The sequence below is a fragment of the Megascapheus bottae genome, chromosome 18 (genome assembly GCF_031878675.1).
Source record: "Megascapheus bottae isolate mThoBot1 chromosome 18, mThoBot2.hap1, whole genome shotgun sequence".
Taxonomy (NCBI): Eukaryota; Metazoa; Chordata; class Mammalia; order Rodentia; family Geomyidae; genus Megascapheus; species Megascapheus bottae.
In genome coordinates this window covers 28,158,922-28,227,928 of record NC_143526.1, presented here as the reverse complement: position 1 = coordinate 28,227,928, position 69,007 = coordinate 28,158,922, and the positions used below count along the sequence as shown (strand labels likewise).

Sequence of the window (69,007 nt, the reverse complement as noted above, 5' to 3'; positions counted from 1 at the left end):
CACACCGGGCCTGCCCTGCAGCTCTGCCCTCTCAGGGGGCCTCTGGGGGGGATCGGACGGGACTGACAGCGCGGATGCTTAGATCCTAAGCGCTTCTGCTGGCCTCTTGGGAATCTGCTCCAGGTTGGGGGAGAGGGGAGAGGGGCCAAGGTCACTTGGAGACCCTCCCAGGGGGAAGAGCTAAAGTTTGGACTGGGCGCCCTGCCCCCTGGGATGCCCCTCCTGCCTCAGGGTACCCTAGTTGGTGGCATTAGGTAGGTGTGGGGGGGGGCAGGGCCCGAGGTCTGAGAAGTTAACTCCCCCACCATGGCCATAGTCATAGACCTGTCCGTGTAGGGGTTTTGCTTCAGTCTTGACATCTAGAATCCCATCAGCAAGCTCTTCAGAAGGGAATTTCTGACCTCCCCTGGGGATTCCCTGCCTCCAGCCTTGGGGTTTAGGAAAAGAGCTCAGGGAATCCAAAAGAAAAACTAATTTTTCCATTCATCCTTTCAGGTGAGCACCTCACTCACTCTGGTCTTCACTGACCATGTTTTGTTTTTCTCCATGGCACTGGTCCCATCCATGCTCTAGATAGCTTACTTATTAGCCAGTTTCTGTTCTTCCCCTGCTGGAAGGTGACGCATGGCAGATGCAGGGGTGAGGCGTGTGAGAGACTTACCACTAGTGCAATGTGGGGTTTTGAGGGGAGTGGGGCAGTACTGGGACTTGAGTTCAGGGCCTTGTGATCTCGTTAGGCTTTTTCACTGAAGGCTGGCACTATGCCACTGGAGCCATACCTCCACTTCTTGCTTATTTTGTTAATTGGAGATGAGAGTCTCACTGACATTTTAGTGTGGGCTGGCTTTGGACTGACATCCTTAGATCTCAGATTCCTGATTAGCTAAGTTCACAAGGCATTAGCCACCAGCCCTGGACCCAGGATTTTAAATTTTGAGCCACATATTTTCCTCACTGAAAAACCAATAAATAGATATATTTTAAGATGATTAAATATACATAATGATTAAATATGCATGTAACCATGAGGTCACTGTCCTGTCTGAGATCTGTTGCTGACTGGCTGTGTCATTGCATATGTTTCTTCACATTTTGGGTGGGACTGGTGAGCTCAGGCCTAGGCAGAGGGTATTGCCAGGCAGGAAGTGGGCATGGCTGTAGGATCCTCTGAAGCACTACCTCTCCTCTTCCTGTGTGCCAGACCCTTGCCTAAAGCTTGCTTGTGGTCTCTCCCCCCTCCCTCCCTCTCTTTCTCTCTTCCCTCTCTCTCCTCTCTCCCTCTCTCCTTGGCATTCAGTCCCCACAGTAAGGCCCTTTGTCCCCATTTTGCAACCTCTGATATAAATGGAGGTTGGGAGATTGAGTTAGTGAAGGTGGGCATACAGGTGTACCACGCAGCAGGAGCGTGGTGCCCTAGGCATCCACTCCCCTCCCACTCCCCTCCCACAGCCCTCCCACAGCCTTCTCATGCCTCCTTCTTGAGGATGGTGCCAGGTTGACTCCTGGGCAGGCTAAGACACGAGTGTTGAGAAGACTCCAGAAATAGCTTGGGCTGGCACAGCCCTGGAGGCTGTCCAGCCGGGTGTCTCTGACCTGGACAGCTGGCTGAAACAGAGCTGGGGCTGCCCTGCCAGCTGGAGCCGTTCTGATCCTCCTCCGGGACAGGACAGGCTTCCTTGTCTCTCCCAAGTCTGGACGTGGCTTCTAGGATGGGACTGAGCGAAGCAGGTGGAAGGAAGAGGGCAGGGTAGAGACGGAGAACATGATGAACTCCAGAAACCCCGCCTCCGACCCCTGAACCAGGGCAAAAATCACCCAGCACCTTGAGTACTTAAGGCTGAATGCTTTATAAGTGTGTGTGAGTTTTCTCCATTCTGCAAGGTAGTTACCTGCACATCCTTTCCGTCTCCCAGGGGGGAAACGGTGCAAGAGGGACTTAAGACTTTCACAGGGACATGCAGAAATGCAATTTAAATCCAGGCAGCCTGGCTCCTTATTCTGCACTGTGTGTATGCGTGAGCATGTGTGTATGCGGATTCGTGTCTTTGTGTGCCAATGCTGGGGCTTGAACTCAGGGCCTGAGTGCTGTCCTTGAGTTTTTATGCACAATGTTAGTACTCTACCACTTGAGTCACAGCTCTGTTCCACTTGTGTTTTTTTTGTGCTTCATTGGAGATAAGAATGTCATAGACAAGCCTGTTGCTGGTGGCTCACACCTGTAATCCTAGTTACTCAGGAGGCTGAGATCTGAGGATCATGGTTCAAAGCCAGCCTGGGCATTAAAGTCTGTGAGACTCTTATCTTCAGTTAAACACCAGAAAACCAGAAGTGGCACTATTGCCCAAGGGTTAGAGCAGTAGCCTTCAACTGAAGAGCTCAGGGACAGAGCCCAGGCTGAGTTTAAGTCCCATGACCAACAAAAAAAAAAAAAAAGAGTCCCTGCTAACTTTGAACCTCAATCCTCAGATCTCAGCCTTCTGAATAGCTAGGATTACAAGCATGAACCACAGCTCATTTTACCTTTTGTCTATCTGCTTTCTGAGGATAGGGAGCTGTCTTGCTGACTTTCTATTATAATCCCCCGAGTGCTGGGATTACAGGCATGCACCGCCAGGCTTGGCTCGTCTTTGTAAATCGTGGGGAAATATCCATTCCAGAGAGAGCTCTCTTCGCTGTCTCCTCTTAGACTTGGAGCCCTCAGGAACTGCTGCCAGCCTTCTGCTGATGACCTCTCCTGGGAGCTGGCCCTGGAGAGCCTACTTGGCAGGGTAGTTTCCACGGGTCACACTTTGGTGGGAATTATCTTGCACAGGCCTCATGCTGCGAGGGATGCACTGTTTTGGAGTTGGGGAAACTGAGACCTGGAGATGTTTGTTGTGCAGAAGGCTGGCTCTGAGTCCAGCTGTATCTGTGGAGGAAGCAGGGATAAAACAGAGGCAGTGAGGACTGTTGAGCTGCACTGGGGGCAATGGATAAGGTGTCTTTGGAGGAAGAACTGGGCTGGGCTAGAAGCTGCAGAGCCCAGCTTTTTTTCTTGGGGGGGGGGGGCATTGTGGCCAGAGGAGGAGTCAGCTGGGCCCTGGCAGCAGCAGTTATGGGGGAGGGAGCTGGGGGATCTGGTGCCCTGGGACTCTGGCCTTTATTTTTCCCCCCTTCCCAAGATAATGATTAATTACAAAGGGAAAATAATAAGTATACACAGGGGAAATCTAGCCCCGGATGAGGACAGGCTGTTGTTACTCACAGGATAAGCTAAAATGTCCCCTTTCCCTCCCTCCCTCCTTCTCTCTTTTTTAAACTGAGGTAGGATTAACAAACAGGAATGAGCTGGGCACAGTGGCTCCCACCTGTAATCCTAGCTACTGAGAAGCTGACATCTGGGGATTGAAGTTTGAAGTCACCCTGGCAGACAAAGCTGTGAGACTCCTGGCTCCTGTTAACCAGCAAAAACTTAGAACTGGAGGTCTATCTCTAATCGTAGAGCTCTGTGAGTGGAAAAAGCTCATAAGCACATGAGGCCCTGAGTTCAAGCCCCAGAACCAGCACAGAAAACAAGACGGAGCAAAACACTCCCCCCCCCCCACCCAACTATTAAACGCATACACCTTGTGGCTGGTCTGGGTCTCATTCTAGCCACATGGTCATCTTTCCTGTCATATTTGTCCAGGAGGGAGAAAGCTTGGTAGGGTGGAGGAAGTCCAGGACAGATGTGTAGGAGAAGGGAGTACTCAGACAAGGAATGGGGATGGTGGGACTCTCTCGGGGTGGCCTGGAGACATTGTTGGAAGAGCAGACATTGGAAGTGAGTCTAAAAAAGTTTAGGCAAAGAGCAGTTGGTGCAAAGGCCCTGAGGCTAGATAGACCTTTGCTGGTCAGGATGCTGAAATGGCTTTGTGGCTGGAGCAGGGGAGAGGCAGTGCCTGTGGAAGGAGGCTTGGGCAGGGACTTGGCCCTGGAGGGCCAGAGGGCCTCATGGAAGGCTGGAGTTTCATTTATTTTTGTGTTGATACTGGGGTTTGAACTCAGGGCCTTGATTTTTAGGCTCAAGGCTAGCATTGTACCACTTGCGCCAAGCTCCACTTCCAACTTCCTTTGGTATTTCATTGGAGATGATTGTCTCACAGACTCCTGCTTGGGCTGGCGTCGAACTGAGCCCTTCAGATCTCAGCCTCCTCAGTAGCCACAGGTCCAGGCTGAGGCTGGATTTTATTCTAAGGATTAAGCAGAGTGTAATGAGATCAGATCTTTGGGGACAATACTGTATTGTTTTGGAAATGGAGCCTCAGCACCTTAAGCCAAGGCGTGCTTCCAGAGGGGTCTTTCTTTCTGGGGCCCAAGTAGAATCCGTAGATTTTTATTTTTATTTTTTGCCAGTCCTGGGGCTTGGGCTCAGGGCCTGAGCATTGTCCTTGGGCTTTCTTAAGGCTAGAGCTCTACCACTTGAGCCATAGCACCACTTCCGCCTTTTTCTATATATCTGGTACCGAGGAATTGAACCCGGGTCTTCATGCATGCTAGGCACTAGGCCAAGTTCCCGGCCCCAATCCATAGGTGGTTGAGGAGTTTCCTGAGGGACTTACCTGATCAATGGCTAAGGCAGACACTAGATAAATCTCCCCAGGCCCAAGCCAGGGTTCAAATCTGGCTTTGCCATTTGCAGGCTGTGTGACCCCAGGTTGGAAATTTGGTCTCACTGTATTTCAGGTTTTTTCCTTCTTCTTCGTCTGTAAAATGGGGTGATGCACAGAGCAGGTGTGAGGGTGTAAGGAGTGGATATGCCTGTGGGAGATCAGAACAGAGCCTGGAGCAGATAGTGTACCAAGGCATGGGTGATGAGCTCCTTCCCTTGTCTCAGCATCCTAATGGAAGGCGGCTCCGTCTTCAGCACCCGCCTGAGTGGCAGGGGCTAGCAGCTGGCGGGGGTGGGGAGGGTAGTGAGCCTCAGTCCCCCTGCACGGCTGGCTGCAGGGCACCTTGAAGTTTCAGGATGCTGGTGCTTGGCCTTTTCTCAGCTCTCTCAGGTTTGCACAAAGCTGTTAGAGGTAGGGCATGCCCAGGCCCAAAGGTAGCAGCCACCTGCTCCAGGGTATGAGGGGTGGCATGGAGGCGTGGTCTGGAGGGAAAGTTCCATGGGTTGAAATCCCCCTGGTGAGTTTGAACAAGTGACTCAGCGGTCCTAGCCTGGGGTTTTCATTAGTCAGGGCACAGACCACTGGCACTTACTCATAGGGGAGTTAGGTAGTCACTTCATTTCCCTTTAACTGGGAGGTCCCTGACATAGACACAGCCCTGAGTGTGTATTAGAGGCTGCCACGCTTGCTGCGGGCTGGCCTGGCTCCTGGAAGAGCTTCCTGAGTGGGCCTGGGGCTGACTGGATCCTGGTGACTGTCCAGCAGTTGGCACCAGGGTCCAGATCCAGCCTTTTCCTGGTTTTCCTTCCCCTTTTTTGTGTGACATTTGGGCCAGCGAGTTCACCTGCCTGAGGCTGCCGGAAGTTGCGCAAACTTGGTTACCTGAGCCAGGTGGGCCGGGCTAGAGGAGCGGCCACTCGGGGGGAGCAAGGTACGTGCTGGTGGGAGCTAGGACTGGGGTGGGGAGAGGTGCCTGGCTCAGAAATGGGAGGGGGACAGCCTGGGTGCCATGCTTTCCCTGGGTGGCAGGGAATCCCCAGGACTGGACCACATAGATCATTTGAAACCCAGGAAAAGACAGGCTCAGATTGGGGCAGGGGTTATGGCGGTCATACAGTCCCCCGGTGGCCTTGCTGTCCCCAGGACTCCCTGTGACAGCTTCAAAGTGAGAGATGGGGTTTTGAGTCCCCCTCTGTGGTCAGTCCCCTGAGGCTAAAGCAGGTGCCACTGGGGCGGAGGGGTGAAGTGTAGTGAAATGTTGGCACTCAGTCTTGGTGGCAGTGTTTGAAAATCCATAGGTAGCATGTGGGCCTGTGAGAACAGGCCAGCCTGCCAGTATCCCCCATGTGTGTGGCTCCTGCAGGTCAGTTTGCTGCTTAGCCCTGGTCAACGGGGCCTTGAGACCCTGCGATGGCATCTGTGTACTTGGGTTATCACAGGGGTAACTGGGAAAGAAGCCAGCCAGCCAGTCTGGTTGGTGGAGCGTCGCCGCCCACTGGTTCCTCAGGTGTGGTGACCTGTTTGATCTCTCCAGGCTTCTGGTGACCCCATAGTGCTCGGGAGGTGTGTTTTTAAATGTATTCACAGATAAGGAAACCAAGTCTGTTAAGAGGTGGCAGTTGCAAGGTGTCCAGCAGATGGGCGGGTGGGCGGACCTGAGACCCTGACATTAGGTTCACATCTGTCCCTGTGCCTGCCGGCCCCAGGAGACCCTGGGCCCAGCAGGCACTGGTGGGAATGGGTGCCTGAGTAGGGTGCTCAGGGGCTTAGGCCCTGGCCCTGCTTCTCTGACCTTCTTCCTCTTTCCCTGTGGTGTCTAGGGAAGGACCCGCCTCTGCCTCTGCTACCACCAACGGGTTGGACTGGTTTGGGTGGTGGTGGTACGGGTGCTGGAGGGGGTGGGGCACAGTCTGGCTACCTCACAGGGCTTAGTAGGGCCTCTCTTCTAGTTAGACTGTCCTTTCCTCCTGGGGTCCACTTGAATGGGGTGAGCCTGTCTTCCCCACCTACCCTTTGCTCCTGCCCTGGGAGCAGCAGTAGCTGTGAGCCAGCATCCCCTGAGGCCTGATGGCTAGCTGCTCAGCTCCCTAGCTGGGGAAGGAGAATGCAGACATGCTTTATTTACCCAGCAAATGCAATATTGTACAGATTATTACTGACTATGTGCACAGTTAAGAGGCCCTTCACTTTTGGCTCTCCAACCTTCTGGCATATTTCCCCCATAGCCTTGGCCTTAACCCACAGGCCTCCTCCTCTGTCCCACAGCTCTGCCGGTTCCCTAGGCATTTCAACTCAGGGAATATTGGAATACCTAGCAGGTATTGAGAGCAACAGCGTGACGCCAAAATCCAGTGAACAAAACAGACCAGCCCTTCTGTTGTCATGGAGATGGGAGTTGGTGTGATTCAGGACCTGATGTGTATGTGTGGAACTGGGGCTTAAACTCCGGGATGTACCTTAGCTTTTTTTTTTGTTCATGTCGGTTGTTGTACTACTTGAGCCCATACCTCCACTTCTGATTTTTTAGTAATTAATTGGAGATAAGAGTCTTCTGGAGTTTCCTTCCCAGGTTGGCTTTGAACTGTAACCCTCATATTCCCACCTCTTGAGTAACAAGGATTAGGGGCATTTAGCTATCTCCTTGAGCCTTATGAAGGTTGAAGAGTCAGGTGGGCAGTGGCTGTTTAACCAGGCAGTACTGCTCTAGGTGGACTGAGCAGTAAGTCATCTTGAGGGTGCTTTAAGTACTCATCTTCCTCCTTCCCATGAGGTTTAGGACTTCTGTTCCCACCGGGTCCATGGAGCTGGAGCTACGGTCTTCTGGCCCTGGGCCTTCCTTGGAAGCAAGGACAGGGTCCTCGGGGCAGGCGGACATGTGTTGCTTGGGCATCTCTGTGGACATGCATATACAGGCACAGACTGTGGCCTGTGAGTGCCAATCCTGGTGGTGGTCTGGCCCCTTCCAGCCTCCCCTGGAGCAGCATGGGTCACTGTATGCCCAGCTTGGCCTCCCATATTGAAGCTACAGGTGTCTGGCCTCCAGTGGAGCAGAGATGGACATTTTCTGCTCCTACGATGTGCTTTGCTCCTGGGCCCAGGACTGGCATGTCCAGGCAGGTAGATGGCACCCAGCGGCTTCCTGCCCGGGTGGGTGAAGAGTGGAGGTGGTGCCAGGCTTCTGTGGGCAATTCAGGTGCGGTGTGGGGCTGGAGCCCCTCCTCCTGGTCACTTTACCCCGCCCCCCCATTTCCCTTCCAGCTGGCTGGGTGAGCTTAAGGAAGGGATTTCTTCCTTCGGCTTCGGTTTCCTCAGTTTCTCCATCTGCAGAATGGGGCCTCGTGGGGGATGCTGAGGTGGAGCTGGCGGTGCTCGGCCGGGAATCAGGACCCTGCTGTGCTCCCCTTTTAATCAGCCCGGCCGGGTCTTTCTTCTCCAGCGCCTTTTTACTCTTTTCTGTGGCCGCTGGGCTTGGTTTCTCCCCGCCCCTTAATGCTGGGTGGGTGTGGCCACGCCATCAGCCGCGCTTGTCAACCTGTTGATTGGTTCCCTGTGGGCTGGGGGCGTGGTCTCTCCTTTATATAGGGCGGATGCCGCGGCCCCCTGGCCGGCTCGCCGAGCCTTTGTCTCTGTGCGCTCAGCTTGGGTTCCTTCCCTTCCCCGCAGCGGTTGCCTGCTTTCTCCCGGATCTGACCCCACTCCTCCGGCTGCTTCGGACGGAAGCCCTCGGGGTATGTGACAGCCATGCCTGTGGACACACTCAGCCCCGGAGCCCCAGCCGCTCCCGCCTTACCTTTTCGCATGCGGCCCAAGGTTCCCGGCTACCTGCTACGCAGCTCCGTGGACAGCGGGGCCCGGAAGCCCAGCGCCGTGGAACGCCTGGAGGCCGACAAGGCCAAGTACGTCAAGAGCCTGCACGTGGCCAACACCCGCCAGGAGCCCGTGCAGCCTCTCTTGTCCAAGCAGCCGCTCTTTAGTCCCGGGACTCGCCGTACAGTGCTCACGCCGAGCCGCCGAGCGCTGCCTGGCCCCTGCCGCCGGCCCCAGCTGGACCTGGGCATCCTCAGCAACCTCATCGACCTGTGTGATAGCCCCGTGTGCCCCGGGGAGGGCGGCCGGACCCCCGGGCGGGCGGAGGGAGCCCACCCGGCCCCCCCGACCACCCCTCCACGCCCCCCGCCCAGCACGGCTGCGGTCCGCCGCGTGGACGTGCGCCCCCTGCCCGCCTCACCAGCCCAGCCCTGCCAGTCGCCTGGGACCACCGCCGCCTCCAGCCCAGGCCGGCCGCCGGGATTGCAGCGCTCCAAATCGGACCTGAGCGAGCATTTCTCCAGGGCGGCAGCCGACCTCGAGCGGTTTTTTAATTACTGCGGCTTGGACCCCGAGGAGGCACGGGGACTGGGGGTGGCGCACCTGGCGCGGGCCAGCTCGGACATCGTGTCCCTGGCAGGGCCCAGTGCCGGGCCCGGCAGCTCCGAGGGGGGCTGCTCCCGCCGCAGCTCGGCCACGGTGGAGGAGCGCGCCCGGGAGCGCGTGCCCTACGGCGTGTCGGTGATCGAGAGGAACGCCCGCGTGATCAAATGGCTGTACGGCCTCCGGCAGGCCCGCGAGGCCCCGGCCGCCGAGGGCTAGGCCCCCCGCCAGGCTCCGGCGGGAGGGCAGTGGCGCCCTCAACTTCTGTGTTCATTTCCTGTCTCTGGGCAGCCCAGACCGGAGGCAGCTCCCTGTGTGACCCCGGTGAGGAGGCACAACCTCAGACCCTGGCGGGCGCCCGCTGACAACAACCCACCCTGCAGCCAGTGGCCTTGGCCTCCCTCCCGGCACACAAGGTTTCTGACAGGAGTATGCTCCGGCTAGGTTCCTCTAGCTGGGCTGGGTTTGGGGTGTGGAGCTCTCCCCATGGAGAGTAAGGGGCCAAACAACCTGTCAAGCCTAGGAGTTCTGTTTCCTCCTTCCTTGGCCTCTGGCCTCTGTTGATTTCTGCTTCTTTACCCAGCAGAGCCCTGGCTTCCTGGGAGCTCATCCTGCATGGGGGCAGGGAGGAGAGCATTTGTCTGTTGGTCTTTGGCAGGTGGTCTAGGTGGGTAGACAACAGGAGGGACTAGTTAGGAGACTATGCTGCTCTGATTTCTCTTGTTAATAAACACAAATGCTTGTTTCTCAAGGGCTGGACCTTCAGACTCTTCTGTGTTCACAAGGGGAAAGTCTCTAGAAGTCTTGGGGTGGAGTCTTCAAAACTTGGTAATTGTTCACCCCAAGGTCCGGGCAGGGGGTATCAGTAGGAGACCTGGCCAGGGAGACTTGCCATTCCTCCTCAGCAAGGAGATGGACTCGACTCCAGGGCATAGTGGGACAAAGCTGGGACTGGGGTCTGTCTGTTGCTGTAGAATGGGGCATAGCGGCAAGGCTGGAAGGGTACACAGGCCTTCACAGCCTTGGTGGTAAGAAGCTCAAGTGGGTGCCCGGCCCACAGTGGGAGCTGGGACTGGGGCGAGCAGCATGAGGTGAGTGAGTGGCCATGTCTCTAACTCTGGGTGTCCCTGGACAAGCCAGGCTCCCTCCTGGCCTCTGTAGGGAGCCAGGTGGCCCAGGCCTGGTTTGTTCTGGGGAGCAGGGGTGTGGGGTGGGGGGGACTGGCAGTGAGCTTGGAGGGCTCACCTGCTCCAAGTTGCCTCCCAGGTTAAAACCTTGTAGTCAGGAGACTGCCTGTGGCTGCCATTGCCTCTGAGTACTGGAAAGATGACAGCCTGGGGGGCCTTGCCTGCCCCCAGGGTGGGATTGGGGGCTGGGTGGTGTTTCCGCCTTCAGGCTGCCTCTCTCAGCTGCAACTTTCAGAAACAGGAAGCGATAGGGGCCCCTGTGACAGGGTCCATGTCGGTTTTATTTTAGGCAGAAAGAGTTGATTTCCGCTAAGCTGTTGACAAACATCCATGTCAGCTCAGCTGTCTGTCTCTGTCTACCACCAGCAACCCCTGAGGGCTGGGTTAGGTTCGAGCAAAAGCAAGGGAAGCTGGATAAAGAAGAAGGTGGTTGCTGCTCAGGAATGGACTCTGCTCCCTCTAGAGACAGCAGGGAGACTGAGGCACTAGGGGCCCGGCATGGCCAGCCGTTCTGACGCCAGGCCTCCTGGGTCTCCATGCTATAGGAGTGAGGGGTCAGGGTGGGGAGCCAGGCAGCTCTGCATGGCGGCACCTACCCCTTGTGTTGTCCGAGGCCAGCTCTGGGCTCGGCCCTCACTCTGGCCTGTCAACCCAGGCAGCCCTGGAAGGTGGAGGGGCTTGGCCGCATTTTGCAATGTGAAGAAATTGGGGATCAGGTCCCAGGGCTGGTGTGGGGAAACTTTAGTTCCTGGGAGAGTTGTTGGGGCTGGGTTACCCCTTTCACCAAATCTCAAGGTGACCTTTTGAGAGACAGGGGTGCTGTCCAGCAGGTCTCCCGGAAAGCCTGATTCCCCCCCCCCCCCCCCCCCCCCCCCCCGCTCTGCTCCACCATGGACCCTTTCCTTTGATGATTGTGCAGTGCTTGCTGTGAGCCAGGGGTGGGCAGAGAAGCAGCGAGCAGGGCTTCACCTGTCATGCAACATGAGGCAGGTGTGGGCAGACCTCCCTCTGCATCCTTCCCCAGCAGAGCTGAGTCAACCAGTGAGGGTGAAGGGGGCCCTGGGAGGGATGGTTGGAAGGGGCGACTGTGCCAGGTTGAGCCTTGATTTCTCCAACAGGTGCTGTGTGGCCTGGAGAGCCCCTTTCCCCAGCCTGGAGCCTCCCAGCCAGCCCCTCCCCCTGCCAGCCCCAATCTGCAGACACAGCCCCTCCATTGTTCCCCTCCATTTGGAGCTGGTATGAGCTATGCTGGGAACCTCAATGAGCAGCCCCCCTGGGGCCAGCAGCTGCTGCCCCCTCTCCCAGCCCTGCTGCTCCCGTGCTCTCCCGCTGGCTCCTCAGGCCAACCTAGCCCCAGCTGCCGAGCCCCTAATTAGGCAGATGAGATCTGCTCCCTGATCTATTTCCCACCAGCTAATTACACACACGTGGGCCAAGAGAGGGCCTCCGAGGTAAGCCAGGCTCCACCCAACCTCAGTTTACCCTCTGCAAGAGGACAGAACACAGCTGTAGGAGTGCCCCTGGTGAGATTGTTCCATGACTGAGGTGTGGATGGGCCCAGGGAGGCACTCCATTCTGCCAGTCATCCTGGTTCAAGAGAAAAACGGGAGGTGGGGAGTGAGGGCATAAGTCCTCACACTCCAGGATCCCAGGGCAGTGGCGACCATGGCATGGTGACAGTTGCCAGCCAGACAAGCACAGAGGATGGGCTATCCAGGCCTATCTGACTTTCAGCAGTATAATGTAGTATTGCAGAAAATTCACTTAGCGGTCCTCCCAGCATCTTACTAAAAAATTTCACATGGAAATAATTATATATCTACCTGCACACTAGTCAGTATCGCTATACTTGATTTATCAGGAACCTACTTGTCTCTCTGTGTCTAATCCAATTTTTTTTCCTAGTCGTGGAGCTTGAACTCAGGGCCTGAGCACTGTCCTTGGGCTTTTCACAAGGCTAGCACTCTGTCACTTGAGCTACAGCACCACTTCCTGCTTTTTATATGTATGTGGTACGGAGGAATGGAACCCAGGTCTTTGTGTATGCTAGGCACTCTTACCACTAGGCCAAACTCCCGGCCTCTAATCCAACTCTTTTTTTGCGGGGGCAGGGGGTTGATTGCTAATAGTGGGGCTTGAACTCTCACTTGACTTTTTCTGCTCAAGTCTGGTGCTATACCACTTGAGCCATATCTCCATTTCTGGCTTTTTGCTGATTAATAATTAAAGATAAAAGTCTCACAGTTTTCAGGTGGGCACCAGTGGTTCACTCCTGTAATCCTAGCTACCCAGGAGGCTCTCTTGAAGATCATGGTTCAAAGACAGACTGAGCAGAAAAGTCCTGCTGAGACTCCCCTCCAGTTAACCACTCCAAAAGCTGGTAGTGGCACTGTGGCTCAAGTAGTAGAGTACTAGCCTTAGAGCACAAAGAGGTTCAAGGACAGGCCAGAGGCCCTGAGTTCAAGCCTTAGGACTAGCCCAAAAAGAAAAAAAAAGTTTCATGGACTTTTCTGCTCAGGCTGGCTTTGAATCCCTGTCTTCTTGTGTAGCTGGGATTACAGGAGTGAGGCAGCAGGACCTGGCTCAATTGAAAAAACTTCTCAAAGAAAGTTTGCAAATACCAGTTTGCTTTTCTTCATGCCATACCAGTATGTGGGCCATTAGCTAGAGTCCTGTATTTGCTTAATCTTTCCTTCCTTCCTTCCTTCCTTCTTTCCTTTCTTCCTTTCTTTGTGGAGGTAAAATGTACAGATGGCTCTTTGAAGGTCTAGTTTGCCAAGTTTAGACAAGTGCAGGCCATGTGGACAGGATGGGTCCCCCACGTTCCCTGGAGACTGTTCCCTCTGCCTCTCTCCTCTGCTGATTCTGAACCCCCTCGCAGACATATCTGGATATTAGTGCCAGATCACATGGAATTGATATAAAATATATTCTCACCCCAGTCTGGCCTCCTAGCTTCACTCCTCCAAGGAAGCCACTTCCAACTTCTCAACTTTGTCTTCCTCCAGATTTTCAAGTAGCTTGCTTTCCCTGGTGCTAATGGTGTATAGGCAGATACTGAATGGGCTCCATTTGCAGTGGCTGCTGCCCGACCCTCTGCGCCTGAATCTTGCTTTCCCCTTTCGGGCACATGAGCACCTTTTGCCTCTTTGGAAGGAAAGAGTGGGAGACTGGTTGTTGAGTTATCAGTAGGGTTCAAGCCGTCATGTGGTCAAATGCCCAGCCACTGTCCCTGAGCTCTTTTGCTCAAGGCTAGCGTTCTACCACTTCGAGCTACAGTTTGACTTCTGTTTTTTGTTTGTTTGTTTTTAATTTTGGTGTTAATTGGAAGTAAGACTCTCACAAACTTTCCTACCCTGGCTGTCTTTGAAACTGCAATCCTCAGCTCTCAGCCTCCTGAGTAGCTAGGATTACAAGCATCTTTTATTATGGAGGCAGATTTAGTTTTCACTCATTCCCTTCTATAGACAGTGTAGGTTTTGTTTTTGTTTTTCTGTAGTGGGTGTTGCTTGTCTTATGGTGATAGAAATGCTGCTTCCTGTTAGGCCATGTCATGTATTTATATTTGGGTTCCATTTCCTGTCTTGAGCCTCTCCTGCCTTTTCCTCCGTTCCTGCTTTGCTTTTTATATTCGTTCAAGTGCCAGCGTGCCATTGCACTAGCAGCACACATCTAAGCTCCCGTTGTCTTCTGGAAGTCCTCCTTTCCCCTTTCATTTGTGCAGTCAGCTTGATAAACAGCATCTCTGGAATACCCAGTATGACAAGCATCATGAGTCACCCCCATTGTGCCACTGCTGGAGCCCAGGCTAGCTGGACAGAAGCCTTCTGCCCAAGGTGACGCTAACAGGCAAGGCTTGCAGCAGACCCTCATGCTGCCCCATTTTCCTGAGACCCTCAGGATCCCAGGGGGCCCAGATTCAGGTGGAAAATGAGGATCAGTTAGTCACTCTGCTATTGCTCCCTTGCCTTGTGCTCTGTGCTTGGGTGCAGTGCATGTGGCAGTGATCTCTTCATCCCTGAGGGGTTCATGGAGCGGGGAGAGGGAATGGATGTTTCTATGCTGGAAGGAGACCTGCTGCAGACCTGGCCAGCAGCTCTGAGAAGCCTGTGATATTTGAGCTGAGCCATGAAGGATACATAGGAGTTAACCAGAGAAGAAGGAACAGAGGTGAAAAAGACTTTAGATAGACATCATGTGCAAAAATCAATTCCTCCTGTAGCAGGAGGAATAGATGATAGGAATATGGAGAAAGTGATATCCATGTGAACTTGTACGAGTCTGTGAACAACGTGAAGGCCTGTCTGCCACGCAGATGGAATTTAAAACCCCGTGGCCACATCAGTGCTTGATAAAGCCCTCATGATCTTGGTTCCTGTCATTCTTACAATCATCCCTTTATTCCTCTGCTGCAGCCATGCGTACTATAGTAAGGCCATACTGTTCTGGGTAGCATGTGGTTCATTCTCTCCTTCTTTCTGGTGTCTGCCCAGGTTGGACCTCCTCAAAGAGACCTTCCTACCCTCACCCCCCCCCCACAGCTGACTCACCAACATGTGACAGTTTCCCTCTCTGTTCTGGTTGTTCTCTTCCTAACACACATGTCCTCCTGGAGTGGCCTGGGAAAGGGTCACTTTCTGTGGCTCTTCGTCTGTGTGCATCTCTCATGGGAATGCAGCTCCAGCAGGCAGAGGCTTTGCCTTGCCCTGGGTGATGCCCCCAGCCTCAGAGGGCTGACAGCCACTCCAAACCTATATAAACATTTGCTGAATGAGGGGGTGGAGGAGTGGATGCTGGGAAAACGCAAGCCCAGAAATTAGGGAGGCAGAGTTCAGGCCCTCGAGGCTGGGTGACCCAGAGCCATGGATCCCCTCTGGTTTTTGCTTTCCTCTTGAGCTGTGAGGTGCTGTGATCTCTAGAATGGCTCCAGGCAGGGAAGCGCTGACCCAGGGCTGTGGGAAGATGAGAGCTGGGACCTTCGGCCTGGATTTCTGGGGTTTGAAAATAGCCTAGTGAGGTCTCTGCATTCCCCATGACCTCCAGCTAAAGCCAGGGGCCCTGTCGAGGAGGACGGGAGAGCAAGGCCTGCCTTGGCTGCACACTGAAGGGTTTAAACTGCTAGAAGACTAACATACCAAGGGGAAGACACCTCTCAAGCCTGGGCACCTGTGGTATGCTGTTCACAGGGCCCCGTGCTCAAGGGCACTGGATGGGAAGTGGGTATAACATCCATACCCTCCAGTAAGGTCTCAGGAAGGGGAACCCACAAACAGGGAGGTGAAGCCGAATGCCAACCTCACCCTGTCCAAGACCCTGTGGCATGTGGCACATGTGGCAAGCTCCCAGGCATGTGAGTTGCTCCCACCATGTTACCCTGCCCGCTGCCCAGTCCCGTCACCGTGCCCACTGCCTCCCTCCACCCCAGCATGGGCGCAGCAGAGCCAGAGCTGTGAGCATTTTGAGTGAATGTGTTCTCTCTCATCTTCCACTGGTGGAAACAGGGTCTTTGATCACAATCACTAGAGCCACCAGGAACCCATCTCCCCAGAGAACGGCTGACGTCACCCCAGCCCCTGCTGTCCCCACAGAACAAACTGGCTAGCACCAAGTGGGAAGGAAACTTACTTTGTAAAGGTTTTCTTTTTTCCAGTCCTAGGGCTTGAACTCAGGGCCTGAGCACTGTCCTTGGGCTTTCTCAAGGCTAGAGCTCTGCCACTTGAGCCCCAGCACCACCTCCAGCTTTTTCTTTGTATGTGGTAGTAAGGAATGAACCCAGAGCTTTGTGCATGCTAGGCAAGGAGTCTACCACTAGGCCACACTTGGGTCCCACTTTGTAAAGTTTTGGATCTTTTGAACTTTTAATCTTGTACATGTGCATAGTATCTATGTGAAAAGAAAAGAAAATGAAGTAAAAGAAAGCAGCCAAGAAGCCTGTGACAAGACAGACAGGCAAACAAGCAGACATCAGGTAGACAGACATCATCAGGAGGTGGCCCCGGGGCCCTGGGCTCTGCCCCGCTTGGCGTGCAGCTCCACCTCTACGGTAATATTTTGGTTGTCAGACACGTAGTGTCTGTGTGGGAAGCCCCAGCCAATGGCGTCAGGTTTTGAGCAGGGCCCCACCAGGGCTAGGGTGATGATGACAGAGCCCAAGAATGACATCGTCTAAATGCATGCCTGAGCCGTGACACAGCCGGGCACGGGTGGCCCTCCTGCAGATGCCAGGAGCTGTTATCTCAGCACCTCCCAACGTCCATGGGGGTGGATGGGCGCTGTCCACCCACAGTTCACTCAGGTAGGACACAGGGGCTGAATCTTCATTCTTTCATTTGCTTGTTTATTCCACAGAGAACAAAACAAACTCCTTGCCCTGTTCAGGGAATAAGGCAGACATCAGAAAAGCTACAGTGTGTGCGTAGGGAGGGTTGGGGCACAGAGAGGGAAAGGGAGAAGAATGGGGGGTGTCAACAGGGGGGTGGGAGAAGGGGGATAAGGATTGAGGGGTTGGCTTTTCCATTCTCCTGGAGGTACCACTGATAAGCAATAAAGCGGACCTGTTTTCAGCATCTAGTCTGAGGCTGACAGACAGGTGCACTTGTCTGCACCTCACTTAGTAGAATGAACTCTCTGCTTTGGGCTGTGTGTGTGTGTGTGTCTTAGGGCTTGAACTCAGCACCTGTGCTAGCCCCTAGCTTTTTCATTCAAGGCTAGCATTCCACCACTTGAGCCATAGCTCCACTTCCAGCTTTTCAGTGGTTAACTGGAGATAAGAGTCTCATGGACTTTCCTTTTCTGGCTGGCTTCAAACCATGATCCTCAGATTTCAGCCTCCTGAGTAGCTAGGATAACAGACATGAGCCTAGCTGGTGTTATTTTAAGCCACAGTTTCTGGCTTACATTTGCATATAAGCCTATAGCAAGGGGCATCCAAAAGGCACTGGAAACTCGTAAAGTACCAGTGCCAGGTGGGTCTCGAGCCTGCAGGGAAACTGAGGTCAAAGGGCCAGATGAGACTGTAGCTTGGCTGCTTCAGGAAAGTATCATGGGATAGCTGCCGGCCTGGGAGCCCACTAGCCCCAACTCCTGCTAGCAGGCTGCAGTAGCTGACCCACTGCCAACCACCCCCTCTGCACTGGCCTCGCATAGAGCCAGCTTTTGCCCACCCACTGCATACCCTCCTTCCTGCCCACCCACTGAGCACTCTCATTCCCAGGAAGGCAGGCGCCTGCTTGGGCCAGCACCCAAGGGTGCAAGGCCGCAGGGGAGAGGGGAGGGAGTACGGGCTCGTTCCAGAGGCCCCTGGCTAGATGTCAGCTCTGCATGTACAATGGGGCTCTGGTCCAGGGGCTCAGCCCATGCTGGGCTGCAGTGGACATTATCTGTACAGCCAGCAGAACACAGGGGTTTTCAGTGTGTGATTTGTTTGCTGTCAGTCGTGGGAATGAAATCTAGGGCCTTACATGAGTCAGGCCAGCGCTTGCTCAGTCCTGCTTCTCTGCCCTTGACTGTGACCTCCGTGCATAAGACTCCTGTCCCTAACCTCTTCCTTTCTGTAGGCTTCAGGTCCCCTCCTGCTGGAGGATTTTGTGTCTTAGCAATACTTGGGGCCTTGTCATTCTAACACTTGCCCATTTGGGGGTTCAATTACTAGATCAGATCTTTATTGGCTGAGTGAGCTTGGGGAAAGGACTTAAGCTCTGACCCCCTTTCCTCTCCCCTGTACCATGAGGCAGCTCCTCCTCCTCCTCCTCCTCCTCTTTCTCTCCCCCTCTTCCTCCTTTTTCTTCTTCTGTAAGGGTTGAACTCAGGGTCTTGTGCTTGCTAAGCAGGCGCTCTACCACCTGAGCTACCTCTTCTATTCCTTTATTTGTTTTTGTTTTTTTCCCAGATAGGGCCTCACGCTTTTTGTCTGGGCTGGTCTTACCTGGAAGATCCTCCTCCCTCTGCTTCCTCCATAGCTGGGATTACAAGCGTGCGCCACCACCACACCTTGCCCTAAAATGAGGCTATTCATAGCACCTGCCATTAGTGAGATGTAGGTGAGATGCCCAGTAGCATGTCTAAAAATGTCAGCTATTTTATCATGACCATCATTTCCACCTTGTCACCAGTCCTGTCTGAAGGGCCAACAGGCCAGTGGCTCCTGGGGCAGGGCAGGTTTGGTTTCCTGGGAGACTGATGTGGGCTGGGCCGGGCCCATGTCCGTTTCTGGGAAGACAGGACCCTCTGCCCTCTGTGCTGGAGTCCCCTCAAGTCAAGTAATGAGTCACATTGCTTAGGAGCAGCAGGACACCCCCCACAGGCAGGCTTGGGGAAATCTGTTTCCCTGCCTAGTTCTGGGGTGCCCCTCTGCTTCCTTCTGGAACCCCGGGGTGACCTGGGCAGGTGCCATGTGTGTCACAGACACATGGGTAGACGTTGGCCTGTCCCCAAGGCTGCATTTGAACTCTGCACACTCTGTTCCAGTTTGTTTGTTTGTTTGTTTATTTATTTCGGTCAGGCAGTTATAGGGCTTGAACTCAGGGCCTGGGTGCTATCTCCAAGCTTTTTCACTCAAGGCTAGTGCTCTGTCATGTCAGCCACAGGGTTACTTCTGGTTTTCTGGTAGTTAATTGGAGATGAGGGACTCATAAGAACGTTTCCTGCCCAGGCTGGCTTAGCGCTGTGATCCTCAGATCTCAGTCTCCTAAGTAGCGGGGATTACATGTGTGAGCCACCGACACCGACGCCAGGCTTCTGCTCCGGTTTTAAGACATGGACTGTAGGTGGGAAGTCCTGGCTCTCCTGAGTCCCTGAGACTTAAATGGTGCATTCACTGGCCCAGGAGTCACCTGCCTGTGTCCAGGAGAAGAAAGCCACAGGCTCTGCCCCTGGCCTCCCAAAGGGGCCTCTCCTGCTCCTCCCCAGGGAGGTGATCCTGGGGTCTGCTCTTTCCAATCCTGGAAATGGCTTCTCAGCCCCCACCCTGCCTCCACTGCACTTCCTGGCTAGTCACTTTGTGTCCCACTCAGCTTCCCTAGACCCGGGTGAGTGCAGCCACTGGAACGTAGCCTTAGACCTTCAGCCCCACTGCAGACAGCCAGGTCTCTCTGTGCACACAGAGCCTGGACTTGGGGACTGATGCCACATAACTTACTGAGGTGTGGCTTTGGAGAAGCCACTGAGCCTGTGTGGGATGGAGGCAGCAGGGCCCTTTGGGAGCAGATGGAGGAATGGAAGACCAGAGATAGGAAGGGATTTCTGGAAGGCTGTACAGCAGGCTAAGATGGATCCCTGAAAACTACCAGCTATAAGAAGAGGTGTGTCTTGGGGGGAAGGGGAGAGGAAGGATTATCCCTGCATCTCGGTCCTGGGTCCCCACTGTTTACAGCTCACAAATTCCTTTCCCAGCCCTGGTGAGCTTACCAGGGTCCTCATGGGGGAGCAGCCAGAGAAGGACAGAGACTTGTCCAAGGTTACGACTCAAGGTCATGGCTACATTGGCATCAGAGCCAGAACAGACAAGCTGGTGCTTTATGCTCTGAACCTAAAATGTTATTTGGAATAAATTAGGGTCTGTCTGTGTGTGTGTGTTTCTTTTTGACATTACTAGGATTTGAACTTGGCCTCCTGCTTGCTGGGCAGGTACTTGACCACTGAAGTCATGTTTCTTAGGCATTTCTGCTTTAGGTAGTGATTACCAGAAATTTGGTCCCCTGAACTCAATGCCAGTTCACAAGAAAAAAAAGTTAGTTGATGGCTCATGCCTGTATGCTTAGCTACTCTAGAGGCTGAGATCTGAGGATCAGGGTTCGAAGTCAGCCCAAGTAGGAAAGTCCAGGAGACTCCTTTCTCTAATTAACTTATAGAAAACTGGAAGTGGACTGTGGCTCAAAATGGTGGAGTGCTAGGCCCTGAGTGCAAGCCAAAAACCTTGTAGCATGGCCAGTTGGATGTGCAGGCCAAAGTATAACTCTGGGGGCAGGGTGGCCCTGCATCTCATTTACTGATATGCTGGTGTTGGTCTACAGAGTTGTATTCCTTGATGTCTGGAATGGTCCTTCCCTCCCGTGTCCCTCCCATGGTTAGGGAGATAAGGAGCAGAGCTTGGTGACCTGGCCTGGAGCTGAGACGTTCTTGGGTTCTTCACATTGGGAATGGGAGAGGAAGATAGGACAATGAGAAAGAAAAGAGGAAAGAAGTCTTTAAAATTTACAAAATAAGGCCAGGAGTTTGGCCCAGTGGTAGAGTGCTTGCCTAGCAGGTTCGATTCCTTGGCACCACATACGTGGAAAAAAAGCTGGACGTGGTGCTGTGGCTCAAGTGGTAGAGATCTAGCCTTGAGAAAGCCCAAGGACAGTGCTCAGTCCCTGAGCCCAAGCCCAGGACTGGCCAAAAAAAAAAAATTTACAAAACAAGCTGGGGATTGGTGGCTCATGTCTGTAATCCTAGCTACTCAGGTGGCTGAGATCTGAGGACTTCTGTTTGAAGCCAGCTTGAAAAGAGAAGTTCAGGGGACTCTTATCACCAATAAACCACCCAAAGCTAGAAGTGGAACTATGTATGGCTCCAGTGGTAGAGTGCTAGCCTTGAGCAGAAATGTCTCAGGAATAGCACCCAGACCCTGCGTTCAAGCCCCAGGCCCAACATGCAATTTACATGCAAGTGTGCAAACACATAGATACCTTACGAAATAACAACAAACTTGGACGAGTAAAATCATACTGCTTTGTAAATTAGTGACTAGGCTAAACCTGCACTTGTAAGCATATTTAGGGTCTTCGTATTTTACCCAGGGCTGGTGTTAGCCTGGGATCTTCCTACTTATGTCTCCTAAGTAGCTGGGCCATAGGTATATGCAGCAGCATGCACAGTTGATTTGTTGAGCTGGGGTCTTGCTAACATTTTTCCAAGACTAGGACAAGGAAACCTTGATCCTCCTGCTCTTTACCTCCCAAGTAGCTAGGCGGACAGGCATGAGTCACTGAGCTTGGCCTGGTTGTTGGATTGATGCATCAGGCCTGGAACCCTTGTCTTTTGGCGTGTCCTGTGATGTCTTGATGTCCCACAGGAGGCCAGTTGGGGTCCTCCCTGGGCTGCTGCAGGGGACTTCGGCTGAGGCCAGCACTGATGGCACTCTTCTGGTGGTGGTCCTCTCCTTTTAGAGGTCTGTGCACATGGCTCCAGTGGGGGCTGATATGCCCAGTTCTACAGTAGCTGGACATTTGGATTCTTCATGTTCTGAAGTGTTTCTTTGCCCTGTGTTTGGTCTTGGGCTGCCCTAGAAGGAAAGGAAGGTGAGAACTGGGTCCTGCCGGGACAGGCTGCCCTGCAGAGGTGGCTGGGCAAGCCTTGGGCACAGGACCAAGCTGGAAGGCTTTCCTGCAGGCACCCGAGGGCATCCAGCCAATACTCCCAGTATCCAGATGGACACACGGAGGCACTCAAGGGACAGGCTCTGTACCAGCCCCCAGGTGTGCCCAAGTTATAAGCTGCCCTGTCTAGCGGAGGGTCTACTGCAAGTTATCAGAAAATAGGCTTTGGTCCTTTTTATGTGGTAAACAGTGGAGGAATAAATAGGGGATTCCATATTGTGTATCTTTTTGTTGTTGTCATTATTGGTCCTGGGACTAGATGCTGTCCCCGAGTTCTTTTGCTAAGGCTAGCTCTCTATCACTTTAAGTCATAGCATCACGTTCTGGTGGTTAATTGGAGATGAGTTTCATGGACTTTTCTACCCAGGCTGGCTTTGAACCATGATCTATAAATATAAAGTATTTTTTTTTTGCCAGTCCTGGGGCTTGAACTCAGAGCCTGGTCACTGTCTTTGAAGTTTCTCAAGGCTAGCATTCTATCTCTTGAGCCATAGTACCACTTCTAGCAGGAATCGAACCCAGGGCTTTGTCCATGCTAGGTAAGCACCACTCCTAGGCCACACTCCTGAACCCTCCTTCAGCTTTGACACCAAGGCCGAAGTGCCTAGAACTTTGCCATGCTAGAAGCTGTAGCTGCTTATATCCAGCCAGGTGGGCACAGAAATCTGAAGATATTTCCCATATCATACCTACCAAACACACACAGACACACAGACATACACACACACACACACACACTCACAAGCCCAGGACCGGCAAAAAAAAAAAAAAAAGAAAGGAAAGAAATAGAGGGACAAAGGGTGAATAAATGCAGCAGTGGTATTCACTAGACACTATGCTGAAATGAACTCTACAACTTCGGGGTGGACAAGAAGGGGAGAAGTGGGAGAGAGTGAGGGAAGGGGTGACATTGTCAAAAGAGAAATAAACTCGTAGGCCAAGAGTGTGGCCTAGTGGTAGAGTGCTTGCCTCGCATGCATGAGCCCATGAGTTCAATTCCTATGTACTAGATACACAGAAAAAGCTGGAGGTGCAAGTTGTAGAGTGCTACTAGCCTACAAGTACAGTGCCCAGGCCCTGAGGTCTAGTCCCAGGACAAGAAGAAGAAGGAGGAGCAGGAGGAAGAGGAGGAGGGGGAGGGGGAGGGGGAGGGGGAGGAGGGGGGGAGGAGGAGGAGGAGGAGAAATGAACTCTTGCTGAGCACTGGTGGCTCACCCCTGCCATCCTAGCTACTCAAGAGGCTGACATCTAAGGATCAAGATTCAAGTCGGCCTCCAAGAGATCCATTAACCACTCAGAACCAGTCACTGCCCCCACTCTCTAGTGAGGGGCTCCCCTAGAATTGTGTGCCACCCTTCTTCACAAAACTCATTATAAAGCTGTAACTACCTCACCCAACATGGCACAGGGGTGCAGCTGGCAAATGATGTCCAAAATAGCTCACCTGTGAGAAATGTTGTGGTTACTTATTTTTGCTGATTGATCCTGGGACTTGAATTCAGGGCCTGGCCACTGTCTCTGACCATTTGTGCTCAAGACTAGCACTCTACCATTTGAGCCAGTGCTCTACTTCTGGCTTTGTTGTTGTTGTTACTGGTTAACTGCAGAGAAGAGTCTCGCAGACTTTCTTGCCTGGGCTGGCTTCAAACTGTGAACCTCAGATCTTAGCCTCCTGAATAGCTAGAATTATAGGCTTGAGCCAGCAGTGCCCCTGGGTAAATGAGATCATTTTTATTGACTTTGGAAAGAGAGGGGAGACAATCCATCAGACCAGCTTGGTAATGTACTCAGCGAGCCAGCCCACAGTCACCTCTGAGCTGAAAAGATGGCTGATGAATCTCTAAATACATATGTACTCTCTGACTGTGAGACCTTAAGCAAACTACATGACCTCTCCGTGTGTCACATTCCCTGCTACAGGCTAGAGTTCCTCAAAGCCAACCACAGGCCAAGCGCTTTGATGTTAGTCTAGACACGTTAAAGGTAGAAGATAAGCCCGTAACTTTTGTGACAGCATTTTGTTATAAAAGAGGTTGTCCACTGTGTTTCAGTACTCTGCTGTAGACCTTAACCTTTATTTGATAGTGAAGGTGGAGGAAACAGTGGAGCAGAGACACTGGAGGGGACATGTGTGCACTTCTTTAAGGAGACCTTGGAACTCGAAGTTGGAAGTGACATCTGACCGGAGTGATGGATGGGCATGTGATGTGTTTACCATTGGCACACAGTATTTGCAATGCACGTGAGCACAGAGTTGTGAGCCCTCACACTTGAGGACACATAAAGACTCAAAGCAAGCCAGGTGTTGGTGGTTCATGCCTGAAATCCTAGCTTCTCAGCTGCATGCCTGCCCTAGCTGAGAGCTGAGGACCAAGGTTCAAAGCTAGCCTGGGCACAAAAGTCCATGAGACTTTTATCTCCAACTAACCACCAGAAAATCAGAAATGGTTCTATGGCGCAATGTGGTAGAGCCCTAGCTGTAGCCTTGAGCTGACGAGCTCGGGGACAGTGTCCAGGCCCAGAGTTCAAGCCCCATGATCAAAATAAATAAATAAATAAATAAAAACAAACTCAAACTCAAGCTGAAGAGCCATGGCTACCCGGGCTGAGGCGTCCGCCGTGGAGCAGAGACAAGCTTTCCCACAGAGCCTGTGGGTCCACAGAAGCCATAAGCACTGGTGACTTCACGAGCTTGGGATTTCATCTCAGACCTCATGCTTGCTAGACTGGTGCCACGCTGCAGCCCTGGTTTTTGCCTCATTGGTTGTGCCACGGAATCTCATTTCCTGGCTGAGCTGCCCTCCACCTATCGTTAGGTTTCCTGCCACAGCTGGGAGGACAGGTCCCTGCTGTGGTGCTTAGCACCTCTCCACGGTCATGGAATCTCAGGGGCTTTCCTGCCATGGCTGGGAGACTGCATAGCTTGGTGGCCCTGGGCCACTGGCAATGCTATCCTCTTTCTCACCAGCTCTGTCTCTTGCACCCTGTCCTCTGTCTGGTACCCTAGGTACAGTTTGCCTTCCACAGCAGGCCCCATCCTCTCTCCTTCCCACCTCTCCCAGGCAGGTATGGATTTCAGGAAAGGCTATTCTTCTGGAACCTTCTTTCCTTTCACAGCACCCCATCAGTCCCTTAGGGACGCCCTTGCTCCAGGATGCCCTCTAGCTCCCAGCAAACTCACTGCACATTTAGTAGCTGGGTAAATTTCCACCTTCTCCCATTCATCCAGATCTCTTTGTATCTCATTTGAGGCCACGTCCTCAATATCCAGCGCCATTTCTGGTATATCGCACATCTACAGGAAAGGATGATGTTTTTTTGAGGATAACGGCTATGCTGTGAGGTGAGAAAAATAAAGCCCCCCCCCCCGCTATGATTTGTGGACACAACCAGGCGGCATAGCTGGATCCTGATAGCCTCTCAGTCGCGGATAGGAGGGGTAGGTGCCAGCAGAAGGCAGGGACCTCAGTCAGCCAGGTCCTTCCAGGCTCTCACTGCATGCCTGGGCTCTCAGACCGGAGTCAGTGACCCTGGCCAGCCCTTTCCCTCCCTGCCAAGGCTGTCTGGGGAAGGCCCAGGAGGCCGACAAGGAAGAACATTAGGTCCTACACAGCAGGAGCTGGAGCAGTGACCTGTGGCTGCCTTCTGAAGTCATAGCAGGACTGGCGGGAAGTCAGATATGACTGGAGGAGGGTCCTGCCCCCTCCAGGCTTCAGCTCCCCACTCCCCCCGCCAGAGGCTCTCATGGCTGAGTTTCCAGGCCTGGGCAGCCCACGCTGGTACGTAAGCACCCTACTGTCAGTGACTTTCCTTTAACCTTGGTCGTAAGAAAACCCAAGATCGAGATAAAACAGGCCCTGCAGAGGGCATCTACAGCCAAAGCCACCTCTAACCCCTCCTGTGTGACTTCAGCCATGCGATGGCACTTTCCTGGGCCTCAGTTTCCCTGCCTGTAAAGGAGGGGAGTAATGATAGTAGCAATGCTATGTCTGAGTCATATGGGGGTGTCTGTGGTTATCCAAAAGAAATTTCTTGTAGGGTTTGGTGCAGGACATACATAGCGGTGCCATCACAGTGAGAGAGCCCACCGTGAGCGGGCCCTGTCCGAGGCACTTAGAAGCCCTGGTGTCCTCCCTGTGAAAGGCAGGGGCAGGGCTGGGACCCAGCTTTCGGTGGAAGCGGAGGGCGAGGCCTCGAGCATGTTACTGGAAGCACCTGCTGCAGGCTGGGCCCTGCGCTAGGTGTCAAGCGGAGAGGCCCGAGTGTTTCAGGCCAGCTGGTGGTCATCCTTACTTCTTCTCCATGTAGGAACCTCGATGGCTGACTGCCGATTAGACTTTATTCTCAGGGTACTGAGGAGCTGCTGGGGGCTCCAGCAGAGGACATGACATGATTATGTGCATGAGGCTGGGCTAAGAGGGTGGGAAAGGCCAAGGTATCCTGTTCCCTTCCTGCCAGGTAAGAAATAGCAATCCATTTCTTAGAAAGGGAAGCTGTGGCCGAGTGTGGCAGAGCCTCCTACCTGATCCATTCAGCAGGCCCAGTTCAGCAGAGCCTGTGTCCCAGCTTCCTGTGATGCCCTGCAGCCCCTGGGCTTCTCTGAGCCGCTGTCTGCACACTTGTGCTGCACACCTGGCTCCCCCCACCAGGGATCCAGGGAGGTGGGCATGCAGTTAGCATGGAGAAGCTCACAGTCAAGGCCTGCTCACCCGGCCAGGTCTCCCTAACTGACCCTAAGCAGGAGTTGTTGTGACTCTGCTTAGCCCCAGGTTTCTTCCCCTTCCAATCCCCCACTGCCATCCAGCAGAGGGCACACTCAGCCCTTGACCTTGACTGATGTGCTAGGTGACTGGCAGTCTCTTTCACCTGTTGTTCATGGGAAATGGAGGGCCTGGTATTCCTGTCAGCCCCATAGCAAACCAGGAAAAATTAAGGTGGCCATGGGCCCTCAAATGAGCCAAGGTTTGGGAGTCTCAGGGCTTTGTGTGCCTCTTCTGATAGGCCATGTCTTCACACAGCCCTTCATCTGGCTGCCTCTTTCACACCTGTGTAGTCCTAGATTGATTGATTGATTTAGCCAATCCTGGAGCTTGAGCGCAGGCCTGGGCACTGTCCTTGGACACTTCTTGCTCAAGGCTAGTACTCTGCCACTTGAGTCACAGCGCCACTTCTGACTTTTTCTGTGTATGTGGTACTGAAGAATTGAACCCATGGCTTCATGCATGCTAGGTAAGCACTCTGCCACTAGGCCAAACTGCTGGCCCAGTCTCAGATTTAAATGCCACTTCCTGGAAGGGACTTCCTGAAGTCAGACCGGTGATTCTCTTCATCTCTACCTCCAGCTTGTCTTTATTTGCAATATGGGAATTAATTTGATCTTTTAAACCTTTTCTTTTTTGCTGGTTCTGGACTTGAACTCTAGGCCTGGGTGCTGTCCCCTAAGCTCCTTTTGTTCAAGGCCAGCATTCTACTACTTGGGGTACAGCACCACTTCCAGCTTTTTCTATAACTCATAGACTTCCTGCCTGGGCTAGCTTTGCATGGTATCCTCGGATCTCAGCCTCCTGAGTAGCTAGGATTACAGGCACTAGCCCTGGTGCCTGGCTTTAAACTATTTTTTAGGTGTGTTTATTGTTGTTGTTGTTGTTTTCCTGTTCATCTCAGTGACAGAGGGACCATGGACGTCTGGCTTACTCTCTGTCCGTTCCCATCACCCTGCTGTGTCTTGGTCCTGGTGGATCCTCCACACATCATAGCATGGGTGAGTGCACAGCTAATCTGCCCTGTCTTCCCAGGGAGCCAGATCTGGGATGTGACCTGGAGCAGACCCTCATCCTCCCAGACCCACTCAGCTAAATGCTGCTGCTGCCGTTGCCAAGGCAACACAGCTAACTCTCCAGAGCATCTTTCAGTGGGAGAAGGGATGGCCCATGCAGACAGCATGGTGGCAGGACAGCTCAGATCCCTTGGCCTTTGAGAGGGACCTCCCCCCCCCCCCCCCCCCCCCCCGCTTCCCCCTCCACCACTTGCATGTGTGACCATGAACTTGACCCTGTGTGGAAATGGCCTCTGTTGGAGCTGTGCAGAGAGCTCAGGAACAGTGTGTTCTGCCTAGCTGGCTCCATCAGGATCTGCCAGGCGCCTGTGGAAGACAAGCTGGTCTTGGAATTATTTCCAGAAAGTTCCTTCAGTCCTCATTATATAGAGACACCACTTTTGAACAATTTTGTGGTAGGTGGCAAGATGCCACCAGACAGCTCCAGAAGAGGGTGAGCTTGTAGACTCCAATGTGCAGGAGGTGTGACTGCCTGTGCTGCCTTCGATGGAATGCTTTCCCTCTCTGGGCCTTCATTTCTTTATTACTTCAATGTTGAGAAGTGTCTGCCCTGCTCAGATGCAGGGTGAGGTGACCAAGATTTTGCATAGAAAAATCTGCAGATGAGATTGATCAATGATCCTAGAGCCAGGTTCTTCAAACTGTGTCCTCCCCAGACCCCCATCCCAGGCCAAGGGACACATCAAGTTAGCACCACTGTCAGAATGGCTGTTAGAAGTCAGCTGCATGCCCTTATAGCAGAGATGGGAAACTGAGGCTCAGAGAAAACCAGGAGCATCATGGATTAGGGAATCAAGGTCTGATAGTCTACGCAGGACCTAGCTGTGTCCCTGGTTGTCTGAGGCTGTCTGGAAATGAGCTGGTATCTGGTGGAGGGGGACAGGACTTGGGGGCAGGAAGTCTAGAGGGGGAAACAATGGAGGGAAGGAAAGGAGGCATAGAGGATGCTAGTGGGTAACTCTCTCTACTTTCCTATATGCCCACTTCTGATAAGCAGGTTGCCTCTGGTTCCAGGCATGACCTGGGTCTGGCCACTCAGCTCCACATATACCAGGACAGACACAGGACCTTCATTGCTGGAGAGCACCACTTTGCTGGAACCACTGGGCCAGGGGCGCGCTTGGCTTGGTGATACTGACCTGGAGGGACAGAAACCTGAGCTACTGGAGCCTTCTCAGAGACCCTGGCTGAAAATGAAGGGACATCACTTAACCCCCCCCCCCCGGAACCCTAATCATGTCGGAACCCTGCCAGATTTCCCATCATTCCTTGGGTTTCTACCTGGTACACCTAGGAGGAAGGTAAGGAAGAAGCATGGATATTTAGAAACCATCTTCCAGGCCTTTCAGAACAACGGAGTACAGAGATGGGGAACTGGGACCCTCTCACCCCTGACAGAGGGGCAGGGGTCCATTGTTGGGGTTCATGGCTTTGCCCTCATTTCCCCTCAGCATGCAGCTAGGCTATAGGTTTTGTTGTATAGAAACTGATGATGAGGATTTGAAAACAGAGTCTCCTCTCCTCTCTAGGTCCAGGGTGTGGAGGGAGTGAACTGGGAGCCGTGACCAGAGCTGCCTCCTTGCTCATTCAGGGCTGAACGTTTATTAGACACCTGCTCCACACTGGGCTCTGTTACAAAATTGACCCACAAGGGCCCTCATCAGCAGTGTTCCTGTCTCCCTCTGACACACACTACTGAGGCCGTGGGGGCTGGGATGCTGGGTCTCAGAGCCTGGGGAAGTCTGTCCAATCCTCAAGCTCTGCCTGAAGCTCCATGCTGTGTACAGCGGGTGCTAAATAAAGACCCATGGGGTAAATGCACACTGTGAGGTGTTCTGAGCAGCCACCTGTCCCCAAATCTCTTCCCACTGTGGCTGCTAGGTCAGCCTTTGTCAGCTGGCTGAGTCTTGAGGGGAAGTGTGGTGTCCCTGGAAGGTGACCTGGTGCGCACACACGTGTGTGTGTGTGTTCATGTGTTCTTTCTGCTCAGGGTTGGCTGCTCAGGGCTGGAGAGACACAGGGCCTGGCTCCTCTGTGGATCTGGGATGACGGTCCCAGAGGCCACGACGAGGCTGTGACGAGGGGGGCTGGGTCCTGGTGGCTGTCCCCCTTCCTGACTGCAGCTTGGGTGAACAGCTCATGAGGAGCCCCCAGACCTTCAGGCTCAGCCAGCAGCATTGCTGTCGGGTGTGGCTAGGAGGAGAGGAGGGCGGATGGGCCCTGGGCTTGTGGGGGTGGGGTGGGGGGTGGAGGTCACGAGGAGTTCCAGGGGCCACCCACAGGGCAGGGCTCTGGCTTCCCAGGGCCAGAAGGAGCTCTGGAGGACATCGCACAGACGGGGATTTAGTCCTAGACCCTTCTCTGGGCCTCTTGTAACCAGAGTTCCTTCCAGTTGTGTGTGGAGAGGCGAGCTGAAGCTCTCGCTGTGGTGACTTCCCGTCGTCAAGAAGAGTGATCCCAGCTGGGGTGGAGGGATGAAACCAGACAAAGATGGTCACTCTAGCTCTTTCGTGGGCAGTCACAGGAACCGTCCACCAGAGGCTCTGACAAGTCCTGCCTTGAGAAGGCCTGTTCCTCTCCATAACCATAGGCATTACCTATGGGGCTCACCCCAGGATAGGCCTTAGATTCCCCACGCCCCAACTCCACAAAGCCCTGCAGAGCACTAAACATTGGAGTCCAGGTATGTGGAGTGGTGGGAGCAAGGCCCTTCTAACAAAGTCTTGGGGCATCTCAAGACTAGGGAAGGCTCAGGAGAGGAGACTGGAGGGGAAGGGGCCTTCCCTCTCCCAGGGGATAGAGTCGGGCAGCCCCTGTAGTTGGCCTCCTGCCTGTTGCAGACCTACTGCGAGTCTCCTGATTCTTGGGAATTGGTCCCTGGCTGAGGCAGAGGTTCATACTGCTTAGGCTGGCAGGGGGCCCCTGCAGGAGGCAGGAGGGAGAAGGATGAGGGGTACTGCAGAGACAGAGCCCCCGCCCCCCAAACTCCCAGTATGTCACAAATCTGGGCTTCTGGGAGGCAGGTGATTCTTCAGATTTCGGGTCAATGATGCAGGGTGTGGAGGATAAGTCCCAGGCGTATGTCCCACGCCATGGCAGGGCTATCCCAGTGATCTTGGTGAGGCCCCCCCTGGGGTCACTGGCCTGCCACCCACCGGCCGCACCATCATTCGTGTGGCACGCAGCGAGTAGCTGGGACCTCGGAAGTAGTGCCAGCGGATGCCATTGAGCTTGCGCAAGTGGTAGCTGGCCGGGTAGTAGATGCCATTGAGGTTGGAGAGGCCACAGGCGACGAACCACCACCCTGAGACAAGAGGGAGATCAGAGGTTTGGGAGTGATGAGGTCCCCATCCTGACCCCAAGACAACAAGGACTAATGAGGACTGAGATCTCCCTGGGGTACAGCCCATGGCAGAGGGGATACAGGCAGTGACAACCCAGGATATCGGGAGCTGCTGGGGCTCTGGTCATCTCTCCAGGCACTTATGTGTCTCCTCATTTTTGCTGTGACCTTATGGTATCCCTGGCCCTGCGACTGCCTTCCTTCCACCCTTTCTAGGCTTAACTGCTCAGTCTCTTTACCTATGGATTTTCAGTGGTATCTGCCTGTTTCCCTGGCGAGCCATATGCTTGAGTGTGTGCGTGTGTGTGCGTGTGTGTGTGTGTGTGTGTGTGTTCTCTTTCGGTGCTCGCTTTTCTCTGGCAGCCCCGTCTCTGTCCCTGGTCCCTGTCTTTCTTGGGTCTCAGTCTGCTTTCCTGCCTCTCTCTCTCTCTCTCTCTCTCTCTCTCTCTCTCTCTCTCTCTCTCTCTCTCTCTCTCTCTCTCTCTCTCTCTCTCTCTCTCTCCTTTCTCAACTTCTCTCTGCCTCTGTGTCCCTCTCCCTCCTCTCTTCTCTTTGATAGTCTTTCCTATCTTCCTCTCTGTCTTTTTTTGTCAGTTGTGGGACTTGAACTCTGGGCTTGGGTGCTGTCCCTGAACTCTTTAGCTGAATACTCTACCACCCTATCCCTTGAGCCGCAGCACCACTTCTGGTTTTCTAGTGATTAATTGGAGATAAGAGTCTCAGGGTGTTTAGTGCCTGGGCTGGCTTTGAACTGTGATCCTCAGATCTCAGCCTCCTGAGTAGCTAGGATTACAGGCGTGAGCCACCGCGTCTGGCTTTCCTCTGTCTTTATCTTTCCTCTCTCATCTCCCCCTGTCTGCCTCTGTCTCTTTTTTCTCCCTCTTCTCTGTCTTGGTCTCTCTTCTCTTCTCTGTCTCTGTCCGTCTCTCTCTGCCTTCTTCTGTTCTTGTCTCGCTCATCTATTGTCTGTCTTCTGTGCTCCCCCCCCTCCCCGGCATGGGGCATTGTTGGATGTACAGGGCTGGAGAGCTGCCCTCTGCCTCCCCCTGGTCTCCCATATCCCACTTCTGTCCAGCCTGGGGTGTGGGGTGTCCGCAGAGACATCGCTCCACAGGAGCCAGCCCCCCACAATGTCCCTCCAGGAGCATGGGCTCTGAGGAAAGCTGGCCAAGCTACCCTTAGGAAGAGGTGTGACCAGGAGGGGCCCTGGCCGGCGGGGATGGGGGGAAAGGACGAGGCGGCACCCACCTCCAGACATCATCTGGGCACACTTGCAGAGGCACTCATCGTTGTCTGCGTCCCGGGTACTGAAGTTGGCGCCCTTCATGGGAAGGCTGCTTTGGTTCCCGGAGGAGCCACTGTATCCACTCAGAGAAAGCCTGGAGGCCACCCAGGCAGGGGTGTGTAAAAGGCCAGAGTCAGGCTGGGGCTGGGGTCCCTGCCTATGTTCTTGGGGAGATGTGAGGGGGGTCCCAACTTGATGGGTTGCTTGGACCACTTTCCTTCTCACTTCCCCTGCTGCTGCCTGCCACCTCCCAGGAACAAAGTACCTACTGTGTGCTGGCCTCCCCTTACCTAGCCCGGGGTCTAGATAACTTGTATTAGTTCAGGGTTCTGCTAAGTGCCAGGCATTGTTAAGAATGCTTCCGGTTGACCGGGAGTTTGGCCTAGTGGTTAAAATGCTTGCCTAGCATGCATGAAGACCCGAGTTCGATTCCTCGGTACCACATACATAGAAAAAAGCCGGAAGTGGTGCTGAGGCTCAAGTGGTAGAGCTCTAGCCTTGAGAAAGTCCAAGGACAGTGCTCAGGCCCTGAGCTCAAGCCCAGGACTGGCAAAAAAAAAAAAAAAAAGAATGCTTCCGGTGTGCCAACCTAAATCACTTAAACCTCATGGCACTGAGGAAGAATGGGGATCCCACAGCCAAAGGAACATCATACTGTCTCAGTACCAGGACAGGTCACAGCCAGGTTCTAGCCAGGTGTGGGAGGGATCTCTACATGCCCTTTGCCTGTGGCAGACCTTCCTGTAACCCCAGCTCTAATTACAGCTTCCCCCCCCAGCACCCTCCTCCTCCAGGAAGCCCTCCCCGCTGACCACACAAGCACCCATGGATCTATATCCTGGGATTCTGACCTCAGCAGCCAGCCACAGGAGGGAGGGCCAGACTCTGTGGGCCAGGCTTGGCGCTCTGTGGCTTAGTTCATAAAACTAAGGGCAAGCACCCAAGTCACACAGAGAGCATGGTAGGAAGTGCCAACTTGCTTTTTGTGAGTGTGTGGGGGGGGTCATGGGGCTTGAATTTGGCCTAGGCGCTGTCCCGGAGCTCTTCAGCTCAAGGCTACTGACCTACCCTTGAGCCAAGCCCCACTTCCCGTTTTCTAGAGGTTAATTGGAGATAAGAGTCTCAGATCCTTTTGTGCCTGGGCTGGCTTTGAACCTTGATCCTCAGATCTCAGCCTCCTGAGTAGCTAGGATTATAGGTGTGAGCCACTACGCAGGGTTCTAGCTTGCTTTTGTTTTGTTGTTTCTGTGAGGTTGGCTCTCTCCAGGGAGCTCAGGCTGACCTGGAATTCATGACCCTCCTGTCTTAGCCTCCCCAGTGGTAGGATTCTGGAAGTTCCAGGTTTAACATACATGCATATCTCTGTATGGTAGATGGAGCTGATATATGTCTACGTCTGTGTGCACATATATACACACATATATGAACACACACAGGAGTAGCCTTTTTTCATATCTGTACTTCCCCAAGGCAGGTGGCAAGTTTTGAACTCAGGGCTACAGAAATTGCTGCCTCATACTTGGGTCCAGAGCAGAGGATGGATTTCTCCTTGTGCAAGGACTTCTGCTTCCTCAGCTGCACCAACCCATGGTGCAGAGACATGATGAGTTTGGGCAGCAGGGAAACCGAGTTCAAATCCAGACTCCATCTCATTTGGGGTAGAGGATGTACACTTATGACTTCTATTTTCCTATTTCTGACATAGGCATAGTGAGCCTGCCTCGAAGGGCTTGGGGGGAGGGTAGGGGTGCTGGAGCACAGTTGATGCACAGTAAATGCCCACTTTTTTGTTGTTGTTATTGGTTGTGGAGCTTGAACTCAAGGTCTGGGCATTGTTTCACTCATGGCTAGTGCTCTACCATTTAGAGCCAGAGCACTATTTCTGGTTTTCTGGTGGTTCCTGCTCAGGCTGGTTTTGAATCATGATCCTCAGATCTCAGCCTCCTGAGAAACTAAGATTATACTGCCACCTAATCCCTAGATTTTTTTTTCTTTTAAGCACACCATTTAAAAAAGAACAACACTGAAGATCTGACCTTGTACCGCCCATCCAGTGTGACAAAGCTCAGAGAGATACAGCCTTGCTGTGCCTGAGTCTACCAAGAAAACAGGCTGTGCCTGGACAGGTCTGGGTCTCCCACCTGCCACCTTCCAGCCTGGGCCCCTTCCCCATTTTCCCTCAGGGTATACAGGACTGACTGGGTAAGTCACCTCCCCTTTCTGGGTCTCTGCCAATGACTGACTTGAGGAGGCTGACCTTGGACGCCCCCTCTGCCTGCGGGCTGGCGGCCTCTGGCCTCTGGGCCTCGCCGCCTCCCCGTGACAGTTGCCTCACTCCACCCAGAGGCTGGGATGTGCTGAGTGCTAACCAGTCGCCTCCAGATCCTGTGACGTGCGTCCAAATGGGGGACAGATGGTACGGACAGGAGACGCCCAGGGACTGACCCGTGGTGCTGGCTCTGCATTCGTTAGCCCTGGGGACCCCAGTCTGCCCACAGGCCCGGGCCCCAAGCCCACCTGTACATCTGCTCTTCGCTGCCCAGCTGGAAGTGCTCATATTGGGCGTAGGTCTCTTGGCCCTCCCAGTCCTGCAGCTCCACCCGCAGCGAATAGGCCGCCCTGCTGGTCAGCTGGTGCACGGCCTCATTGCCCAGCCAGTACTCCCCAGCTGGATCACCAAAGCCCTACCAGGAGGGAGGACAAGAGGGGGAGGGAAGAGGGGGAGGGGAAGGAAGGGAGGGAGAGGGGCCATGATGCTGACTGAGCCGTGGGGCCAGGCCTGGGCTGCAGTCAGCTCTCCAAAGCACCATGCCCAGCCATCAAGTTCATGGGCATCTGTGGATGGAGGCCCCATTAAACACAACTCAAAGTTCTTCAGGGGCAGGCAACATCAGCCTGCAGCGATGACACTTCCAGGAGCCCTGGTGGGGGAGGGTGCGGGGAGGGGCTTCTCCGGTGGGGGGTCCTGCATGGTGGCCACGTGGGTAGTGAATACTTCTTGGGCCTCTCCTATTTGTGCCCTTGGATGCAGGTATGTGAAACTTCAACAACCACAACCACAGCCACCACAAAGAATTTACTTAGCTGCTGCTGCTGCTCGGTAAATGGGTAGAGTGAGCTTGAGGAACAACAGGGCAGCTACATAAAAAATAGGAAGCTAGGAATTCTGGGAGTGTCTTGTCACCAGTGTCTCTAGGTGACAAGAAACCAGTGCCCTTAGCAGAACAATGTTCAGCACCAAGGCCAGGGGAGCATTGCAGTCAGCTCTCACGTCCTCTGTGTCCTCCATCAGCCTAAGAGTATCTGGCTTTCTGTGTTTCTTTCTTTTTTTTTTTTTTTGCGGTGGGGGGGCGTGAACACAGGGCCTGGATGCTGTCCCTAAGCTTTTTTTCCTGCTCAAAGCTAGTGTTCTACTACTTTGACCCACAGTGCTCTGGTGGTTCACTGGAGGTAAGAGTTCCATGGACTTTCCTACCCAGGCTGGCTTCCAACTGTGATCCTTAAACCTCACCCTTTTGGGTAGCTAGGATTTCAGGCATGAGCCGCCAGCACCTGGCCTATTTTTTTTTTTTTTTTTTTTTTTTTTTTTGCCAGTCCTGGGCTTGAGCTCAGGGCCTGAGCACTGTCCTTGGACTTTCTCAAGGCTAGAACTCTACCACTTGAGCCTCAGCACCATTTCTACCTTTTTTCTAAGTATATGGTACCAAGGAATCGAACCCGGGTCTTCGTGCATGCTAGACAAGCACTATACCACTAGGCCAAACTCCCAGCCCCCTATTTTTTTTTTTAACTTTATTTATTTTGTGCCAGTACTGGGGCTTGAAATCAGGCCCTGGGTGCTGATTTTGCTCAAGGCTGGTGTTCTACCACTTCAGCCACAGCCCCACTATTGGCTGTGTGCTGGTTAATTGAAGGTAAGAGTTTCCCACACTTTCTTGCCCTGGCTGACTTTGAATCTTGATCGTCAGATCTCAGCCTCCTGAAAAGCTAGTATTACTGGCATGATCCACCAGCACCAGGCCTCTCCACTATTTCAGTTATTGACTCAAACTCAATTACTTCAAGAGTACTCATAACTTAATTTAGTAATTTATTTTTTATGTATTTATCAAATGAACAGCTAGCAGACACTGTGTATATCCTTATGGGCATTCTTTTCTATTTTTTTTACTTTCAAAAACCTTAAGAGCTTTTAAGGACCACTTGCCAAAAAAAAAAAAAAGATGAAGAAAGAAAAATCTTGTACTCAAAATTTAATTGAAAATACTGGAAGACAATTGGGTATTATTTCTCACATCTTATAAAATGCATGTGGTTTTGGAGGCAACAATTCTACAAGAAAGCATTTGTCTTTGTAGCTAAGGTCCCAGATGCACCAAGCAGCCAAGAGACTCATTTAAGCAGTGAAGTCAGGGATGAGAGGAGGATTTTTTTTGGTCTTTCCCGCCTCTTCCTTTGCATTCATGTAAGAAATTTAGCCATGCACATATATTATTTTTTTCCAAGAAATTAAACAAAAAGTCAATTTTCATTCCTAGGGTTTATGTCAGAAATGGCAAAAAGAAAAAAAAAAGGATTGGATGTCAGGGAGTCTGTCCCAGCAGCAGGGAGGTGAGTGTGAGGGTTGCTGGCTTTAGGGGAGCTGATCCCCCCGCCTCCCCTCAGGGATGGGGTAGCAGCCCCCACCAGTGACCCATCACCTGCAGTGTCCCTGGCAGCAGCCTTACTTACCTCTTTGTACTCTTTCCAGCCCTGCTGGAAGCTCACGTTGCCTCTTTCCCGGCGCTGGATGAGGGTCCACCCGCCTCCATTAGCCTTCAGCTCACAGAACACCTGGGGGTGGGGGTGGGGAGACAGCTGAGCTGGAATCCTTCAGAGGCAGCCAGAAAAAAACAGAAACAAACTCAAACCCTCATCACTTTCTAGAAGCTCCCCTCAGCTTCCTTCTCTCCTCAGTTGTACCCTAAATGGGGATGTTTATGCCTACCTCTTTGTGCCTCAGTTTCCCCTCTGCAAACTGGTATTTTTTGTGAGAATTAAATAAGTGGAGCCATACACAGTGCTTAGAAGACAGCTAGGTATGGGGCCGGGAGTTTGGCCTAGTGGTAGAGTGCTTGCCTAGCATGCACGAAGACCCGGGTTTGATTCCTCAGTACCACATACATAGAAAAAGCCGAAGTGGTGCTGAGGCTCAAGTGGTAGAGCTCTAGCCTTGAGAAAGTCCAAGGACAGTGCTCAGGCCCTGAGTTCAAGCCCAGGACTGGCAAAAAAAGAAGAAGAGGAGGAAGAGAAAGAGGAGGAAGAAGAAGAGGTCGATGACAGTGTTAGAGCTTTGTTAGGGTGGAAGGACTGCTATGATTCACGACTCAGTGTTGATTGACATTGCATTAGACTTCCTGGGCCGTGACAAAACATGAGGGAGGGCAGGAGGGTGGCCTGTGGGAAGGGGGTTCAGCTTTCATTCTCCCTGTGCCTTCGGGCAGAATGTCAGAGAAGTGGGATTGTGTTCACCTCAGACAGTGAGGGAGGAAGTGGACACCAGATAAAGTCCTGGCCCCCGTGACCTACTTTTTCCAGAGAGGCCCTAATCCCAAAGTTTCCAAAACCTTCCAAAATAGTGCCACCAGCTGGAAACCAAGTGTTCAAAGCATAAGCCTGTGTGTGTGTGTGTTGGCTGAGGGGGGAGGTGGAGGGAGGGGTGGTAACTTGATATTTAAATGGTAACAGACACAAAATGCTTAGCTGCATTAGACCTAGGAAATGTGGTCACTGTCATTCAATGAACAAGTGTTTTCTGAGCACCTAGCTTTAATGAACTAGGATGCTTATGCAGGAAAGAATCATTTGTTTCAAAGAAATCATCTGTCCTAATCTCCCATATTAACTTTCATCCGCACATTATTTTTTCTAGCCAGTTGAGTACATGTTGAATGTTCGATGCATGTTCAATGAGTATGGACCTGGCTTCTGCCCTTCATTGATGCATCAGAGGTAACCCAGCCTCAGGGCTACATAGGTCTGGCAGAGTCTATAATAGTTCACACAGATTGTTGGCTGCAAATGTTTGGGGTGCTACAAGGGAGGAAACACTGGGAAACCCTGGAAAGCTTCCTAGAGAAGATGGCTTCAGAAGAAGGCATCGGATGAAGGTGAGCCTGCCAGGTGGAGAAAGTGGAAGGATGTTTCTGGGAGCAGGAGTGCAACACAAGCAGGGACTTGAGATGCTAAAGGTCTACCGAGGGAGAGAAGGCAGCCCATTTGTTGTAGAGGTGGCAGAAGGTGCAGGAAGGGAAACTGAGGCCCAGACAGGAGAAAAATGTGTTTCAGAACAAGATGCAAGTAAAGCCAAGGTTTGAGCCTCCCAGGGCAGCTCATGTTGATCATTGAACCCAGATTCCAGCTGTTCACCACTGCTGAATCCCACCACAGATGAATCAACTCAAGTCCACGTAGCACACTTACTTCCTATGATAGTGCCCTTTTTATAATTAAATAATATCCTTGACCAAGTGCATTTTAAAGGAAAATATTATCAGTACCATAAACAAAAGCCACCTGAACTCTTGCCTTTGTTCAGACAATCATAAACAAATAAATATAAAAGATATTACAACATTCTAACTAGAAAATATGAAACACATAGGGCCTCAGGCTAGATTTTTTTTGTTAAGAGGGAAGTCGAGCAGTTGTGAGGAAAGAGGACAAAAGTAGGTACAATCTGGGCCTCTCTTCCAGGAATCCTCAGAGGGAAAGAATGGACGGGTGCTGGTGGCTCATGCCTGTAATCCTAGCTTCCTGTGAGGCTGGGATTTGAGGATGGAGGTTTAGAGTCAGCCTGGACAGAAAAGTCTCTGAGATTCCTACCTCCGGTTGACCACCAAAAGCCCAAAGTGGAGTTGTGGCTCAAGTTGGCAGAACCCTACTCTTGAGTGAAAAAGCTTAGGGATAGTCCTGAGTTCAGACCCCAGTACCAACAGGAAGAGAAGGGGGCTGGAAGAGGAAATTGCAGAGGGGAATTGGAGGTGGGATGGCTGGAACCCACACTTGTTCCCACACTTCATTCTCAGCTTGCCCCAAACCTTCCTCCAGACACCTGCACTTTTCTCTTCCTTCTCTCCTGATGTCTGGACCTTCAGGTTCAGGGCAACAATACCGGCTCGATTCACCTTCACCCACACAGAACTACTTCCAGACTGAGAAGCTTCTGGAGAGAATGTCAGCAAAGGATGCTTCTTTGGCTTTGGGGGAGTCCCTGACTGGCTGGGGTTGGGAGGGAGCTCAGGCTGAGAAGCCTCTGGCTGGGTGCCTGGGAGAGCCCCGTTTGCCGGCGCCCCTGACCTTCCTGGGCTCTGACATATTGGCCAAGTGGATGGTGTAGATGCCGCTGACGTTGGCCCCAAAGCGCTGGATCTCGGCGCAGTCCTGGAACACAGGCTCAGGTGCCCTCATGGAGGCTGCTGGGGACAAAGCGGAAGTGAGCCGGAGGTGAACAAGGCAGGGGAGGGAGGTGATGTGGACACAGCCTGCCTGTCCTGGTGCAAGTTCTGGTGGGAGGTTTAGGGGGTGGGGAAGCCCACGCAGACCTGAGATGGTTTCTGAGAGGAGGTGACAGTGAACTGGGACGTAGGCCACATGCAGGGGTCTGGGAGGAGGGGAGGAGGGCATTCCAGGCAGAGGGAACGGTATATGGGAAGTCTCCTAGGTGGGAGTCATCCTGGTGTGGCAGATGGACGAGGTGTAGGGGGAGATAGGACTCACCCCACGAGTGTTCTGGCTGTTTGAGGGTCAGGGGGGTGGAGGACAGCAGGCAGGAGCCTGAACTCTAGCAGGGTCAGTGAGTCTGGAATGCTAGGCTGAGGAGCCCTGAGCGCTGGGTGGAGGAGAGCGCTCTGGTGAGAGCAGAGCAGCAGTTGCAGGGAGGAGGCTCATGGAAAAGAGGCCTGGGAACAGGCTTTTCTGCTCTTGGGGATAGGATGCCTGGAGCCAGAACTCCAGTGAGGCACCGCCCACACCAGGAAATAGGTCCAAGGGCACCCAGCCAGATAGGCAGAGCCTTCCCTCCTCTTCCCTCTCCCCTTCCTCTGCTTCCTCTCCCCCTCCCTCCCTTTTTTTTTCAGTCCTGGGGCTTGAACTCAGGGCCTGTGTGCTGGTGAGTGTCTTTTGCTCAAGGCTAGCACTCTACCACTTGAGCCACAGCTCCACTTCCGGCTTTTCTAGTAGTTTCTCGGAGGTAAGAGCCTCATGGACTTCCCTGCTTGGGCTGGTTTTGAACTACGATTCCTCAGATCTCAGCCTCCTGAGTAGCAAGGATTACAGGTGTGAACCTATAATAGGGATTTGGGGCAGACCAACCTGCTGTGGCTCCATCCTAAGTCCAGCAGCCCAAGGAGGGAGGAGTGAACGCCTTCCAAACCATAAGCTGTGGAGTGACCAGAACCTGCTGTGCCCCCCACGGCCCTGGTGCATGTTCCTTCTTGGAACAAACTGGACGGATCATCAGGATTGCCCAAGCCCTGGCAGGCACCCCCTACTCTGCCCCACTGTGGACTCACCAGGTGCCTGTGTTTCTTTTATTTGATTGAAGCCCACCAGGGCTCCAAAAGTGGACCAAGTGGACTGTTGACAAGTAGCAGGGAGTAACATCTGTGCTGTTTCATTTAGAATGATCCAGTCAGGGCTTCGGGCCGTGGAACCCAGTTTCTCTGGGCAGGCAGGCACCTAAGGAGTCTCATCTCCCTCTCTGTGCTAGGGCTCAGGGAGATTGCTCTTCCCACCTTTATACATAAGGAAAGTGGAACCCTGAGAAGTTAGACGGCTATGCAAGTCCTGGCTGTAGGTAAGTGAAGGACTAGGATTTGAGCTCTGTCCTTCCTACTATGCCTGTCTCTGTCTCCACAGCTGAGTCAAGGGAAGGTTGGGCAAAGAGGCGACCTTGACAGATGGACCGAAGTCACGTCCACCCGTGTCTCTGTCCTTGTGACTGCTGAACTGGACTCCTGGATGCATGCAGCAGGGCCTTCTGGGAGAGGTGTCTGGCAGGGCCACACCCATGGGACTCATTCAGAGGCCTTGGCCTGGCAGCCCACAGTGGTTCTGGTCACTCCGCAGCTTATGGTTTGGAAGGCGTCCACTCCTCCCTCCTTAGGCTGGCTGGCTTTAGGGTGGAACCACAGCAGGATGGCCTGCCCCAAATCCCCATTGGCTCTGGTGCCTGGAACCCTGTCCTAAAGAAGCTCCAGCTGCCCCAGGGTCACTTCCTCTCTCACCAAGCTATTCTGTATTCAGACCCCCAGTCTGGCTTTCCAAAAGGTATAGGTCCAAATTCTTCCTGTGTCCCTCCTGGTCTCAGATTAATATCCCCTCTCTGCATAGTCCTGAAGGCCTTCAGTGATGAGGAAGTTTCTGGAAGGCTGCTCACAGAGCAGGCACTCAATTGAGAAGCAGGTCCCTTGATCTCCGAGGAAGCAGGCATGCTGGCAAGAGTCAGGAGTCTAGCAGGGCATTGTGGCTTATGCCTATAGCTCTAGCTACTCAAGAGGCTGAGATTTGAGGGTCATAGTTCCAAGCCAGCTCAGGCAGCAAAGCCTGTGAGACTCCTATCTTCACTAAACTACAAAACAAAAACAAAAACAGATCCTGTGGCTCAAGAGCTAGAGGGACAGTCTACCTAGCTCAGGGATAGAGTCCAGGTCTAGAGTTCAAGCCCCAGGACCAGGAAAAAAAGTCACATCTGTAAACTTATCAACTCAGGAGATCTGAGGATAAAAGTTCAAAGTCAGCTTGGGCAGATAAATCTTGGAGACTATCTCAAACTAACCAGCAAAATGTCTGAAGTGGAGGTGTGGCTCAAGAGGTAGAACATCAGACTTGGGATTTAAAAGGCCGAGGTATGGCCAGGAGTGTGACCTAGTGCTTGCCTAGCATGCACGAAGCCTTGGGTTTGATTCCCATTACCACATACGCAGAAAAAGCTAGTAGTGGTGTTGTGGCTCAAGGGGTAGAGCGCTAGCCTTGAGGAAAGCTCAAGGACAGTGCCCAGGCCCTGAGTTCAAGCTCCAGGACTAGCCAAAAAAAAAAAAAAAAGCCAAGTGAGAAAATGCTAGCGTCTAAGTTCAAACCCCCCAATATTTCCACGTGCACACACACACACACACACACACACACACACACACACACACACACACACACACACACACACACACAATGTGAGTTGGGGGGGGAGTGAGCAGTGCACTGTAGTACCATCCACCCCACTCAGTGGGGGCTCAGAAGTGTGACTGACTGAAAGGAGGGGGCTTGCTCCCCTCCCTGTACCCACTAGACCCTGGGAGCTGGGTAAACCCCAACAAGTTCTAGCTCAGCAGAGGCCAGTCCGGTCCCCTGTCACACAAGGAGCCAGCAGATGGAGTCAGGACTGGCTTCTGTGTGGATGGCCAGAGTAGGGCAGGACCTTTTTCTGGATGGTACTGGAGTCACCTCCCTCCTTCCCCTCCTAGCGCACCTGGCTCCTGGGGGCCGGGCTCCTGGCCATTCCTCTGGCCCTGGGCAGCTACGTCCACCAGGTGCTGGATGAAGTTGACGAGCTGTCGCTGCGTGTGCTGCAGGGAGCTGGTGTTGCTGCCCAGGGCGCGCAGGCTGCGCTCGAGGCTAGCGAGGGCTCCGGTCTGGAGGCCCAGCTGGTGCCGCAGCTGCTCCTTCTGGTCCCGGAGGTTGGCCAGCTCCACCTGCTGCTGAGTCTCCAGGGCCTGCAGTCGGGTCTCCAGGGCACTGCGGGGGTGGGGGGGGGGAGAGACGGACACAGTCTAGCGGTACTCACACCCGTGCCACTGGGGGCGGAGGATGGCAGACTCTGCCACACAGACCTGACCTGCCCACACTCCTAGAGGTGGAGCCTGTGGTTCAAAGCCACACTGCCCAGCCATTAGCGCCCCCAGTAGACACTGATAGGGAGAGGAAGATCCCAGAAGAATGAGGGCTGGGGCCTCTGGAAGAAGAGATCAGGTAGAAGGCATACAGCATCAGCCAGACAGCCATGATTAAAGCATGAAGACATGGCAACCCTGAAGTCCACTCTCAGGGTGTCCTCTAAGGGTCCTGGGGCAGAATGCCCTGCGGACGAGGGACACAGATGGACACGCCTGGTAAATGAGACCAACTAAACAGCCTTGTGATCCAACAGCAGGACTGGCAGAGCCTGTTCTGTTCTGGTGTACCTCCACCTGCTGGGGCTGCACCCCTGGAGAGGAAGGAGGGGGAAGGTTTTGCACAAAACTGGAAAGCTGCCCTGGGCCTGGGGACAGCAGGCCCACTACAGGTTTTATTTGATACAGGTCTCTGTGGTTGTAATAAGCAAAACCCTTTTATGGCTTAGGAAACAAAGAGACATTGGAGAGAAGAAGGAGTGGCAGAGCTTACCGTTCCAGAACCTTCCTAAGATAATGGAACAAAGTGCGATAAGGACAGCATGTCCACTTGGGCCTCGTGAGGGTCACTAGGCCTTTATGTGCACATTTGCATATTTATAAGAGCTGAAGCTGTATCAGCTGTCAGGGGCGCCTGCTCACTTCTTTCTGTATCCCTGGTGTCTGTAAGTCTTGCCTAACCCAGAATTGTTCCAAGATCACTGTTGGTGGCGTGACAAGGGCAGGAGAGCTACGGAACTGGGTATCTCTAGCTCTTAGGGCCAGGGCTGGCGAGGAAGTTGAGGCCAGGGCTGAGGAAAGGGCCTGGAGGAATGGCCTGGAAGTGAGGCTCACAGACTGCCTATAGGAATTACATAAAATGCAGGGAAAGGGGTGTACATTCCAGTTCTAGAATTCTGCCTGGGTTCGGGAGGTGGGGGTGCAGAAGAGCTTGTGAAAGACCCACTTTAGACACTGTGCTCCAGACACCCGACGGCAGCTCAGCGTGAGTGTGTGCAAGAAGAATAATTAGAGTTATTAACTGCACCCAGGTCCCAGCGGGAGGCTCATTTTTGGACCTCGTGTGCTGCTGGCTCTGCACGTGGGAATCTTAGTGTCCCATCAGCAAGGCCAGGCTGTGCCTTGTTCAGTGAGGAGCTTCTACCTCCCCTAGACCTTGACCTGGCCAGCCTGGTCCCTACAAGCTCCAAACAGATAAAAATCCGTCCTGCATGCCAGGTCTCTCCACCTTATCTGTGTCACATGACTACTCCCCTCTGTAATTGGAAGGAGGTGGCCAGGTACATATTTGCAGGTCTGGTAGTGCAGATGAGGAGCCAGTACAGGAACTGGTTTCTCCAGGGAAGAGGCAGGTAAGCGCACAAGGTTTATTTACTTACGTAGCCAAGGCCGATTAGAAATGTTCAGGACAATTCAGTACACATTGAACAAGATGGTTAACATGTAAAGAAAGGGAGAGAGGATAGTATGATGACGCATACCCGTTATCTCAGCACAGCGGCTAGGGAAGGAGGATGGTGAAGGTAAAGCAGCCGAGCTATATCCTGAGACTTTGTCTCAAAGGGAGCCAGGCACGGTGGCTCACACCTGTGATCCTAGCTACTTGGGGCTGAGATCTGAGGATGGTGGTTCAAAGCCAGTCTAGGCAAGAAAGTCCATGACACTCTTATCTCCAACTAACCACCAGAAAACCAGAAGTGGCACTGTAGCTCAAGTGGTAGAGTGCTAGCTTGAGCTGAAGAGCTCAGGGACAGCGCCCAGGCCCAGAATTCAAGCCCTAGGACCGACCTCCTCCCCGCACCGAAACACAAAACAAACCCCCAAAACCTTCAAGGAATGGGGATGTAGCTTATTGGTTGAGTACTTGTCTAGCATGTGTAAGACCCTGAGTTTAATTCCTTGTATGGGAGGGAAGGAAGGATTAAGGTGTCCCTAGACCCAGGAAAATGCTTGTTTTCTGCTCCTATCCAATGTTACAGAACCAGGGTCTGTGCCTGACTGGGCGATACCCCACTGCTGCGCTCAGCCCCCACCCACCCCAACTTCTCTGGATTCCAAGTCTGGTTTTAGTCCTCACCCCATCCTGGCCTAGCCCCAGCGTCATTGCTAGGCCTAGCCCTCAAAGTGATTCCCACCTCAGTCATAACCCAGGCTTTGCCCTGTCCCAGACACCGGCCAAGTCCAGTTCTCACCACCCATGCAAATGAACTTGAGCTTGCAGCATTAGCTCTGGCCACTGCCTCTGGGGCCCACCTGGAACTCCATGCAGGAGCTGAAGTCTAAGAGGGATCCCAGCGGGACGCAGGCTCCAGCACTCACCTATTTCGGCCCTGCAGCTGGTGCAGCTGGTGGCTCTGCAGTAGCAGTTGCTTCTCCAGCTTGTTGGTGGACATCGAAGTCTCCAGCATCTGGACCTCCATGCGGGATGTGTGGTTCAGGACCTGCCCCAGCACCCAGGGTGTGGAGATGACATGAACCTGGCAGGTGCCCAGGCCAGCAGCCACTTCTGAGATGTGCTGACCTATTAGCACCCCCAAGCCACTCGTTTCTGGGCCCCTCCCTCCCTGAGGCTCCCAAGCACTACCCTTGACAATGGCAATCTCCTGCTGCCTAGACCCCAGGGGGAAATAACGCCCCTTGTGGCTGTACCCCAGCCATAGGCCATTGGTGGGTGCAGCCTAGCATTTCCTTTCCTCCATGGCCCCGCTACTGGGCCTGCTTTCCAGGGTTCCTTCCTTACCCAGTGTCCTACACGTCTTCCTTCCAAGGAGGCAGTCTAAGGGGGCTTTCAAAACCCGACTTTCCCTGGCGCTGGTGGCTCACACCTGCAATACCAGCTACTCAGGAGGCTGAGATCTGAGGATCACAGTTTGAAGCCAGCTTGGGCAGGAGAATGAGACTCAGAGTTATCTCCAATGAAATACCAGAAAACCAGAAGTGGAGCTGTGTCTCAAAATGGCAGAGTGCTGGCCTTGAGCAAAAAGAGCTCAGGGGGGACCGGGAGTTTGGCGTAGTGGTTAAAGTGCTTGCCTAGCATGCATGAAGACCCGGGTTCGATTCCTCGGTACCACATACATAGAAAAAAGCCGGAAGTGGTGCTGAGGCTCAAGTGGTAGAGCTCTAGCCTTGAGAAAGTCCAAGGACAGTGCTCAGGCCCTGAGCTCAAGCCCAGGACTGGCAAAAAAAAAAAAAAAAAAAAAGAGCTCAGGGACAGTGCCCAGGCTCTCAGTTCAAGCCTCATGATGGACAAAAACAAAACAAAGCAAGATAACACCTGCTGCCACTCTGCTCGAGAAAGCCTGCCAGGCCCCAGGTCTCAGTCTGGCTCTGGCCCCTCTCTGCCCCTCTCTGCCCCTTCCTTCCATCCTCCCTGTCCCAGACCTGGTCCCACCCCCGGGCCTCTGCATGCGCTGCTCTCCCTGTCTGACCTGCTTTCCCCGGTTACCTGGCTCCAGTCCTCCCTCCCCAGGATCTGCTGTTTGGACTGCACCTCCCCCCTCCTCTGCAGGTACTAACACAGGTAAAGTGTTGATCTGGGTCTCTAATGGTGTCCTGGGCACCAAACATAGGCACAGCTACCTTCTCACCCTCTCAGTCCTCGGCTCAGCCCCAAGGGCTCAGAAATCCTTTCACATTCTTTCCCACCATGGGGCACCCCCAGCACAACTCTTACTCGGGCTGAGGCCTACTGCCCTACTGGGGTTCTAAGGCAAGTCAAGTGAGAAGATGGCGGGTGGGGGGGCAGTCAGGGGGCTACAGGCTCAGAGAGGCCTTGACCTTCCCAGGGACTGAGGTGAAGCTCAGTTGGGCCGTGAGCTGGCCGGGCCCCTCCCTGGCTTACCTGGGCCTCTACGTTGCTCAGCTTTCGCGCCTTGGCTGTGGTCTGGTTCAGGAGGTTGGCGCCCAGCTCCAGCATGGGGGCTGTCTGATTCTGGACCACGTGCTGCTGGCCTTGAGCCAGCTCCGACCTCAGGCTCATGTGGATGGACCGCTCCAGCTGTGGGGAGATTGTGAGCTGGGGTCACCGAGGCCTCCTGGCCCTCCTGTGCGTTTCTACGGAAGGCCCAGGGCAGCCATCAGGGAAGCCACAGGAGGCTCCCCCCCACGGCAGGCTGGACTACTCCACCGCCTGTCTCCCAGTCTCTCTACCTTTGCCCCTGTCCCACACATGATCTGTCCTCCATTTAGTGGCAGACAGAGAGATCCTAAGACACTGTCCCCGTGTGTTCAGAGCCTCCCAGGGGCTCCCATCTCACTAAAGTTCTGACTTCAGATCCCTCCACAACTGGGTCTCCCTAGATGGTGCCCATTCCCTCCCCTGCCTGTCTCTTCCACTCATTCCTCTCCTGATGCAATGCTTCTAGGACAGCTCTCCAACACAGCAAGCATAGGCCCACCTCAGGGCCTTTGCACATGCTGTTTCCTCTGTATTCCCTCTCCTACCCCTGCCCTTGTCGGCATGTCACTGCGTATACTTATTACTCCCTGACTGCACTCTAGGCATCTGTTTCTCCACTCTGATCTTGTCCCGCTAGATCAGCTCCACCCAGCTAGGAACTTGGCTTGCTGACTACTGTGCTTTCTGCAGTCACGGCCCCAAAATTTATATTCAATGAACTCATGGGAAAAGGGAAACAACAAGGGTCCCTTCCCTAGCTGGCAGGAGGTGGGCACCCTCTCCCCCACCCCCACCCGTCTAGATCTGTGGATCTACCTGCCAGGCTGAACTCTCTCTTCTGGTGTTCAATGTCTGCCACACGGGGCTCTGGGCTCCCTGTGCTCGCACGCCCACCTTCCCAGGGCTGGTGAGCCCTGTGTCCTCAGGATCAGAACCTGGGACCTCCAACACACACTCTTGCACATGCATGCACATGTGTGTGCCCTCACGCTGGCCTCCAGGAGGTCCATCGGGGCCCTAGGAAGACTGGGGTTCCCTGGGGAGGATGGAGGACCGTGGGGATTTGGGCTGGTGGGGGTGGGGGAGGCTCTTCCGAGCCCTTGGCTCCCCTCCTTTCTCTCCCCCCATCGGTGCTTTGGGCAGGAGCCTATCTCACAGTGAACCCCTGGAGGAAGCAATGCTGTCATTGGCTTAGGGTCATCTTGAGCACATTTGCAGACTTCCCCATCCACCTGCAAGTGGGTCACTCCAGGGCCAGTGTGGGCCGTGTGTGTGTGTGTGTGATGGCTGCATGCCCAGGTGCTCTTTGGCCTTGATTTTCTGTTTCTGAGAAGGGGTCTGTGAGCTCAGATCCCGAGGGGATGCATCTCCACCTGGCTTGGCTGTCACCAGCTGTCACTGATAATGGGGTTTCAACTCAGGGCCTGGGCACTGTCCACTTGTGGATTTTGTTTTTGTTTTTGTTTTTTTTTGCCAGTCCTGGGCTTGAGCTCAGGGCCTGAGCACTGTCCTTGGACTTTCTCAAGGCTAGAGCTCTACCACTTGAGCCTCAGCACCACTTCCAGCTTTTTTCTATGTATGTGGTACCGAGGAATCGAACCCGGGTCTTCATGCATGCTAGGCAAGCACTTTAACCACTAGGCCAAACTCCCAGGCGGATTTTGTTTTTGTTTTCTTTTTTGGTGATTCATTGAAGATAAGACTCTCATGGATTTCCCCTGTCCTAGCTGGCTTTGAACTGTGATCCTCAGATCTCAGCCTCCTGAGTAGCTGGGATTAAGGTTTCTAACAAGCATGTCCACAGAAAGCACCCTGGCTCTGTTTCGCCTGCTCCTCACCAGCCAGCCATCCCCACCCTCTCCCATCTGTACCCCAGGGAACAGCCCCACCCAGCTCTGAAGCCCCAACCTGGACCTCAACCTCTTTGTCTTTTTTCTCCCATCCCCTTCCATCTGCCAGGGACTTCTGCTCCGTGGAACTGCGGCACAGTAGGAAACTTGGCTGACTCCTGTAATAACCTGGCAGGCTGAGCTGCCAAATTGTTTTTGTAAAAAAAAAAAAGCTTAACCTACTCGACCACCTGTGTGTGGCTATGTCCACCTGCAACGCATCCTTGTGACTGGACAGCATGAGGTGACGTCAGACGATGACGACCACCTGCGTGGAGTTACCACCACCTGCGTGTGCCGTTGACCTTTTAAAGCTCAGCCCCAGGGACGCTCAGAGCTGCTCGCTATCAGGCCTAAGGTGGAGAGTGGCCGCCATGCTGCTCCTGAAATTACTCTTCACTCTGTTCATGGCGTGCTGGTGACCACTCCCTCATCTCCCCCCCTCCCTCTTCACCTCTTGTCTTCTTTTTGTCAGTTGTGGAGCTTGAACTCTTTTTCCTGACCTTTTGTGCTCAAGGCTAACGCTCTAATCTTTGAGCTCCACTTCCGGTTTTCTGGTGTCACAGACATTCCTGCCCAGGTTGGCTTTGAACTGCAGTCCTTAGACCTCAGCCTCCCCAGTGGCTAGGGTGACAGGCAGGAGGCACGTGCACCCGGCTCGAGGCTTTGTCCCCACTTTACCTCAGCCCTGTGGGACCCTGTGTGGCTGGCCAGAGCTGACTCTTGGTGGGGGGCGCACCACGGGGGCTGCACTGAGCCTGGTCTCAGGCTTTGCCTGGAGCACGGAAGAAAAGTGCAGCCTCCCACTCCTGAGTGGCAGGGCCGCACTGGGGAGGAGAGGAGAGGGCCTGAAGTCTGGGCTAAGGTCAGGCCGTCAGGTTCAGTGCCTTAATGCTGGTACCCTGCCCAGGCCTTCCCCAGGTCTGCAGAGGTGGGCGGGGCTTCGATAGCTTGGGGTCCACCCACTTGCTATGGCCACCACAGCTGGCTTCTATCACCCGATTTGCTGTGCTGGCCCACCCGCACGGGGCCTTGGGACGCATAATCCAGGCCAGCTGGACTGGGCCTGTAGAGACCCACAGAGGCCAGGATGGGGGATGGTGGGGGCTGGGCCTGGCCCAGGGTTCAGGCACTAGCTGAAGGAGGAAGGGGTGGAGAGGGTTCAGTAGAGGAGCTCTCTTGAGCTGGCATCCCCTCTTCCCCAGTGGTGAGAACAGTCACCTCATGCTGTGAGTTCTTAGGCCAGCACTGGGAAGTGGGGTCCACCTTCTTCGTACCTCTCCCCATCTTTCTGTTGTTGGTCAGGGGGCTTAACCTCTGGGCCTGGGCACTGCCCCTGGGCAAGGCTAGTGCTCTACCAATTTGAGCCACGGCTCCACTTCTGGGTTTTGATGGTTTGTTGAAGATAAGAGGCTCCCAGGGGCTGTTCTGCTCTGGCTGGCTTTGACCCGCCATCCTCCCATCTCAGCCTCCTGAGTAGCTAGGATGGCAGCTGTGAGACCCCGTGCCTGGCCTCTTTTCTGGGGGAAAGGTCTCTTCTGGTGCACTTCTTGCATGGGGAAAGCATTTGTCCATGCAGATAAAGGCGAACACACAGACTAATGTTGAGCGTCAATGCGCAGGGCTCCTTGGCTTCCCGGCTGGGTGGCCCCGGGGAGATCCCTCTACCCCAGCCCTGAGCCTCTTTCCTGAACATCACTCGTGCCTCCGGGGAAGAATCTGTGTGACAGCCCGATGCAGGGTTACATAACTCACATGCGACATAGCCTGACGTGTGTGTGTGTGATGGTGACCACAGAGTGGTCCCAGAAGTAGAGCTAGCTGAATCTGAGCTTGTCTGAAGAGACGCCCAAGCCAGGCACCAATGACTCACAACTAGAATCCTGGCTACTCGGGGGGCTGAGATCTGAGGAGCGAGGTGTGAAGCAGGCACCAAAGTCCATGAGCCATATCGCCAATGAACTAGCAAGAAGCCAGAAGTAGAGGTGTGATCTAAGTGGCAGAGTGCCAGCTATTCTTGAATGAAAAAGCTGAGACAGGCCCTGTACAGCTCCAGTACCCCCCCTCCACCACCGACACACCTGGACTATACAGCATGCGAGCCACTCGGTGTATGCGGTGCTGGCTGAGGGAGCCCTACTATTAACCAAGTAACAGGGAGCAGTGAGGGAGGGGACGGCCGTGGTTCCTGCCTCCTCTTTACAGGCTCTATTTCAGAATTATTTGGATATTGAAAAGGAGGATCTGTACAGGTGTGATTAACCTTTAAACAGTGCACCAGGTATTTTTTTTTTGTCAGTTGTGGGACTTGAACTCAGGGCCTGGGCATTGTCCCTGAACTCTTCAGCTCAAGGCTACCACCCTACACCTTCTCCACAGTGTTGCTTCTGGGTTTTTGGTGATTAATTGGAGACAAGAGTCTCACTGATTTTTTTTTTTTAGTGCTGAGGCTTGCTTTGCACTGTGATCCCCGGATCTCAGCCGCCTGAGTAGCTAGGGTTATAGGCATGAGCCACTGTACCTAGCTTTTACAAGGTATTTTTATTTTTTGCCAGTCCTGGGCTTGAGCTCAGGGCCTGAGCACTGTCCTTAGGCTTTCTTAAGGCTAGAGCTCTACCACTTGAGCCACGGCACCACTTTTGGCTTTTTTTATTTTCTATGTATGTGGTACCAAGTAATCGAACCTGGGTCTTCGTGCATGCTAGGCAAGCACTCTACCACTAGGCCAAACTCCTGGCCCCTACAAGGTATTTTTAACCCCCAAGAAAACTCAGGGAATTTGTCGACCTGAATGGAAAAATAAGGGTGGGGAGATGACATTATTTTTCTACTAACCTGTAACTGGAATTTCTATGTGGATGAAAGTAGTCCTCAAACTACCACAGCTGTAACCGGGTCTGTGGGTTGACTTTGTTACGAATGGACGGCTACTCTCCTGTCCCATCACAGTGGCTATGGACAGTACATGTGTCCACTCCTCATGGTCCCAAGCTGACCGAAGGCATGAGATCTCACTAGATAGAGGTGCTTAATGGAGGAAGAGTAAAGAGACGTTTGACTGCACCAGAAATCTCCACCCCCCCAAAAAAAAACTGCTTTTTTTTTTTTTTTTTTTTTACCATCTAGCCAGGTGTCAATGACTCATAGCTATAGTCCTAGCTGCTCCAGAGGCTGAGATCTGGAAGACTGCTGTTTGGATGAAGTCATCTGGGGCAGAAAAGCCCTTAAGACTCCATCTCCCACACTGGTGGCATGGTTCAAGTTGTGGAGCACTAGTCTAGTAAACGGAGTGTGCTAACGGCCTTGAGTTCAAACTCTAGTATCTGTAGATATATCTTAACTCAGTTTCTTTGTATATATCTGGGCATTTTATTATGTCATTTATTTTTTTCTTTGCTTTTGCTTTTTGAAGGTATATAAATCAGGCTCTGTCTCTCTTTTACTGGTCCTGGGGCTTGAACTCTGGGCCTGGGGGGAAGGTTCTAAGCTTCTGTCTGCTCAAGGTTAGTGCTCTACCTCTTGAGTCACAGCGCCGCTTTCATAACTTAGGCTCTTATCTGGTCTTAAACTCATGAGCCTCTTGCCTCTGGCTCCTAAATGCTAGGATTACAGACATGGACCATCTCACGTGGCTATGCACTCCATTTCCCAAACCCTGCATGGCTACACAGAAAGATCCTGATAACCCCAAGTCAGATGGCTGCTCAGAGGCATGGCCCAGCCCCTCAACGCGATGCTCAGCAAGCTGGGCTTTTACAAATCTTTTAGATTACTATTTTTAAGAGATTCCCTTCTCGGAGAACAAGCTTTACATTGGGAACGCATCTAATTGCTGCAGTGTTCAAATCTGCAGTGGTCCAATCTGGCCTCCCAAATCGAGGAGAGCAGGTGTTGGGAGCAGGGTGGGGCTCAGTGTGAGGCGCCCAGGCTGGAGGTGGAGGAATTGTGGGGTGATGAAGGTCTGAGCCAATGTACCCTAATGGTAAATGGGGGGACTGGGTCCTGACAGCTAGGAGAGTCTGTGGATGTCCTCAGACCCCTCAGCCTCCAGCCACTGTCTCACAAGGGAAACTGAGGCCTGACCAGGAAAGTGACAAGATGGGGACTAGTTAGATGCTAGGTGCTGGGTCTGATGTTGTCCCATGCAAAAGGGGGCAAAAAAAAAAAAATCTCATGGCTCTGTGTGTGTGTGTTGATTTAAATGTCAAGTTTTTGTAACTTTGAACTTCTTTTGAATGAATAAACACATTGTTTGAAATTCTGAGAACCCAGAAGGAATGAGATGAAAACCAAGAAGTCTTCCCTTGCTGCCTGCCCTAGCCTGCGGCTCGGCTCCTCCAGGCCAGGGGGCCAGCTGGAGGCTGCATGTGGGGAGACGCTGGGCACAGCTGTGCATGCTTTGCTCATGTGCCATCCTGGTGTTCTGGTCCCGTGGTGCTGGGTGAGACAGTGTGGGGTGCACCCTGCGAGGTGGGGCTGCTGAGTTGAGGGTGCATGCTTCTGATTTGTCCTCCTGTCCCCACGCACTGGCCGCAGAGGCTGGTTTCCACCCTGGCTTACAGCTCTGCAGAGATGACCACAGGAGCCAGGCACTGGTCAGCTGTGTGGCCCAGAACACACCCACAGCCTCTGCTTCTCCCAGATGCCTCCCTTGGAGGCTCTGGTCACAGGGTCACCTCCTTGGCCACGTGGCCTCTGCTCCCCCCCCCCCCCCCCCGTGACCATATCACAAGGTTCTCCTGGCTTTCCTCACAGCCCTTCTGATGGCTTATCACCATCTTGGTGGTTTGTGACGGGTGCATTTCCCCCCTGGGGGTGAGGGGCTCCCCAGGCCTGGCCTGCTCACCCCAGCACCACCTCGCCCCAACTATTGTCAGTTTTTTCTCTATGTATGTGGTACCAAGGAATCAAACCTGGGTCTTCATGCATGCTAGGCAGGCACTCTGCCACTAGGCCAAACTCCTGTCCCTGGGGAAGGTTTTATGGAAAGGACATGACAGTCCCACCGAGGACTTATTTGGCAGCTAGAAGTGAGCTTGCCAAGTGCTGGCAAGACCTAGGAGGGACAGGAAGCCAAGGAGGCCAGGGGGCAGAGGGCCTCCTGGGGTAGGGGTAGAAACAGAAAAGGGGAGAAATACCGGTAGGAACTTTGAAAGCAGGAGAATGTAAAGAGGGTAGGGCCCAGTGTGGGTGTGTCTGCTGGAGGAAAGTTCTAGAAATGCACCTGACATTCTCCACCAGTGGCCAGCACAGGCCTGCGTCTCCCCAGAGAGGCCTGAAATGCTCCATGTGCCCAGTGTGGCCCCAAGGAGCCCATACGCTCAGCTGCTGTAGCCTAGCTCTCCTGTGAGTGAAAGAAGACGCCAAGTTCCCCAGCTTGTGAGGGCCAACATTCAAAGCCATGCCAAAGACCACCCCTGGTCTACACTCGGGGGGGGGGGTCAGCACATCTATGCGGCCCCGGTGACCCCACCCGAGTGTCCACAACCTGCAAAGCCTCCTCTCGTGTGGGACAGGATTGGATATGGCAGGAAAGCTGCTGGAGACTGGCACTGCCTGGCCATGATGTATTTATTGGCTCCTTTCTGGTTATGGGATGAGGCCGCCATGTCTTAAGGATTTTCAAGTCACCTGGGGAGAGAATCATCCAGAGGGGAGCTGAGGCTCCCCCATGGCCAGCACAGACCTTCCCAGGGCTCAAGGCTGCCAGATCAGTGACTCTAGCCAGTGCCACCCACCCTGGCAAGCAGCCCACAGCAGAGCCGCTTGATCAAGCCACTCCTGAAGTCTAAGCCCCAGACGCTCAGTAGGACACATAGGTGACCACTATGCTGCCTTCACAGAGGCTGCAGGCCTGGGGGCCCGCCTGCTTCCTGTGCCCTGGGAGGCTGACCGCATGGGGCTCTGGCTTCTCTCTGCCTTACTGCAGCTTCCTTTCAGTTCCCAGGGCCACACAGGCTGTGCTTGTCCATCTGGCCTCCTGGGGATCCCTCACTGGCATCTTCCTCACTGTGGAACTCTGGTGCCTTTCTTCTAGGTCAAGGCTGGGGGAGGCCGAATGAGTGGTGCAGGGGCTGGGGTGCTCTGGGAGGGCTGAGCTTTCCGGCCCTCTCCACCAGACTCGCAATCCCTAGCAGCAATCTCGAAGCTTCCAGCTGTTGCTAGAGTCCATCTGAGCCTGGAGGACTGGGCCTGCGGGGGGAGGGGGAGGGCTTGTTCCTGTCATTCTGGCTGCTTCCTTTCTGTGTCGGTCTCGAGGCCTCTCGGATGGGGCTGGCTGCCTCACACCTGGGGTAGAGGAAGGTCACTGGGCTTTGTTCTCCACGGGCACCACATGATCTGCCTTGTTCCTGGGACCCCTTGTGGTGCCCGGCACACAGTAGGTGCTTTCCAATATTGGCTAAGTATTTAGAATGGTCCTGCCTTCTGACCTTTACACCTTGTGGATAGACGCCCTGTATCTGTCTCAAGTGAAAGGGCCCCCAGGAGGGATGAGGGGGATAGAGGGCCAATTTCTGCCCTGGAGACGAGAAAGGTTGGCTTCCTCTGTCAACTGCCCTCTTGTGGTTACTTGTGGTCAGCGCTGTCAGCAGGTTTTCATTCAGTGCAACCTCAGAGAATGGGGAAGAAGTGAGTTTCGTCCTGCTTCCCTCTGTGCAGCTCTCTACACCCCCCCTCTCCCCCAGGGCTGGTTTACAGAACAAGCTGCTGTGTCTATTTTGCTTGGTGAGCATCTATCTATTCAGCCTTGATGTGTGGGACACCTCTAGCCACGGTGCCCCCAAGTCTGCCTGTCACCAACCCATTTCAAAGGCAAGGCACACACACCGAGGTTGCTTAACCTCGGGCCAAGGACAGGCCCTGACTGCAGTGATCACGTGACCACACCCCACCTGCTCCTACCCTAACCACAGAAGAGGTGCACTGTGCTGGGCAGTTCCTGTCACACAGCTCCAGCTGCCACATATGTCAACCGAGCCCCAGATGCCAGCTCCCCACTTGACGAGTGAACTGAGCCACCAGAGACAAAGCCCTCAGCCAGGAAATGAGGCTTTGAATAGAACGGGAGTTCTTTCTACTACTCACCCGTCCACGGCAGCTGAGGCTGGCGCTGCAGATGGGGTGTCAGGGAGAGGGTTAGGGGAGCCATGGAGGGGGGGCAGATCCAGCTGGCTGGGTGCCAATGGCTCACATGTGTAATCCTAGGTATGCAGGAGGCTGAGAGTTGAGGATTGTGGTTCAAAGCCAGCCCTGGGCAGGAAAAGTCCCCGAGACTCTTATCTCCAGTTAACTACCAGAAAGCCAGAAGTAGAGCTGTGGCATAGGTCACCACCAATGCCTGGCTTTGTGTCCCTTTTTAATCTTATGCTCATTGGTTGCAGGCAGGTTTTTGGGCTCCATGTCACAAAGAAGCCACACGAGTGACTGTTCCAGGGCCTCCCAGCTGCTCGGCGCCCCCAGCCAGGGACTCCCCAGGCTGAACCTCCAGTTCTTTCCAGACATTTCCCAGACCACTCAGGATCTGCAATGACTGAAGGCTGAGTCTGGCTGGAAGTTCACTTCCCGCTGGAGGAGGGGGAGGAGGAGAGGGAGAGGGAGGAGGAGGAGGGGGACAGAGCTCGTGCACATCCCCCTCTCCAAACTTTGGGGCTGGAGACACATGGACCTGCCGTGCAGGGTGCCTGGCAAACCATGTGGACAGGCCTAGGCCTGGGCTCTGCTGCCAGGGTGGCTGCCAGACTAAGCCCCAGCCGCTCATCTGGGGTCCAAGGGCGTCTAGACCAGCCATTTCCAGGCCCCTCTTGAGAAAAAAAAAAAAAAAAAAAAGCATCCTGGTCCTTCGTGAAAAGCAGCCATTTGCTCCACCCCAACCCCCAGAGCCACTGCTCAGAAAGGAGCCAGAGGCGAGGTTGGGAAATCCAAGCCCACGATGTTTTGTTCGGCAACCAAGACTCTTGTTTGGATAAATGAGAGCTGAAAATGCCAAGAATTTATGGGCAGTCTGGGGAGGCCAGGGCAGCCAGCAGTCCTGGTGCATTTAGCGGGGTCTCCAGCCAGGCCGGGGCCCCATGCTGGGTTCCCACTGGAGGCTTGATGGACCCATGGCCAGCCAAGGAAAGGCCACCACCAGGCCGAGTTATTCTGGGGTTTGACGTCAGGGACCTGGGGTCACTGAGGAGGCTGAGACAGTGCCAGGTCTGGAGGTCGATACCCAGACCTGTGCCCTCCCCTCATGGCTCAGGGGACAGAAAGAGAGAGAAGGGGTGGGTGGCACCGGTCCTAGGGGGCTGTGTCCTAGGTCTTCAATGTGGAGGTAGATATGGTCCAGGGGCTTTCAGAGAGAGAGAGAGAGAGAGAGAGAGAGAGAGAGAGAGAGAGAGAGAGAGAGCGCTGTCCCGAGCCCATAGCCAGCCCTGGTTGGGACAGAGGGGACACACGTCCCATCGGCACAAGGTGTGGACAGTGTGTGGTCCCTGGGACCCTGGAGTTTGTTAAAGGGCATGGGCTGCCTTGGGTGGAGGGTGTGGGCCAGGCCTGGGGTCGTGACAGGGCTGATCCACAGCAAGGGACCTTCTGGAGGGACTCTGGAGAAGATAAGGGTGGCACTTCCTGGCTGGGAGAGCTGGGCAGCTGGAGAACTGACCACCACGGGGTGGGGGGGGCAGGGAGACCTCTGTGGAGCACCTGCTGCCCCAGAGGCTTTGCCCAGGGGCTCCTCAGCCTCACAGCCAAGGCTGGGCCAGGTGCTTTCATCCTCCCGCCTTGCAGGTGAGATCTGGAGTGGGCCCGGGTGGCAGATGGCGGGTGCAGAGCCCAGGGGGCATTCCTGGCCCCAGCTGCTCACGCAGAGGAGGGGAATGGCCCAGAGCCCAGAGCTGGTGCACAGCCCAGGGCTGCTGCTTCTGACCGGAGTCATGGGCTTTCTGGGAGAAGGGTTGGGCAGGGGGGAATCAAGGAAGAGAAGTTGAGGGGAAGGCACAAAGTAGGGGGAGAAGGGGAGGGGCATGAGACGGGGATCCCCACTCCATGCTAAGTGTCTTGTGCAGGGTGTAGAAACTTGGGAGCAGAAGGGAGCACCCCTTCTTTCCAGCACTTGCCTCTGACTCTGCAGAAGGGAGGACCCAGGCACTTGAGAGTTTGGCCAAGTGGTAGAGTGCTTGCCTAGCATGCACGAAGACCTGGGTTCGATTCTGTGGTTTCACACACCTAGAAAAAGCCAGAAGTGGGACTGTGGCTCAAGTGGTAGAGCTCTAGCCTTGAGAAAGTCCAAGGACAGTGCTCAGGCCCTGAGTTCAAGCCCAGGACTGGCCAAAAAAGAAGTGCGGACCCAAATTGACTATCACCACTGTGAGATTCTGCGGAGTCACTGTCCCCTCTGACCTCAGTTTCCTCATCGGCATCCTTCCTCCTATTCCCTTTCCTCTTTCCATTTATTTTCCCTCCCTCCCTTCCTCTCTCCCTTCCTTCCTTCTTTCCTTCCTTCCTTGTGCTGATACTGGAGCTTGATCTCAAGGTCTGGACATAGTTGTTGCTCAAGATGTATGCTCTAGCATCTGAGCTACAGCGGGACTTCCCTTATCTTTTTCTTTTGTCTATTTTAATGGTTCATTGGAGATAAGCATCTCATAAATGCTCCTGCCTGGGCTGGCTTGAAACTTTGATCCTTAGCTCTCAGCAACCTGAGTATCTAGTATTACAGGGATGAGCCACGGTGTGTAAGGGAAGGTTCAGTAGCGCCAGAGGCCATGTGTCTCAGCTGGGCACAAGGAAAGCCATATCATAGGCCCAGGGAGATCACTTTGTGGAAATAGCCCACGTTTATTGAGAACATGCCTGGCACTGGCTGGGACTCCCCAGGCATGGGATTGCATCCTCACCATGGTAGGTAATACTCTCACCTTATTTGTTTTTGGTTGGTCCTGGCACTTGAACTCTGGGCCCAGGGGCTGTCCCTGAGCTCTTCAACTCAAGGCTACCACCCTACCCCTTAAGCCGTGGCTCCACTTCCAGTTTTCTGGTGGTAAATTGGAGATACGAGCCCCACAGACTTTAGTGCCCAGGCTGGCTTTGAAGCTTGATCTTCATCTCTGAGCCGCCATGCCTGGCTTCTCACCTCATTTTCTAGGTGAGGAAACCTAGGCTCAGAGAGGTAAAGCAACCTGTCCTAGGTTACACAGCAAGGAAGGCTCAGAACTGGGGCTCTGGTGTTTACAGCTGGTCTTGAGAGTTTGGGTGTTCATCTTCCAGGCTCTGCAGCTGTCCAAGGAGGCAGCAGGCCCAGGGACAGTGACCAGTAGGAGGCCCTAGGCCAATGGGTCAGATTTTACAGTAGGCGCCACAGGTACAAATGACCAGGCCATGATTCAAATGCTTAGAGCCAGAAAGCAGCTGTGTCCAGTTCAAGGGGTCCCTTGACTAAGGGTAGGCCAAGACTTCCCCCCAGGGACTAGAGACTCACTGAGGACGCCAGTGTGGCCTGATGACATTTCTAGCCCAAAGGATACCTGAGAACCCTGCATTGCTGTGACTAAGGCCGAGCTCAGAGGTACAGGGGCTTGGGCAGGGGCTGCCTTGCAGAACACAAGCCTGCAGGCTGCTGCTTTGCCCAGGTGAGCAGCTCTGTCACACAGCCAGGCAGCAGTGCCCATCTGACCCCCAACATCCAGTTCTTTTCTCCTGTCTGTGGATGGGGAAACTGAGACTCCATCACCCAGCCCCACGGGGCAGAAAGGTGATCACCTTTTGTTGGTGGTCGTGGGGCTTGAACTCCGGGCTTGGGCATTGTGCCTGAGATCTTTTTACTAAGACAGTGCTGTACCACAGCACTAGCCACACCACAGGGCTACTTCCGGGTCTCTGGTGGCTCACTGGAGAGTCTCACAGACTTTACTCCTGAGGCTGCCTTTGGACTGGGATCCTCAAATCTCAGCTTCCCGAGTAGCCAGGATTTACAGGCGTGAGCCCGATGCCCAGCCCTTTGACCTTCTGATCCAGTCTTTTTCCCCCTTACTAGGTCCAAGACAGCTTTTGCTCATGGGCTAACGCTCTACCAACTGACCATATGCCTCTAACCCCAATCTTCTCATCTCTATGGCCACCCGGTTAAACCTCTGCAAGCTGTGCCAGTGTTTCCCAGGCCCCAGGCACAGAAAGGGACAAGGGGGTGAAGGGTGGGTGGAAGCTAGGCAGGAAGGGGCAACGGGATGAGGATGGGTTGGAGTCGGGGAAGGTGGGATATAAAGACACCCCCCCCCCCACACACACACTGCATAGTACCTGTACTTGGGTGTGTGCAGCTGTGGAAATGGAATGGGGGAGGTGGAAGAACTCCATAGACACCCCATGAAGTAGATTTTGGGAGGTCATGATGATGTGTTCGGGGCCTTGGGTATTGTCAGATGCCAGATGGTAAGAGGGTGGAGACTGGGGGTGTGTCTGTGCTGTCCTCTGCCTCACTGGTCTTGGATCAACACCCTCTCCTTACCTCTGCTGCCCCCTAGCCGCTCACATGACAGGCGTGCACTGCCACGCTCCGCCACGGGTCACCTTTTCCCCGCCTCGTTTAAGGTGTACCTGTGCGATGATACCAAGTGTAGACTGTATACTGATAGGGATGCATCCTCACCATCACCGTGTCAGGGATGACCGTTAGCCACTGACTGGAGGCACACATCAAGCAGTTTGGAAGCCACAGGGCTAAAGAGGCAGCGGAGGCATGGAAATTCTCCCTCCCTTCCCAGTCAAGCCAGCCTCTCATCTAATACAATCAAAAAGGCCACAGATATCTCCTTTCTGTCCCCTGCAGCCACCCCTGCACCCTCTCCTGGGCTTCCCCGGCCCTCCTCGCTCTTATTCTGGTGGCTGAGCTGACCACATCCCTGTTTACATGCCCTAAAGCTCAGTGGCCCCGCTCCATGTCCCCTAGCTCTCACCTGGCCACACCACACCATGGAGACTAGTGTCAGCCAAAATGATGGCCGCATGACAGGTGGTCCTTCAGTGGCTCTCAGCTGTGTGGCTGCAGCTCCTGGTTCTTGACTACCTCACCTTCAGGGCATCAGTAGAGCTGTCAACCACCCTTAGAATGTGCCAGAATGGGCCCCTCCCTGACCAGACTTTGGTGTGGCTCCTGTTTGCATGGGGCCTCAGGCTTTAGGCACATCTCTGGCCTTCTCTGGGCTCTTATCCCAATCAAGTCCAAGTCCCGCGGTCTGTTCAGCCTGCCCTCACTCAGTCTGGTTTGTTTTTTTTTTTTCTAATTGTTGTTGTTGGTGGTGGTCATGAGGCTTGAACTCAGGGCCTGAGTGCTGTCCCTAAGCTTTGTTGCTCAAGGCTAGTGCTTTGCTACTTTGAGCCACGGTGTCACTTCCAGTTTTCTGGTGATTAGCTCGAGATAAGAACTGGACAGACTTTTCTGCCCAGGCTGGCTTTGAACCATGATCCTTAGACATCAGTCTTCTGAGTAGCCAGGATGACAGGCTTGAACCATCTGAGAACCTTTTGGTAGGTCTGGTGATAGGCAGGGCAAGAAGACATGGGGTTCTTCAGAGGCCTTCGAGGCCTTCGCCGTGAGCCCAGCCCTCACCCCGGCTGCTCCACCCCTCCCCGGCTCCATCTGCACCACCACGTGTCTGCCCTGCCGTACTGTCCCCACGCCTGCATCCCTGACCCGATTACACTGGCCACCGATGGTATTGCCCTTCGTTGTCTGGATTCAAATGCCACTTCCTCTGGAAGTGAACCGTCTTCTCCAGAGATGTGACCTCAGCAGGCCAGCCCTGGCCACGCCACGCCCCTACCTGGTGCCCCCCTGCTCTCATCTATCTGCATCTCTTTCCTCACTGGCCTAGACCGGTCACACCTCTCCCCTGTGAGATGCACCCAGCACCTAGCACTGCCTGACCGGCTCAGCGAATTCCTGTCAGATGAATGAGTGAATGGCTACACAGCCTGATTTCCTGCCTGCCGTGACTCAGTCGTGCTGTATGGTGTCAGACCCATTCCTGGCCCTCTGTGGGCTCTTATCCCTGTCCATCCGTCCATCCACCCATCCATGCATCCGCTCGTCCAGCACACTGGCCAGTCCCCTCCACCCAGGGCAGACGTCCCACCCTCGGCTGAGTGCAGTCCCGAGCCGCCCCCGTGACCGGAGGCTTGAGTACCTTCTGCAGCCACTGCGTGTTGTTCTCCAACATCTTCTCCAGCTGCCGAACCCGGCGGGCTTGCCACTCACCCAGGTGCAGCCCTGCGGCCGGCAGGTCCCTCTGCAGGCTGTTGGGGGCCCCGAAGGCCTCGGGCTCCGGTGGGCAGGGCTCGGGCTCCGGCAGCACAAAAGTGTAGCTGCACTGGCCGTGCTGGACGCGGTGCGTCGGGCGCCGCCGGCCGGCCTCCTGGCCCCTCCACTGGGCGGCAGTCGTGGTGGCCAGCAGGAGGAGGAGCAGCATGGCTAGCTGGGAGAGCATCTGAAGCCGGTGTAATGGCCAAGGGGTTCCAGCGGGAGCCCCTGGAGCCGCTGCCCTTCGCCCGGAAAGTGCCGCCGTGGCCGGCAGAGTCCCGCGCTGCAGCGCCCCCGGCCTCTGGCCAGCTGGCTTCCAGGGACTATTTATACTGCCTGCTCCCTCCTGCTGGCCTCTCCTCCACTCCCACCCCCGGCGCCCCTCACCTCGATTCTCCCTCCCTCCCACCCTCCCTTCCTTCCTCCTCCCTTCCTCTTTGCCTGGGACTTTTGATTATCCCTCTCCACCAGCCGGGAGGGAGGAAAACACGCCCAGCCACGCGCCCACCACCCACCACGCGCCCCAAGCCCAGCAAGGTTGAACCCTCCAAAGGCGTGCATCTGAGCGCCCTCCCTCTCTGTCCTCCTCTCCACTCCCTTTTGCCCCCCCCCCCGACAGACTTCTCAGGTTTCAGCCCCTTCCATCTCCCCCCTCCCCGGTCCAAGCTTGGAGCACCAGCAAGTGACCCCCGAGAGGAGGGGGGCTGAAGAGGCTGCCAATCCAGATCCCTTCTAGAGACCCAGAAAAACCTTCCAAGACCAGAGCCACGATGCCTTGTGTCCTCCCTTCTCCCGTGGGACTGGTGGGGAGGGGGGGGCGGGACTATGCCTTGGGTAAGCCTGGGTTGGTGTCTGTGCCAGGAATGAGAAATTGTCCTACAACTGTTTGTGCCAGAGCTGGGCGGTGAGTGGTGGGGCGGCCACAGAATCTTGATGGCCCCCTTTTCCCCCAGTCAGAGACAACTGGCTCCAAGTCTCATTCTCCTATGACTGCTGGGCCTAGAGACCCTAGAAGGGGTAGTTCAGCCTCTCTGGGCCTCCACGCCCTAATCTGCAGAGCCAGATCAAGCCCAGCTCTTTGTCTGAGGAATGCGGGTGAGTCATTCCTTGGATCAGGAAGGAGGAGTTTTTTTTTTCAGTTTACTGGCTCAAAAAAATCAGCCCTCTGTCACCCACCAGCTGTGTGACTTTGGGTAAGTCACACAGGCTCTCTGGGCCATGCTCTGTGGAGTGAGGAAAACCGTATCACCCACTTCTCAGGGGAGGAAAACTGAGTGAGACTGTGCCGTGCGGAACCTGGGGGAGCCTGGAGTACCGAGTACAGCACTCTGCCAGCCTGCTGGAATGCAAGCTCTGCAGGGCAAGGATTGGGTCCCCTGGGCTCTGGGCACCTGTGGGCTGACACCCAGGGGCTTTCCCAGGACCCAGGGCTAGGGACAGGTGTGTCACTCCAGCAGGAAAAGGAACAGGAGATGGCTGTCAGCAGGGATCGGCAGCTGGTGCTGGGGGTCTTCCTGTGGGCCCCCGGCTCTCAGGCAGCTCCATTGCCTCAACTGTAGGCCTGGCCAGGTGAGGAGGAAGGAGAGCCTGGACAGAGGAGAACACGTGGTGGCCTGTGGCCCCAGGACTAGAGGACCGGCTTGGTCAACCCCAGCTTGGCACCAGCTTTGTCTTCCCAGGACAGTGGGGTGATTCGCTTAAGATCAGACACCGAGGGAGGGCTTGACTTGGGTCTGGGGAAGAAGGGAAGTCTCAACTGCCACTTTGACCCCACAGTCCACCCCACTGCCTGTCCCTGCAGAGGGCCAGGCCCCCAGCCCTCCAGCCTCTGAGCACTGGGTATGAGTCAGGGCTTGTTGGAGACCCAGAGGTCTAAACACCTGTCCCAGAATTACAGCCATGGCTCTCGGTATAGGAGTGGAGATAGAGTTACTGTAGAGGAGGAATGGGGGGAGAATCAAAGGAAGAGCCGTGTCCCGAGGAGATGTGCTGACACCGCTCCCATGCCTGCTCCTGCCTAGAGCTCGAGGGCCTGAGTCCACCCTTCTGACTGGGCAATGACGATTTGTGGCTTTCAAACCAACTGTGTATTATTTCTTGGCGTTTTCGGGGATTAGGAGATGGGGAGCTGTTCAGCTGGGCCAATTTCTCACCAGGTTGCATCCAATGGAGGTGGCAGTGGAGTTGACTTTAAGACTTCCTCCCTCCTGTCTGACCCCGCCGGCTGTCCCCTGGTCTTCAGCATGGCAGCTTCTTACGTGGCATTGTGGGGCTGCCAGGTCTCTGGGCTCCCGGGGGGGAGGGTGGGGGGGAAGGCCACATGGCCTCTCATCCCCTGGTGTTTACATCATTCTGTGTCACACCCGCCTTGCTTGGGGTGATGCTCTAATCTCACAACTCTCAGCAAATACTTGTTGTGCATATGTGTGGGTACTGGGGCTTGAACTCAGAGCCTGGGCGCTGTGTGTCCTTCAGCGCTTCCACTCAAGGCTGGCGCTCTACTGTTGATTCACAGCTCCGCTTCTGGCTCCTTGGTGATAAGAAGTCTCAGGGACTTTTCTGTGGGGGGCTGGTTTTGAACTGCCACCCTCAGATCTTAGACCTCTGGAAGCGTTAGGATTACAGGTGTGAGCCACCAGGCTCAGAAACAGGTTTTGACTAGGGAGCTGGGCTCTTATGTGCTGCATGGTCTTGCAGGACCCTCCCCTGCTCCATCCCCTGGGGCCTGGGGTGGGAGCTGGCCGGTCCTCCCAGTGGACTCATGAGACACTCTTCTCACTGCACTGAAGTCGCCTGTCAGATTGGAATCCTCTTTCCCACCTCCCCTCCTGTGTGGTCTTGGCCGGGTCGTTTAACCTCTCTGACCTCTGCTCCTTCTGTCCAGCAGCCATTAATAATCGTGATTGCTAAAAGGAACTTGGATGGTGACCCCGGTGGAGGGTTAACCCAGAGCCCAACACATAGTAAATGCTCAGTAAGACCCCGCTGGCTCATTGCTCTCTTTAGTGGGCTGAATGCTGGCTTCCCCCATCCAACCCCAAATTTACACATGCCAATAGCTAACTACCACGGCAATGGTACAGAAGAGGAGCCGTCAGGGAAGCGTCTCATCATGGGACGAGGCCCCCAGGACCTGCCCTAGAGGCCTGGCTGACCACTTCTACTGGCCTCTGCTCTTGTAACACGATTGCTTTTCCTCTGGGCCTCAGTGCTCTGCTTGGCTTCATGGGACAATCCAGGTTCCACTTCCCAGGGCCCAAGGGCAACCAGGTAGACATCATGCACGGCCTCGGCCGCCAGCCATGCCTATTCTTGCTCAGGCCCTGGAGTGTGGCAGCCAGCCTCTGGCCCTCACCGGGGACATGGAGAACGAGCCTGCGGGGGGGGTGGGGGGAGAGCTATTTTGGAGCCTGGGACCCTACAGAGGCTCAGAGGAGAGCCTGTGACCCAGGGAAGCAACGCGCCCCTCTGTATTTGTTTTTATTAAGCAAGCACAGCACGTCCCTCAGAGTAAAGTCAGAAAATACACTTTGGCAGAAAAGGGACAGAAGCGAAATCGTCTGAGTTCTCCCTCGCCAGAGGCGGGAGCCACAGCTCACAGTGGGGGCCTCTTCTTCATCCTTGCTGCATGTTTCGATGTGTGTGTGTGTGTGTGTGTGTGTGTGTGTGTGTGTGTGTGTACAGACACACGAGTGAGTGCTGGGGCTCAAACTCAGGCCTGGGTGCTGTCTCTGACCGTTTTTGCTCAAGGCACCCTACCTCTCGAGCCACAGCTCCACTTCTGGCTACTTGATGGTTATTTAGAGATGAGTCTCACAGGCTTTCTTGCCTGGGCTGGCTTTGAACTATCATCCTCACCTCTTGCCTATGGAGTAGTGAGGATGACACGCGCCCAATTTAAGAAGGAAAATCTTTCAGGGACTCCCCCCCCCCCCCGCCTCCTTCCTAATGATGTTTCTTCCCCTCTTGCCCCCACAGAACCACGTAGAGGCAGATAAACAATACTTAGCATTTCTATTTCCCAACTCTGGATGCATGCTATTATCTGAGACACAATGCCTGCTTCCATGCTGTTTTCCAGAGCATTCTGAGTGTGTGTGTGTGTGCATATAGATGCTGTGACCAGGTCACCCCTTCCCCCCCCACCCTGCTATGCAGGGCACCGTGGCGTCGTGTAATTACAGCGCTGTTTATTTACCAGGCCTCAGTAGATGGATGTCTGTGTCCACTTGGCTCTCCTGTTTTTCCTAGCCCTTCTCTGTGGCGGCCTCCTCGGGACCCCTCAGCTCACATGTGAGGGTTTGTTTCCCTAGGAGAACACCATGCTGGGATGAAGCGGATCTTTGTTTATTTACTTCATGTTTTTAGTGGCACTGGGATTTGAACTGTGGGCCTCCAGCTTGTTTGGCAGGTGCTCTATCCCTTGAGTCATACCCCAGGCTTCCCTACCTTTCCTTATTTTTTCCCATTGCATCTTAATGGGAGGACGGCCTCAGGCCTCAGTCCTCCTGGCTCTTGTCTCTCCAGCAGGACACAGAGCAACTGTGTTGATAATGATTGGCAGTGCAAGCCAGTGAGGAGGCAAAGGCCCTGGAACTCTCCCATGTTGCCATGGGAATGAAGATGGTGCAGCCAGTTTAGAAAACAGCCTGGCCACTTTAAAAAAAAAAAAATAAAGTTACACGTATACTTCACACACAATTCAGCAGCAATCTTCTTCCCAGGTGTGTATCGAAGCAAGTGGAAACATGTCCATGGGTGTTTCAGTGGCTCCCCTGTGAACATGTCATTTATCACCACAGTGAGCAGGCCACCAATGCCCGTTTGACAAGCAGGAACCAAGCTGAGGTACAGTAGAACCATGCAATAGGATAGCACTGAGAAATGAAAAGGAATGGGCGATGGACACACAGAACAATGTGGAGGTCTTTAAAGCATAATCCTTAGTAAATGAAGCCAAATCGTAGGAGTACAGTGGAGTGAGGAGGGCTTGGAGTTTGGCCTAGTGGTAGAGTGCTTGCCTAGCATGCACAAAGCCCTGGGTTCAATTCCTTGGTCCCACGTGCACAGAAAAAGCTGGAAGTCGTGCTGGGCTCAAGAGGTATAGTGCTAGCCTTGAAGAAAGCCCAAGGACAGTGCTCAGCCCTTCGTTCAAGCCACAGGACTAGCAAAACAACAACAAAAAAGACTCTAGAACAAAATGGAGTGCCAGACAAGGCCTCCCCTTGCGTCCCTCAATCCTGGCCTCCATATCTACCGTCTAAGGTCTGTCTCTTGGGCAGCCCCTCAGCCACACCTTCTCACAGAGTCTTCTCCCTCTGGTTCTTGGAATCCTTGATGCTCCTTACCACCTGACTTGGGGTTCACAACTGGTTGGTTCAGGTCTTTGTTGACTGTGTCCCCACCTGGAGGCTATGAGAAATTTCCCTAAACAATAGGAATTGATTTCTCATGGTTCTGGATGCGGGAAGCCCCAAGGTCAGGGAGAAGGACGTGCTTTCTCACTCCTAGATGGTGTACCTCATCTAGAGTACGCTCCCCCACCTCTCTCTCCTCCAGCACCATCATACACAGGGGGTTCAGTGTGCAGAATTGGGGGAACACATTTAGAGTCCAGCCCAGCCCCTGTCCCAGCCCCGTAAAACTGAGTCTGAGAATGACATTGGTCTTTGCATCCCTATCGCCTCCAGTGCACTTGGCACACAGTAGGTGCTCAATAAATGCTGGATGAACTATTGCACTGTCTAATTCAAGCCCTGACTCTCAAGCCCTGATGTGGCAGGCCACGGTCACAGAAATGCATGTGCAAGGGTCCTTGGTCCTGAGGGCACTTGGTGTGCAGGAAAGAGAACTTGTGATCAATGTCACAGTGTGCATGGCTAGGGCTGCCCACAACAGTGCTCGCGAGCCTGCAGCCAGTGAAGGAGATGGGAGAAGAGCGGGTGTGGGTGGCCCATCTCAGGCCAGGACATTTCCTCTATCTTGCAATCACTATGGAATCCTCAGAAACCATGGCAGCAGCCTGGCCACACAAGAATGCACAACCCCTGAGCTCCCGTGCTCACGTCACCCTGTGGGTCCCTGTCACGGCTAAGCACAGACTCCAGAGCCCAGGTCCCCACACATTCGTGGGCTCCCTGGGTCGCCCTTTCCCAGGCACACGGCCCTCCCACCGGGTACTTAAGTGATTCCTTCTGTTTCCCATTTGGGCCACGCTCCCATTCTGGAATGGACTGTGCGACCAGTGGAATGCGGAGGGCTGACTCCCCTCTGCCTGCCACAGGGGCCACGCTTGGGTCACCAGGGTCCCCAACTCTAAGAGAGCAGGAAGTGTGCCAGCCAAGGAGGGAGGGTGGACACACTCCCCGCCCCGCCCGGCCCACCCCACCCCTGGGTAGACAGGCACAATCAGTGCCTCGCTTTTGTGCTCACGGATTCTGGGACACAGAGATCCTGGCTCAGGCCGGCCCAGGCTCCTTGCTTGGGGTGTGTCGGGGCGGCGGGGGGGGGTGGGGGGAGAGGGTGATTCGGAGAATCTTCCTGGACCAGCCTCCAACAGCGCCATGAAGCCAGGGTGTGCGTCGTCCTTCTGTGTCCCCCATGCCCTAGCCTGGCCTCTGGTGCCTCTTTCTCCCCACACTTGGCTGCTGGAGGAAGGCAGAGATGGCCTCCTTCCCTCCCTTCCTTCTTCCCTCCCTCCCCTGTGCCTCTTTCCTGGCTTTGAGGGGGTCCCTGGTTAAGGGGACTCAGGAATGCCCACCTGTTTCCTCATGCCACAGGAGGGAGGTTGTGCATGTTTCTGCCACAGCCACTGTGATACGGTACTAAGGGCTAGCAGGATGGAGGGGCCATGGAAGGCCGGCCTGCCTGGGTGGCGGGCTCTGGGAGGATGGGAGAAGGAGGCCCGGGCAGGAGAGGAGGTAGGGATGCCACCCCTCCTCCACTTGATCTAAGCTGGCATTGATCTCTTTGCCGC

The 69,007-nt window shown here is 54.1% G+C and overlaps 2 protein-coding genes and 1 long non-coding RNA gene across 5 annotated transcripts in view; 2 read left to right on the top strand and 1 right to left on the bottom strand.

Annotated features, from left to right (window-relative positions):
• Nucleotides 1-9,792, top strand: part of Fam110a (family with sequence similarity 110 member A) — a 10,200-nt gene extending 408 nt beyond the window's left edge. The window contains exons 1-2 of one of the 2 annotated variants that reach the window (XM_090352810.1): nucleotides 5,433-5,562; nucleotides 8,295-9,792. In XM_090352810.1, the coding sequence (XP_090208936.1) occupies nucleotides 8,373-9,260 (888 nt within the window). In that variant the 5' untranslated portion in view covers nucleotides 5,433-5,562; nucleotides 8,295-8,372 and the 3' untranslated portion in view covers nucleotides 9,261-9,792. Of the gene's footprint in view, nucleotides 1-5,432; nucleotides 5,563-8,294 lie in introns of those variants that run through there. The other variant, XM_090352808.1, reaches the window with a different exon arrangement.
• A 17,461-nt stretch (nucleotides 9,793-27,253) lies between these two features.
• LOC150050314 (uncharacterized) lies at nucleotides 27,254-34,460 on the top strand. Of its 2 annotated transcripts, none has more exons than XR_016538608.1 (3): nucleotides 27,254-27,343; nucleotides 28,416-28,719; nucleotides 34,046-34,460. It is a non-coding gene; the product is annotated as an uncharacterized LOC150050314 (long non-coding RNA). The 2 variants fall into 2 exon arrangements; XR_016538607.1 differs by lacking the exon at nucleotides 34,046-34,460 and adding an exon at nucleotides 28,948-29,239.
• On the bottom strand, nucleotides 30,085-62,304 carry Angpt4 (angiopoietin 4). Its single transcript, XM_090352111.1, has 9 exons — nucleotides 61,919-62,304; nucleotides 46,810-46,965; nucleotides 45,288-45,409; nucleotides 42,548-42,813; nucleotides 39,385-39,500; nucleotides 36,778-36,879; nucleotides 34,564-34,730; nucleotides 32,010-32,140; nucleotides 30,085-30,722 (listed from the first exon to the last, which is right to left on the bottom strand). The coding sequence occupies exons 1-9, from the start codon at nucleotides 62,216-62,218 to the stop codon at nucleotides 30,520-30,522; spliced, it is 1,563 nt and encodes a 520-aa protein (XP_090208237.1). The 5' UTR covers nucleotides 62,219-62,304; the 3' UTR covers nucleotides 30,085-30,519.
• Nucleotides 62,305-69,007: the final 6,703 nt, after the last annotated feature.

Excerpts from the sequence above, each read along its gene's own strand:
- Angpt4 (XM_090352111.1), bottom strand. The coding sequence starts at position 62,218 with ATGCTCTCCCAGCTAGCCATGCTGCTCCTCCTCCTGCTGGCCACCACG. Across the intron at positions 42,814-45,287 it reads CAGCTGCAGGGCCGAAATAG|TGCCCTGGAGACCCGACTGC; the intron begins GTGAGTGCTGGA and ends CCACCCCCGCAG. Across the intron at positions 39,501-42,547 it reads GCCCGGCCCCCAGGAGCCAG|CCTCCATGAGGGCACCTGAG; the intron begins GTGCGCTAGGAG and ends TGTCCCCAGCAG.